This window comes from Budorcas taxicolor, chromosome 17 (genome assembly GCF_023091745.1).
Source record: "Budorcas taxicolor isolate Tak-1 chromosome 17, Takin1.1, whole genome shotgun sequence".
Lineage (NCBI taxonomy): Eukaryota > Metazoa > Chordata > Mammalia > Artiodactyla > Bovidae > Budorcas > Budorcas taxicolor.
The window spans coordinates 25,559,831-25,631,919 of record NC_068926.1 but is presented as its reverse complement, the minus strand read 5'-3'; the positions used below and the strand labels follow the sequence as shown (position 1 = coordinate 25,631,919).

General features: G+C 35.6%; 1 protein-coding gene across 1 annotated transcript; it reads left to right on the top strand.

Annotated features, from left to right (window-relative positions):
* Positions 1-27,864: 27,864 nt before the first annotated feature.
* Positions 27,865-48,376, top strand: PCDH10 (protocadherin 10). Its single transcript, XM_052655020.1, has 5 exons — positions 27,865-30,492; positions 32,110-32,168; positions 32,717-32,823; positions 41,008-41,313; positions 48,336-48,376. Exons 1-5 carry the CDS (start codon positions 27,865-27,867, stop codon positions 48,374-48,376), a joined length of 3,141 nt encoding a protein of 1,046 aa, XP_052510980.1.
* The last annotated feature ends 23,713 nt before the right edge of the window (positions 48,377-72,089 follow it).

The window sequence follows — 72,089 nt, the reverse complement described above, 5'->3', positions numbered from 1 at the left end:
ATGCACACGACTCTGAGTGAACTCCGGGAGTTGGTGATGGACAGGGAGGCCTGGCATACTGCGATTCATGGGGTCGCAAAGAGTCGGACACAACTAAGTGACTGAACTGAACTGAACAGAACATTGAATGTATATGTATGTGTGTTTGCATGTATGTGCATATACATATATACATGCACACACACATATTCAAGTTTTGTAAGTACATGTAGTTCGAAAAATAATTTAAGATCTAAGATGTCATCAAATAATCCATTTTGTTCATCTTTCTTGTAAAAAGCCACCTGGGACAAGCAGCCATGTTTTTTTTCTTTGTCTTTTTAATGGAGGAATATATTTTTATTTTAGGCTCACATCTCAACAGTGAAACCCTTTCTATCACAACACAAGAAAAATTTCTCCCATATTTTTATATGGTTGGCAGGTTTCAATGAGTCTGAGCATGAATAAAACCCAACGACTCCACCGGATGAAAAGCTCATGAACTTCCGCTTTTCAAGATGAAGTAGAAAACAACTGTCAGATGTGAGAAAACCAAAGAATGATTCAATATTTCAGCAACAAAGAATGCTTGACCTTTATGTGCACTATTAAAATCTTCATATAACAAACTCATATAATGGGCCAGTCAGAATTTAGAAGCAAATACAGTTTCTTGGCGGACTGAGGATTTTTGCCATCTGTATCTCAGAGCAGAAGGAAACATACCCTGTGTTCAGGCTCTGTAATAAGCATATGAAAGTCAAAGGTGCGTCTGTATATCCCAAGTGAAGTAAAAATGAAAAGAAATGCCTGCAGGGCTCATGTTCTGAATAAAACTATCTATATTTTGAGAAATTCCACTCTCTATGGACTTCTAATGATTACAACAGCAGGAGATGGAGCCAAAGAGACTCAAAGCAAATTGAAAAGCATGATTTTAAGAGAAACCCCCCAACACCCAGTAGAATGATAATATAGATTTACCCAGATTTCAATCTATATCCACTAGTAAGACATATATTGGGACAATAGCAGCATGATAGAATATAATTCACCAGAGAGACTGATACATAATGGCCACCTTTTCTATTTTTCTTCTTCTGAAAGAGATGTGATTATAATTATAAAGCACAAAAATTATTTTAAAGAAGCATATGTACACTAGGATTGTAAATCTGAAAGCTACTAAAAATCTTCAAACTGAGATATAATACTAAAATATGACCATAGGTAGGAGAATGTGCAGAAGAGAGTTTACCACTTACTAGGTAAATACAGGTCTGACAGATTCAATCTTATTTTGAGTAACTAAATTTTTATTAAAATTCTGTTTTATATGGATATTAGAGTTCATAAGAATTAATTAAGCCATAAATTGTTCATAGTCTTAGCTAGAAGGGACATGGAAATTAGAAAATCTCACAACTGTGAGCATATCTATCTGAAGGTACTCTATTAGTACAGATCTTGTATTTTCTTCAGAATTTATCAGTTCATTACTATATTTCATCTTTTCGTGATAAAAATATATCTTTGGTCAAAAGATCTATATTCTCACTTTCTTAACACTTCCCTTTCCCATCCCATAAGCTGAGAGATAAAGCTTTCCTCATTGGCTTGGGTTGGGTATGAAAGTTTGGAATCTGAGACTGTTTTTAAATAATTATAAATGCAATAAAACTATGAAACTATTTTCAATATTGTTGGTAATTCAGGATATTTAAGTGAATACTATCATGGAATATACATGCACAACTGTGGAATTATCAGATAACTAAAATTTTATCTAGCCCTATGAGCTATTCAATATGTGAAAGCAATGTGAACTCAACATGAACTGCTGATGAGAGCTATATTGCTACAATGGCTTTGAAAAACTGTCATTATCTAATAAGCATATATCTCACATAAACCTGCAGCTATACTAGAATATATAAAAATTACTAAGAGCATTTATGATAGTCAAAAATATATATATATAACACACATATGCAACAAAAGTAAAATGAATAGCTTAAGTTGTAAAGAAAATTAACTATAACCAGTCAGTGATATATATGATTCTTGTTGCTGTTGTTTAGTCACTAAGTCATATTCAACTCTTTTAAGACCCCATGGACAGTAGCCCACTAGGCTCCTTTGTCCATGTCATTTCCCAGGCAAGACTGGGGTGGGCTGCCAGTTTCCTCTCCAAGGGATCTTCCTGACCCAGGGATTGAACCCATGTCTCCTACACTGACAGGCAGATTCTTTACCACTGAACCACTCTGCCTACCAATGTGTATGATTCTTATAGGTATGATGTTAATTAAAGGAAGCATAACACAAAATAAGATATATAATTGTTTCATTTACATACAATTCACAAACATATACAACTGTATTATTTTACTACATGAGTAAAATTTTATTTTTTTTTATCTTTTAGTATTTCATTTACAAAAATTTTACAGCTGTGTACAATACATATAATAATCATAAAAATCTTATTCCTAGGTTTGTTGCTATATATCTAAGGAGCATCACAGTACAGGCAATTGAAGAGAAACAAGGTAGAGGTTCTGTATGTTGCATTTCTTTTGACACACAAGCTTTTGGACCTTGGACAACTGTATTAGTTATATACTGCTGCCGTATAATGAACTGCCCCAAACCTAGTGACTTAAAACTGGCATTGTTTTAAAACTGTCTCACAGTTTGCATGCATTAGCTCAGCTGGATCCTCTGGTTCAGGGTCTCACAAAGGCAATCAAATTGTCAACCAGGCCTGGAATCTTTGCTGGCTGTTGGTCAGAGACAGCAGTTCCTAGTGGTGTGAGGCTTTTCATACTCATAGGGCTACTCGTAACATGGCAGCTGGCTTCACACACATAGAGGGCTCGGAGGGAGGAAGACAGAGAGAGCAAAACAGAAGTTGCAGTCTTTTGTAACCTAATCTCAGAAGAGGCATTCTATCACTTTGGCCATATCTGTTCATTTAAAGGCGTGAGGGGATAAATTAGGAGTTTGGGATTCACAGATATACACTACTATATATAAAACAGATAAGCAACAAGGTCCTACTGTATAGCACAAGGAACTATATTCAATACCTTGTAATAATCAGCGATGGAAAAGAATCTGAAAGGAACGTATCACTTTGTTGTACACCTGAAACTAACCCAACATTGGACATCAACTATATGTCAATTAAAAGTAAACAAATAAATAAATAAGGTGAGTTAGCACATTTGGCTCTCGTGATTACACTGAGGGCATATACCAGGAAGAGGGATCACTGGAGCCATCTTAAAGGCTACTGCTGCTGCTGCTGCTAAGTCGCTTCAGTCGTGTCCGATTCTATGCAACCCCATAGACGGCAGCCCACCAGGCTCCCCCGCCCTGGGATTCTCCAGGCAAGAACACTGGAGTGGATTGCCATTTCCTTCTCCAATGCATGAAAGCGAAAAGTGAAAGTGAAGTTGCTCAGTCGTGTCGGACTAGTAGCGACCCCATGGACTGCAGCCTACCAGGCTCCTCAGTCCATGAGATTTTCTAGGCAAGAGTACTGGAGTGGCTTGCCATTGCCTTCTCCGTACATGAGTAAAATTTTAAAGGAAAGTGAGTAAGTGATTCTCATAAAGTTCAGATAATCTTAGGGATGGGGAGATGATTACTAAAGAAAACAGTGCATTTTCAGAGTGCTGAAAATGTTCTATGTCTCCATACCAGGGGTGGCTATTCAGCTTATCACTTTATTATCATTAATTATAGTATATATCATGTATCACATATTTCTCAATACTTTTGTTATATTTTACAATTTTAAAATGTTTTTAAAAATTCAGCCTTGATCACTGTCATTGGTTAAACAGTGGTCCCCCAAAACATGTCCACCCAGAACCCCATAATGTGATCTTACTTGGAAGATGAGATTTTGTAAATGTAACTAAGATAAGGATCTTGACAGAAGATCACCGTGGATTAGTGTGGTTCCTAAGACCAATGAGTAATGTCTTTATAAGAAACAAAAAAAGGAAAAGAGACACAAACACAGGGAAGAAGGCCATGCAAAGGTGGAGTTGGCAACTCGAGTTCTGTTGGCAAAAGAAAAGGAAAACTGTGAGCCACTAGAAGCTAGAAAAGGTCAGAAGGATTCTTCCCTGGAGCCTTCAGGAGGAGTCAACATCTTGACTTTGGACTTATGACCTTCACAACTGTGAGAAAACAAATTTTTGTTATTTTAAGCTACTAAATTTGTGGTCATTTGTTACAGGAGCCCTAGGAAATGAATGCAGGCATTCTGCAGACAGCATTATAGAGTGAGTCCTTTAGATCTTAGGCTGTGGAATTGGCCTTGGTTACAATTCTGAATCAAGCATTTACAAACCTTGGACAATTCATAGTACCTTTTACTTCTAGTTTTCCCATGTATAGAATGAGAATAACATTATCGACTGGAAAATGTTGCAGGAAAGGGAAAATTAAGTAATTTAAAAACCTTGATACACTGCTGCATATGAAGGGCCCAGATAATTACACATACTTATACCCTCTCCTCACAATGAGCCACAAATAATGAACTGTTCCTGAGGTAAGACCGTCGTATGAGATGAATGTGTTAGATAACTGTTATGATACTATAAATTTAAATTAAATTAACTTGCCTTGGACTCATTTCAGGAACACCAAGCAATTAGTCCCAGCAGAGGCTTAATTCCATGAAGTAAAGGTGCTTCTCTAGTCTAGTTTACACCTCTGGTCTCTGTTACTTATTTATATTTGGACTTATTCTGCTAGTATACATCAGGTTTCCCTGGTGGCTCAGTGGTAAAGAAACTGCGTGCCAATGCAGAAGATCCAGGTTTGATCCCTGGTCCAGGAAGATCCCCTGGAGAAGGAAATGGCAACCCACTCCAGTATTCTTGCCTGGAGAATCCCATGGACAGAGGAGTCTGGCAGGCTATAGTCCATAATGTCACAAAAGTGTCAGACATGATTTAGTGACTAAAAAACAAGAACAAAATATACATCAGTCTTTCACTATTAGTCAGTGAGAAATGATACCAGAGAAACAGAAATAATCTCAATACATTCAAAGAATCAGGCTTTTAAGGTAAACTTTAGACCATGAAAAATCCACTTAAATGAAGATTTTAGGGAGAAACAAACTGTTGGTCCTTGTTGGGACCTAACAAACGCCATGATAGGCTTCAGGGACTAAGGTAGGACTCACGGGAAAGGCTGAGTCATTGCCCAGTGAGGTCATCCCCGCGGATGCCAGGACTTGTCTAAGCAGCATACTCCCTGTAACCTGGTTTGAGTTTATCAGGACGTAAAAGACATCCCCCTGCAGCCAATAGCCAATTAGTAAATACCAGGAAAACCCTGCAGCCAATAAAGATTAGCCAATTAGTAAATACTAGGAAACTCCTGCTGTCAATCAGCCCTTGCCAACTCTCTATAAATACTGCTGTAAATCTGGGCTCGGGGCTCCTTGCTCCACTCCACTGCATTGGATGTGGCGGGAGCCCTAGCTCGAGCTAGAAATAAAACCCCTTCATGCTTTTGCATTGCTGTGGACGTCTTATTCTCTCAGTTTTGCGGACTCGGACTCTGGGCATAACAGTCCTTCCCTAAGAAAGAAGAAACCATCCTTTTTTTGTTTTCTTCTTTTACTATTCTGTACACTTATTTGAACATCTAGTGTAATAGCACGGTTCTAAAGAATAAAACCATCTGACAATACAGTCACCAACTACACAGACATCTGCGGCACCTTCTTCGTACAGACAAAATCAACTGCAATAAAACATTACCCTAGGGTTTCCCTGGTGGTTCATATGGAAAAGAATCTGCCTACAATGAGGGAGACCTGGGTTCGATCCCTGAGTTGGGAAGATCCCCTGGAGGAGAGCATAGCAACCCACTCCAGTATCGCTGCCTGGAGAATCCCCATAGACAGAGGAGCCTGGAGGGCTACAGTCCGTGGGGTCACAGAGTTGGACACAACTGAGTGACTAAGCACACACAGACAAAACATTACCATCGTCATTATAAGTGAACTTTTATTTAACATTTTAAATGATTGTACACCAGATAAAGCTAAATATATTGAAATGTAAAGCCCTCCCCTTTTAAGCAGTGTTTAAAAAGTTTTTCTCCACTGAAACCTTACAAATATACTGTCCTTTCTGACTAAAACCATCTATTAACCTTCATTGAGCTCCTTAACTTCATTTTTTAAAGAGAAAGTAGTAAATTGGATGGCAGTTCAAAGTTGAGATGCTTCATAAATAAGAAGACAGTAAGGTGGGTTGGGGTTATAAGTTTACATAGAGGCTTAGGGTAAAATTCTCAGCCTTGGTGTTTAGCAACTCTGTATCTCAGTTTTTTGATCTTCCAGGCCTAAGTTTATTCACTTAAAAAATTAAGATGGTAATAATACCTACAGCAAATAGCTAGTGCATATAAAAGCATTCAGTTCAGTATCAATAGCATCACTTAATAAATATTAATTGGTCATCAGTCTTACCTTTTTTTTTTATCTCACCTCTTTCTGAGTTCACTTTAGTGTCCTCTCCCACAAAACCTAAATTTCTGGACTACTGTCCCTACCACTCTTACCTTTCAGGCAAGCTTCTTGAAGGATTTGTCTCTCTTTTTAGAGCCTCATCTGCCATTCATTGCTCAATTGCACAAAAATCTGACTTAAAAATAAGGTTTTTAATATACATACTGGGATTCACACATATCCATATTTGCAAATGTAATCTATACGCCAGTGACTTAATTTAGGACTGTTAGATGCATACTCCATCCTCCATTCCCTCACTTTTACTTAAATTTAGTAAGTTATTTTTAGCCTGCCATGATACCACACAGAATGAAGGACCACAAATATGATCAAATTGTGGTAAAAGAGATGAAAAGGAATGGGTTGGAGGTTGACAAGGTCTTTTTCTAAGGGAGGAGCTATGCTATCCTCCTCTCTTCCTTTGTTTTACTACCAGAGACACCACAGTGATTAAGTGTCTACATCAGAAACTTTGGACCCTGTATAGGAATGCCACACCCTGGGATGGCAGAATAGAGATGCAGGTGAAGCCTCAAAGACATTTTAGAACTCATTTCAGGCAATGTTGCTTTCCACCATGCTCTTCCACAAGATTGAAATAAATTTATATAAGCACATGTGATAAAGGGAATATTATTGTTCTGTGTAGTTGGGTGAATCCAATCAATTCTATATATTTAAACCAGAAAGTGAAAGAGGAGAGTGAAAAATTTGGCTTAAAGCTCAACATTCAGAAAACTAAGATCATGGCATCTGGTCCCATCACTTCATGGAAAATAGATGGGGAAACAGTGGAAACAGTGGCAGACTTTATTTTGGGGGGCTCCAAAATCACTGAAGATGGTGAGTGCAGCCATGAAATTAAAAGACACTTACTCCTTGGAAGAAAAGTTATAACCAACCTAGATAGCATATTCAAAAGCAGAGACATTACTTTGCCAACAAAGGTCCATCTAGTCAAGGCTATGGTTTTTCCAGTAGTCATGTATGGATGTGAGAGTTGGACTGTGAAGAAGGCTGAGGGCCGAAGAATTGATGCTTTTGAACTGTGGTGTTGGAGAAGACTCTTGAGAGTCTTTTTCACTCTCCTCTTTCACTTTCATCAAGAGGCTTTTTAGTTCCTCTTCACTTTCTGCCATAAAGGTGGTTTCTAGACACTGATATTTAAGAATCCCCAATTAAATGATTCTCCCTAACATTAGGTATGTGCTGCATTCTCATGCTGACCTTGCACACACAGCATCCAATCAACCCTTTTATTTTGAGCATTAAATCAACATTTTAATTCTGCATTTAAAACTGACTGGATAAGCACTACACATAAATAATTCTCAAAATGAAAAAGAGTGAATAAAATCAATAAAGAGAAAAGCAAAGGGAATTGGGGGATGATGCGATGATGATGAAAGGAAGCTCTCCATTGATAGCCACTGCAGAATGGCATAAGATGCTAAAGTTGGAAATAAAGAAAAAAGCAAGAAAGAAACTAGATTATCTGATTTACATGATGTATTTGTAATGAGAAAACTTTATGGCACTTCTGAGAATTTGGAGTGATAAGGATATACAAACTAAACACATAATAAAGCAAGTGATTAACTCCAGATAAAGTGTCACACAAGAAAGCAATTATATTCATAATATATAGTATTTAGCTCAGATAGAAACACTTACAAACACATATTAATGTAACGACTGAATAACGTTTTAACCAAAAGTTATGATAAACCTCTAGTGAAACAATGGAGGTAGAGAAAATGTGTTTTCATAGGTATGAACAGACTGCTAAAAAAAGCTTCTACTCTGGGACATTAATGGATACATAGAATGTAAAACTGAGAAATCCATAAATAGAAATAGAAACAAGCCATTTAGATATATAGATGCAAACACCAAAAGAAAAATCCTCTAAAGTTCAAATACTTGGCCCTGATGATTGGGTATCTTGAATGAAGAGAATAGGAGCAGAACTCAAATTTTTGCACAGGGTACTATTTGGTTAAGATGTATAGGTGGCTCAGACAGTAAAGAATCAGCCTGCCATGCAGGCGACCCAGGTTTGATCCTTGGGTTGGGAAGGGAATGGCAACCCGCTTCAGCATTCCTGCCTGGAGAATTCCATAGAAAGAGGAGCCTGGGGGGCTACAGTCCATGAGGCCGCAAAGAGTTGGACACAGCTAAGTCACTAACACATACACACACACACACGCTAATTCATTATAACTGAAAAAATTAAAAAATAGTTGTTTTTAAGAAACTATAATAACTTGAAATATGTTATCTAAAACAGACAACTATTTCTTAGGAAGATAAATGCTATAATTAATAAGTGAGTTGAAACTGTCATAATGCTTTGAACATTTTCAACTATTAAAACTTTGAAAACTGCCTGATCTTGAAGTATTTATACTTTTCCTCTCTAATTTTTTATGCTATTTATTTGTTTAGCATGCTTTTTTCCACTGTGCCAAAATAGTTCAATGTTAGATTCACATTTTCAGAAATTCTAAATTAATCAAACGTGAATTACTACATAATACATGCTAAAGAGCAAAATTCCAAATGCTGGCATAAATTCTGCCTTTGAACCAATCTCAATTGTAAAGGAGCAAAACTGAAAATAATCTCCATGAAAGTCCAATATTTTATGACAAAAACAAAAAAAAATTCACTATAAGACCAAAAATATCTTCACTATCCATCTCCGCTGAGGTAAGAAATGCAAAACACGTTAACAAAATGTTCCCTCACTCTATCACTTACGCATTATCAAGAGATTTCAATTTTGCAATTTATATCCCTCCTGTCACGTGTTAATTTTAAAAACAGTTAGTCTGCTTTTTTACTAGAGTGAAAGGGAAATGAAAACCTTTTCGCAACTGGCCTAGTATTTGCAAAGGTGAAATCTTAAAGCGAAATGGAATGGGGCACAGGAAATCAAAAGAGTTTAAGGATGTAACTATAACCAGGGAATAAAAGGTCATTCATTTTTACAAAAACTCAAAGCAGTCTCTGACGCTCCTAATTAATGAATAAAATTCTTATTTCTTTTACAATAGACCTTTAAACTATTTCCACCCAGCAGTCTCAAAATGATTTCACTAGGAGGTTACTGGAGTTATTGAGCTGAAATGGCAGCTGCTGTTTTTCTCGGTTTCCTTTATTCGTAAAAGGACTGGTAACTTTACATTTGGTTCCCACACACTTCTCCACTGGCAACTCCCCTCTGTTTTGTCTCTCCCCAAAATGTTTAATCTAATTTAGAGTATTCAAAGGGGAAAGAATTAACTTCTTTTCTAAAAGTAATTAAAAGCATGATGCCTTTTATTCACTTGCTTCTAAATTAGGACTGCCCTTTCAAAGAAATATTAAGCTGAAATAGATAAAGTTCACCTTAGTGAATACTACAATTATCTAGGGAAGCAAGGATCTATATGTGAGACAAGCTCTATACCTGTAGTTTAGCAATATCCACATAAAAAGAAGATTAAGCAGCTCTCAAACTGCATTTGAACTGTTCAGTAGATGTCAGCATATTAAATTCCTTACTCTTAAAGATCAACGAGATATATTTTCATATTTGAATACCTTCTTATCATAAAAATACATCCGGTGCCTTCCTGGTAACAAAATAGGATTGATATTGATCCTAGATTTGACCACAGATTTACAGGTTTCAACAAAATATTACTTAGGAGAAAATATATACTCTGGAATTTTTTTTAGTGAGTCATTGTGGAGAATATAACGAAATCAAATAAAGTGGAGAGACATGAAAAAAGTGAAAAATGCTCTGATTCAATTAACTAAGGGCAAGCTCCCTTAGACTTTTCACAACCAAAGATTCTTCTGAGGATACAACAATGCTAATTAAATAGGTACCTTTGTGCTTCTTAATTACTTTCATCTCTCCCAGAAAGGTATTACATGAAATTTCACAACCATTCTACAGAAGCTAAAATATAATACTGAAAAAAACTAAAACACAGTTTCAACTCTATGGGATGAAATTAAGTTAGAAACTAGACATTCACAGGTAAGTATGTATAAGATAATTCTACATATGATGTAATAAAATAGAACCCATTGTGTGTAGGTGGAAGAGTGATTTATACACCAATATTTGAATGTTTAGAAGGATTAGAAATGCATCCACTAATTGCATTGCAAATCTATAAAGTGTAAGAAATTCTTTACAGAAAGAAAACAGGTTGTTGCAGGAAACCAGTAAGACAGAAATAGTACAACTAAAAAAATAGAGTGAATCAAATATATAATGGTATAACTGATCCATCCATGTTTAAAAATAAAATCATCCCTACAAAGTAATTTTATTAACAAAAGAACTTTAAAAATTTCACAAACTACTTAAATATATCAATGTGAACAATTGTTATGAATAATGCAATTTGTTATTAACTCCACATAAAGGACTACTGTGCTGAAATAATTCTGAAATGTATTAAAATATCTCTGTCTTATTAAGAGGAATATAGGCAACATGTAACATTTTCTCTGTCATCATTATGGCTATCACATATGTAGCACCTAACTAAATTAATCCAGTTTGTGTCTCTGCTTCCAAACCTAATGAGACTTCTATGTATGTCTTCACAATCATCCATTTCCCCTTTCCTATATACAGCTGTAATCCAGAAAGAACTAGTCATTCTCAAATTAGGTACTGAGACTAACCATATCACAGTTCCACTTTTCATATAAAAACATTTTTATCCAGGACTTTGTAAGTATTTAGCACCATGTCCCAAACATAAAGGAGTTCATTTCATATTAATATTTTTTAATATGTGAGTAAATGAATGTATGTAGTTAGTAAGCAAATAAATAAGCAAGCGTGGGAGACAGGCATATTGATAAAATCAAACAATGAAATTTTAGCAAGAAAAAAACCATCCAGAGCACTACAAGCATTTTATACTTACAGATTTTGTATGGACAAAGGACATAACTTGTTCTAAGACCACTGCTTGTCTAGTTAGATACCTGAATGAATTGAGAAAAACCTTATGAAGCGTGTAGAGGCAACACACCCTATACGATTGGCAGACAGCACATTCTAGAAGAGTCTATCATATTGACATTTAGCGTGTTGATGCATTTTTCATTACAACTTGAAGGCAAATCATATTTTTGTAAAGGTCAATGGAGGTAGGCACTTAAAGCACTCAAATTTGACAAAGTTATTCATCATCAGTTTTTCTAGGAAACGTACTTGCTCAAATGACAGTCACTAGACATTGCTTTGCTTTTAATTTCCTTTGTTATCATTGTTTAACTATTCCCCATGGAAGATAAAGGTTTTGTTGAGGCAACCAAGAAATTCTAAAGTCTCCTGCTGGGGACCTAATATCCTAAACCCAATTTTCCCCTCCACCAACACATCTTTAAATACTCCCTTTTGTTTCTGATGGGGGGAAAAAAAGCAACTATCAAAAAATTGAAACCTACTCTACATCCCATGTAGACATCCCTTTACTTTTAAAACCTCCTCGTCATTAAATGACAGAGTTGTTTTAGTGGTTCTCCCCCTAATTTAGTGTTAGGGGCAAATTGCCTAGTGGGAAAACATTCAATTTAGTGGATAATGAGAAATCTACTTTAAAGCAACTCCTAAAGGAAACCTTAAAAAAGAACATCTCATGTTCCGTTTGTTTTCTCTTGTCATGGCAAAACAACCATAGCCAGTTACTAAGAACCCAATCTACTTCATGTCTGAGTTCTAGTACCCTCACAAATTTAAGAAGGAAAAATTGATCTCCTTAATTTTAAATTAAGAGATCCTCTTGACCTGTTCTTTTCCTATTCTCCATGGCACTTTTCACTTTCCAACACACTAGTTTATTTATTTATTACACACACACACCAAAAAAAAAAAAAAAACCAGCAGTTGAGAACATCTGTCTATTTTATTCATAATGTATTCCAAACACTCTAGTACATCACGGCGGTGGTGAGTTGCCAAGCAGTGTCTGACTCTTTGTGACCCCATGGACTGTAGCCGCCAGGCTCCTCTGTCCGTGGGGATTTTCAGCCAAGAATACTGGAGTGGGTTTCTATTTCCTTCCCCAGGGGATCTTACTGGACCAGGGATCAAAACCGCATCTGCTGCACTGGCAGGCAGAGAAGCCCCGAGTACACGGTAGGTGCTCCATTCCTGAATGAATAAATGAATTAATCAACCAACCAAAATGTCTTGCCATTTTTCATTTCAAATTCCAGTCATATGGCACATTACATGTTATTAACTTTGGAAGGACCCTATAGTTGATAAATTTGAGTTCATAAAAGTAAAAGATCTAAATCTAGATTACAATACAGCTCTATGTAAGCACTATGTAAACACAACCTAAAGAAATGATTTTTTTGTTTTCTCTTAGGCTCTAGCTAAATATGCAAAATAAGTCAGCTGTACTTATATTGCAATATCCACATCTTAAAGACGTTTATTTATTTTTTATTAAACCTAAGCATCAATAGTGGGAAGGATTGAGATCTCAACCAAAACTTTCTTAGGGAGACATATCCAGTGGGACTAGGTTAGCACTAAGCACATCTGTTTCAAGTGAAAAGATACTCATACTTAACTTGCTATTTCACTCAGAAGCTATCCAGGAAAGTAAATTGTTCAAAAATAGGGAAGACAAAACCTGGGGCCCATTTCATTTCTCCAACCCAAAAAGGAGACTATGGGTTAGCCTCCTATTTTAGCAGATGTTCATGTCTTCATTTTATTTTAAAAATGAACTTAATACATTTAGCCAACATCTCCTTGGGTTTCTAGAGGTTTGTTTCTATTTCAAACTCCAAATGTCTAAGAGCACTCATACTTCAGAATGCTGGAGAACTTACATCTCATCAAAAAACAATAAATTTCATTGGGAAGTACTTTGAAAATACTCAAGTTTAGAGAATTTATCTTATTGACCTTGGAAAAGGGCAGTGAAAAAAAAATCTGAAGAAATGGTTTCTGAATTTCTTTGTCTGCTTATTTCATTTTGGAATTCATCATGCTTATATATCAGCTTGAGAGAACCAAATGATCCTCAAACGACTGGCCAGCAGTAAAGTGAGCATTTGCAAGGAAGCACATCTTCTTGAAAATTATAAGCTAGATATGGGCCAATAATTGCAGAGTAATTGAGTGCATTAAGATAAATAAACAAATTATGATGGAAAAGAGGACAAAGCCAACAAACAAATAGGAAATACTGGAGAAAACATAAATTCAAAGTTAGGATTGCTTATTTCTCCATGTAGTAGTGTGTAATGTCAGCCCTACACTGATAATTACTATCTTGATCCTGGGTAACCGTCACATCTACTCAGCTCTCAATGTTCTTCTCTATACATGAACAATTTGAATTAGATAAAAAGATTTTAGTTTAAAAGGGAAAGGGGTGGAGTATTTCACAAATTTCAGTAAATAAATTAAAACAACAGGAAAACTGCAAGACACCAGGTCAGACCTGCTTACCTCTTAGGCTCTCACTTCCACTATCCCTGCCCTTCCCCTGCCACTCCTACCCCCTTTGTCTGTGGGTAACTTTCAGGAAACCCTAGACGTACTTTGTGAAAATCTCTGGAAGAAATGGACTGCTAACTTTCTTATTCTCCATGAGGTGCCACAGTATGGCTATAGATCATCAATTTAAGCGTATTCTGTTTTGCTACATCATTCATAATTGTATTATTGTTCTCATGAATATAATGCATTTAGAGTGGATAGCAGGCATAAAGAATAACAATTGTGTACTTAACATGCTCAAAGATAGCTATCCCACCTCAGGACAGTAAATCAAGAAAGTATTGCATTTTTACAACTTAGCATTCAAATCGTATTTGCCTATAACTTTTATAACAGAAAATGTAAAGAGACAATAAAATTTTCCCTGTCTTTGGTTTGGTATATAATTCTAAAAAATCCTTTCAGCATTAAAATTCTGATTTTAATATTAAATCAACTGCTAGGTGAATATTATACTCTTTCTAGTGTATCTTTATTTGATAACATTAAAAATAAACTTCTTAAAAATGTTTCAGAATAAACCTGATACTTAAAACACTTTTTTTTAATCTAATGGAGTTTATTTCATGCTCTTATAGTGAAAAAAAAAAAAGGAAGGAGGGGTTTAAAATGGGGCTAAAGAGACAAAAAGCTAAAAAATAAAATTGTTAACCAACTGAAATATCTTCTATATACCTGCAATAAAACATGGAATTTAGCTGTGTATACTGCCACCTATAATTCACCAAACTATAACACATTTCTCTCAAATAAAAGAAGGAAATGCACAAATGCTCTTGAACACAATAAAAATTCTGCAGTGACTGTGTGACCATCAACAATTTAAGACAGCACCATATTAAAATCATGTCCTTAAATGGCATAGCCTTTTTTTCTCTATCCATTTTATTCTTAATTATTACAGTTGAAATAAAACTCTAACTAATAACATTTCTGCCTTTACATCTAAAACTCATCTTCATATGTGGGTAAAATTTAAGAGCATAGAAATAAAAAGAGGAATTCCTATTACAATTTCCATCTATGAATCAGATCTCATGTTTCCATGCATGTATATCCTTATTTTAAACACAAAAACATTACATAGTTATGAGACTGCCAGCTAAATCCAAACTAGTCACTTAAGGAGGAAGAAGAGCAGGTTTTTAGAGGGGCCTTTATTTTTAAATTGTAATTAAAATTTCCCATCGCAACAGAACTTATTTCATAAGTATTATTAAAAAGAATCATGATAAAGAACAATAGATCTTTAAAATAAATCATGTAAATCATATGTTCTAGGATGATATCTACTCATTCCTGCCTTTCTGAGATAAACACAGTCTTAAATTATTTCAGTTCTATCGACAGAAGAAATATAGTTAATCTGACAAGGAATAATACACTAAAATACAAATAAATGAAGAAACAGAAACTTTTAGAAAAATTCGAATGTGAATTCTGTAAGAAATAACCATACAACCTAGTTTTTTCTGAATTGTCAAAACTATCTATGTATGTTAGAAGCATTCTCAGCATTCCAAAAGGACTCTCCACTAGGAATCTGAAAAACAGGTCATTATTTAAGGATTCTCCAACTGAGAGAGGGCTTCCCAGGTGGCCTAATGGTAAAGAATCTGCCTGCCAATGCAGAAGACACAAGAGACACCAGTTAGATCCCTGGATTTCTGGATTGGGAGATCCCTTTGAGAAGGAAATGGCAACCCACTCCAGTATTCCTGTCTGGAGAATCCCATGGACAGAGGAGCCTCGTGGGCTACAGTCCATGTTGTCACAGAGTAGAACACGATTGAGCACACAGCTGAAAGAAGCCTCTTCCTAGAGTTTCCAGAACCTCAGTATCAAAGACTGGGATTTTTTTCTTTCTTTCTTTTTTTTTTTTTTTAATCCAGCTAGTGGAGAAGGAAATGGCAACCCACTCCAGTGTTCTTGACTGGAGAATCCCAGGGACAGCGGAGCCTGGTGGGCTGCCGTCTATGGGGTCGCACAGAGTCGGACACGACTGAAGCGACTTAGCAGCAGCAGCGGTGAAGAATATATATAAAGGTTAACAATTCTAATTCCTTCTCTTTCCAATGTCAAAAGGGACTCACCATGCTGTTAACAGACATGTCTGACTTGTGAATCCTGGAGTTCCCTTCCAGAACCTGCCTCTGTTGTCACCATCAGCAGTTTCGGTGGAGACAGGCTACTGAGCAGCAGCTTCCAGAAGAGGATGACAGCTCTGCTCTAGAAGCGCTTCCTGTTGCTGTCCCTTACATATTTGGGGCTTTTTTTTTTCTCCTGCTTTCTGGAGTAAATCTGAACAGGACATTAAACACTTTTAAGAAACAACTGGAGGGATGTAAATCCTCCAAATGTGAACGGTGGTTTTCAATTCTAAATGAAAAAGCGGTATGAAAAGGATAACCTCACCAACTTCCCTCAGGAAAACAAAACTTGGGTACTGCGAGTTTTGTAAATACCTGATTTACATAAGACGGAAACTGACCAATGAACAGCTGCCATCAATCCTGCTCAAGCCAATGAACTTACGGCTTGGACTCCGGCTACGCTCCCGCTGCGGACCCTCTACAGGCTTGAGCTTAGGTTGCTGCAGTTGGCATTTTCCAATTGTAATTCTTCTGCTGTTCTGGAATGAACTCAATTTCTGATAATTCAAGCTTGACTCAGTTTACTTCATTATTCAGGCTGATAGATACTACTGTAGATCTAGTTATTCCATGGTTTTATATTTGAATTAATGCTCAAATCCACCCGGAGTTCATTTTTGTAAATTGTGTAAGATGAAAAAGTAAATCTTTCCTTTCATCACAGACATGGAACTTTTCCATTGTAAATCAAGCAAACATATAGTATACTCCAATTCTGATCCATCCTGTTTCACTGATACATTTTAATGTTTTCTTCTATAGAAAAATACGGTTGTATCTACTGTGCCCTTTTTCTTTCTTATATGTGTGTACTGTATATTTATACTTAAACCCTTTCATTCTGGTCAGCTAATCCTGGTTCTATTAGCCTGTGAAAAACCTCTCAGATTATTCTTAATCCTTCATGTATAAAATAATTATGACCTAATTACAGAATTGTTTCTAAGGTCCATCATATCTAAACCACAAACAATACAGGTCTGACAGTTATGAAAAAGGAAGCTGGGGAATAAGAAAAGAAAAAAAAAATACACATACTATGGTAATCAATAGTTCTTTTTGGAACTGGCATCCCTTCATTTCAGGAGACTGAAGAACAGAAGCTAAAAGCAAGACAGTGTCCCCTCTGACTTAAAATTCAGGACATTCATTGCTTTGAATCTATTAAGTCAATCAACCTTTCTTTTAAACTTAATCCCAAAACACTTATAATATCTCCTGATTCTACCTATGGCAGCAAATGTCCTCCCATCTCAGTCATATTTACTTCTAACGTCTTAACATGCTAATCGTGGCGGACTGCTTCTTAGCTTGCCATTCTGACCTTATAAAAACAATAAAACAATTCAGAATACTAGCCATTGTACTTATTCTAGTCATAGTTATACAGTCAACATAGTATATACAAAATAAGATGAAAACCAGAAAACAGAACATTATAAGTTGATAACATCACTTTTGAGTAGTAGCAGTTCTGAGAGAGAAGGAATGCATTTCATGAGTTTTAAATGAGAGATCAAGTGTTTTGAACACACTTGTCCAGTGGATTTTCCATTTTAATTTGGGTTTCTTCTGAAATAACCCACTTCAAAGACCTTTCTCAAATACAGATTATTAAAAATATAGCCTGTGGAATTGAGTATAACATCTTAGATATATTTTAAAGATGAATAAAGTGGAAAGTTAAAAGGTCAAGCATTCATTCATTTAGTCAGCACATCTTTATTAAGCATTGGTAATGCAGCCAACAACTCTTATCAAAAGTAGGACCATTCAGCTGAATGTTTGTTAGGTTCCTTGGGCTTATGCAATACATCTCTCCCTTTTCGCCTAGCAGAATGAAACTACGTTTTTGTTAAATTAGATACTTGGTTAGGTAGTCTAACCAGACAAGATTTTTAAAGTATTTTGAGAAAACTAGCCATCATCACGTCACTATTAAATTAGAAGCAGCAGCCAGGATTCTCAAATATATATGCTAATGAATAAGCAATAATATTAGGTTTTATTATAATTCTAAGGCTGAGCACTGGCCATTAGCCCAATCCATACCAAAAGCATTACTCAGGTGTGAAAGCTAAATGAGGCTCTCACCCAACTCTGCTGACCTTAAATTTGGCCAAATTCTTGTGGGTGGGGATAAAGAGGAATAAATCCAATGAATCAAAATTGAAGCTGCCTTGGCATCATAGATATAAGTAACTGGGTCCAAAGTCAGGATGTTGGCCTGTAATTAAAAAGCTCAATTTGCTGTTTTTATGATCTCCATACAAAAGCTTTTTGCTATCACTATTTTCACTTCTTTACTGTGCAAGTCGTTCTCACCTGCTTTAGATATGCTTTTTTCTGCTAATCTGTATAGTACTGTTGCCTTTAAAATCATAACACAAACTGCCCTTTTCTAGAAATCTTTGCTTAATTGTTTTTATTCTAGTCTTTTCTATATTTCCCATGCACTCAGCATTCATAGTCATTAGATGTTTAAATGTATTTTTATGCCATTTAATGAATTTGTCTAAATATTTTATATGCATTCTTTATTTATCAAATTGTGGTGAATCCTGGAGAAATATATCCATGATTTACATTTATTTTCTATTCTTTAGGTATTTGTATGGCTCTGCTCCTATCACACCAGCACCAATGCGTTTTTGTTTTCTAAAAGTATAATGAGTTACTAAGGAGAATACTAACAATAGCAATGCTAGACACAGAAGTAGCAAAAGAGGAGAATGATAAACAGAAAGGCTTGAGGCTCAAAATTGGTCATTCTAATAAATTCATTCTATCTTAAGTGATTTTTACCAATTTGTTTTTAATCTGGAGAATTTTTGTACCCATTGACATGAATATCAGTTCAGTTCAATTTAGTTGCTCACAAGAATATAGTAGTATGTATTAAGGAATTAGAGGTAAAATAGTGACTATATCAAATAAGAGTTTTTTAATCCTAAAATGTGGACTTTCTGGTGGCTCAGACAGTAAAGAATCTGCCTGCAATGCAGGAGACATCGGTTGGATCCCTCAGTCTGGAGGATTCCCTGCAGAAGGGTATAGCAACCCACTCCAGTATTCTTGCCTGGAAAATCCCATGGACAAAGGAGCCTGGCAGGCTACAGTCCATGGGGTCACAAAGAGTCAAACATGACTGAGTAACAAACACTTTCACACAATCCTAAAATGTTGATAATTATAGAAATAAAACAACAGTATTTTATAATGAAACACCATGTTTTCATTTAAATGATTTTCTGAATCTACACATATGTTTTATCATATAAACTAAAACATATAGAAAATTTAAACTTATCTAGAAGAAAATTAAAGTGTTAAAACAACATGATTATGAAGAGAAGTTCACTGATTTTTATATTTTGATGTTTAATTAACATTTAGCTAGTTTGATCATCTTCATTTATGATTTGCATTCTCTTTAAAATTATAATATCCTGCAAAATAAGGACAATGCAAAATTGTCCTCAAAGTAAATACTTTAGTATGGACTTCATGAAGGAGCAAAACATCAAGAAAATCAATACTAATTATTCTCAATAAATATTTAAGGACTATCTCATTCAAAACATCTTGCTATTATATTAGTTAAAATTCATTAAAAGTCTACTATGGGCTAAGAGTTTTACATGTATCATTTCAGTTTAAGTCTCACAATGACTCAATAAGGTCAATTTTTGTCATATTTTAACAGATGTTTAGGATGTTTAACACACTTTGATAATATTTCAAAGGAGTTAAGTAATTTGACCCAGCTCAGATATTTGCAGAAGCAGGGATTTGAGCCCAATTTGGTGTAATTCTTCATCATTTACTGCATCATCACCCACCACAGTTAGGTGCCTTCAGAAATAAGTAATATATAGAACCTTCCTTAGAGGGCCTATATTACACATACTCTGAGTTATTGGGCACACTTCTAAAAGAAATACAGTATTTTTCTTCTATCAGTACTTATTACCAAAATAATACATATTTTATACTTACAGTAAGTAAATAAAATTGCATCATCTTCTTCCTTTGGTGATTTCTTCCTATATTTAAAATTGTTTTTAAGTCATTTCCTTTCATTTCCTGTAGGAACAAGATTATCAAATAAATTTCATTGTTTGATTTTCAGAAATTTCAAATTTAAACAATCTTTTTGGAGTAACACTGAAGAAATTAGTATAAAAATGATGGTTGAAATTTTGCTTAACAAAACACTCTTTCCCTTTTAAAGATCAGTTCAGAAATACATACAAAAAAAAAAAAAGAATATTTGCTCTGTGTAAAATGGGTACATGTCTTAGTTCTTCCTAGCTTTTAACAATCTCTAATAAACTAAGTGAACAAGCCAGTACTTCTTGGACCATTGATCAACTTAGTGTATGTTTCAGGAATGGATGAAGTAGAAGTGCCTTCCTTTTGGACATGGTTGTATTATCCGTTTCTATTTTCAGTCACTAAAATCCATGATTCCCATGCGACACACTTCAAATGTGAGAAAGAGACGGATGCTTCATAACCTCACTTGTAAGAAAGTTTTAGTCTCCTAATAAATTTCAAAAAATTTTAAAAAAAGCCTCCTCAAATATGTTTATGAACTCCTTGGCTCAACTCAATGAGTTACTAGCCATTTTGACTGGTCTAAAAATCAGTACTTTTGTTTTACAAAATCTGGATTAAAGATGAACTTTAAAGATTGAACTCCATTTTTAATCTGTAAATTAATTCATTTTTTGTTTTACCTCCAAAGTAAATCCAATCCGATAGACCAGAGGAACATCACAGTGGAGCCTCAACCTGAGAGCATCAGAAGGCCTGGATTTGAATTTTGTACTAGTTTGCTGAGTTACTTAAATGCTGAACATCCTGAGTATCATTTATCTATAATGTTGGGATGATATTACCTGTAGACATGGGCGAAAATACTACAACTTATCTAAGAATGCTTGACATATACTGGCTATTTAAAAACCACTTTGACCGAAAAAAAAAACAAGAAATTGCAATCAAATAAAGCATTTTACAGTATCGCATAGACAAGCCTATTTAAATAAGACATCATGGAAATCAGGTTTCTTATAGAAAGAATTATAGTAACCAGCCAAACTGAGAAAGATATTTTTCTTAAACGGACATATCTGTTCTACTATTTGGTCTGTTTACTATTATAATTCTAATTACCAATGTAATTCTCACTCTACATGTGATAGTGTCTCTGTGGTGCCTGTCTCCAATAACATTTTCAAATCCTTTAGAAAAGAATGCTATGACTTGTAACCCTAATCCCAATTTGAGTAATCTCATTCTGTATTCATAAAAATCAAGGGGCTTCCCCTTGATGAAAACAATGTATACTTGCCAGGCAAACACTAGCATTTTGCTGACTATATCAGTGTCAAAAAAGAAGCAAACTCACTGGGGAAGAAAACAGAATTCTAGACATCTTTTCTGCTACTCATATAAACTTAATCAGGGCTTACAATTAAATTTTTGAAATTGTTCTATATCATCCTTAATGTTTAAAGTTTCATTTCTACCTCTGGGCCCCATCAGTAAGTAAAACCCACATATCATCCCTGTTAGCTGGCTTTTTAAAATGTGATGTCTTATAGTTTTATTTCCAATCCTAATCACATCATTGATTTCAGTAATCTTCAGTAAGAGTAATTATTAATGCTGTCAAAAGCAGAGGTTGGAATTCAATTTTTTTCTTTTCCTTTAAAAAAAAACCTGGATAATTAATATTAGGCTTAATAATGTGACTCTAGAGGAAACTCAAGTTTCCTATGATTGACTATGAAATACAGCAAAGATAATGTCTTCACTTAAACTTCTACACATACCCCAAAATACTTATATGAGCCACAAATGGTTAAAAAAATGCTAGGAGCAGTCACTCATAACACAGAAGTAACTAATTTTCTTTTTCATATAGGCACCCCACCAAATTCTATCTGATTGAGTATTTTTCTGTAATTTAAGACAACAATAAATCTATCTTGTCTACTAATGCCCCCCAAACTAAGGCACGTGAAACTTTTACTAACTGAGGTGTGTCTTAAGGACACTAAGAAAAATTTAAAAATAAAAAACAGGATAAACCAATATAAAGAGATGAGACATTTTGAAGAAATCAGATTTTTAAATATCCAAGGCAATTTTTATGGAAGGATAAGATAAGGTAATGCATTTTTATTTTCAGAAAAAGAGGTCATGATGTAATAAAGATTGTCATTCCATATCAGATCTCTTTATTTACATTCTGAAAGAAGGTGTAGAACAAAGCATAAGTTTCCGAAGGATTATCTATTTTCCACCATAAGACACAATATGTGAAGGAGCTGACAAGAATGTGAGTGTACTCAATGTTGATCACCCACCCCATACTCAGGAAATATATTTGGAAACATTATCAAACACTATTGCCTGATTTTAAAATACTCCTGGACTTCTTACTGATCAATACCTCTTAGAGAAAGGATAAGAGTATAGCATCTGAACTGAAATAGTATTATTAGAAAATGATATTTTGAGCATTAGGATATATAATTCATGTTGCTTTCATTTGCTCAGACTATTGTAAAAAATCCATAAATCACTTTCTTGTTCATGTATTGCTTAAGTGCAATTTGTCATTCTGCATTAAAGGGCTGCTTCAGCTCATCAGTGCTTTTAATTCACTGTTTAGAGTTTAACAAAATGCTGGCCCTGTCTGATAACTGAAAGACCCTGAAATGTGAAGCCACATCAATATTAACAAGGTTAAACAAAATGGAGAAAACGTTTCTACATTGACTATCAAGTAACACTTAATAGCTAGTATTCTCAGTCCCCCAAACAGGTTGGTTTCGTCCCCATTAGGTTCAAAGCATTAGAACACAGCAACTAAAGAGTTATCTGAATGCTTATAACATATAGCATGTATATGCTATAAATCTTTTCCAGCAACTCTCATCAACACTCACTCTCCTGGAGATGAACCAAAACAAACAGTATGGCATTGGTTCGAAAGCCTTGCCTTCCCACCTCTAAAGTTAGGTTACTTTGCAACAAATAAACCGATTTCATGGTTACCCATAAGAGCTGCCATACAGTCCAGGTCCTTTGCCTTTGCTCTCTGCACTGTGCTTGCTGGGAATAATAAGTGCAGTGAACCACCCAGCTCAACCCTGGCAGGGGGTTGGCATTTGAAAGACTCCTTATTGACAATTTAATTTTTTTTCTTCTATTTCTTTAAAAAAAAAAATTCTCTCAAAGCTCTGGGCACACTGCAATAATAAGAGGATTTAGAAACAAACTGCTTTCAAGTCAAGTTAAATCACTGCAAACACTCATTCATCCAAATGCTAGTTAACAAACTTGTTTCCCTTCCGCCTTTCCCTGAAAAGGGCAGGGAGGAAAGCAGCCGCGTTAGTTAGTTTCAAAGTTTGTAACTACTGTGTACAGAAAACGTGACTGTGAGATTCTTAGCGCCCACCCTCGCCTGCTGCCCTTAGAGGACAATGAAATTAACGAGGATGGTTTATCACTCACACACCAACAAGGACTTCTAAGAAGACTGATTTTGACAACCAACCCTCCAAATTATAGTAATAGCTGCTTTCCCCCGTTTGTTTTAGGATACAGTTTGCGTTGGCCCAGAGAGTTGGCGCTCCTGGAGGGGGCGTGGGGAGGGAGGAGGGTTATGTTAAGGATTGCTTCTCCCCGCCGGTTTCAGTTATGAGCGGGGAGGGGGTGAAGGACGCTGCATATAAGATATTCTGTACTTCAAAGCGGTCGTCAGCCCCACCACCTGGGCTGTTATTTATGTAATCACGGCCGCACTAAATTCTGGGGTCCGCCGAGTGAAAAAGCAAAGGGGGTAATGTGCTCCATTGACACAGCAAGGAAGAAACTACACGGGTTTTATTTAAGAAGCATTTTTTAAAGATAGAGTTAAAGTGTTGTTTTGTTCCTTGGGTGACAGGGTGGGGCTGTTTAATGATTCCAGGGTAGGGAGGCAGAGAAGGTTGCTAACGCCAACCTCTGAATCGTGGCCCGGGACAACATGCTGTTGCAATTACCCTTGGCTGGAACGACGTAGAGGGAGGCCGACCGAGTGCTCGTGCTTGTTCTTACAAGGGGAAGACCCCGTCGTCACCTCGCCGATTCCAGGGCGCCTTGGAGACTAGAAGTCAGAGAGGCGAGACCTCTAGAGGACCCCGGCCGGCTTCGCCGGCGCGGATCCTAGCCTCTGCGACCCAAGAAATCCTGCAGAGCCCCCAACAGGCCAGCCCAGCCGAACCAGAGCCCCAAAGCAAAATTCTCTGGCTTGTCCTGTGCCGCTTTCGCCGCTAGGAGACGCCTGTAACCCACGTTTGTGGAGAGAGTTTCCCTTTCAAACACAACTGCTATCAAAAAAAAAAAAAAATGCAGCTCAAGTATTAACAGTGGATGTAGTGATTATTTACAGGCAAATCTGGCCATCTCTCCACGTTCTCATCTCCACCTCTGGAAGCTCTCTGGCTCTAAGCGAACGTCCAAAGTCTGCTCAAACTTCATCTATGTTTTGAGAACACAGCCCCCCCTCCCGCAAACAGTTTCTGGATCTGCATTGTCATTCAGCCGCATGCTTCTCACACGCAAACACGCGCGCGCACACAAGTGTTTCCATACGTACAAATGAAATATTAGAAAATTACCGTCATTTAAAAAATGCTCCAGGATTATTCCGATGAGTCAGCTTGAAGACCTCAAAACATTTCATTTCAATCCTGCAGATCTAAGGAAAAATCAGGAAGATGAGGGGGAGAAAATACAGATGCAATGCCATTATTAATATTCAGATACACTATAATCTCCTTTTCATTGATCCACAGGTCCTTTTAGAAACTGACGCTCCATTCTCAGCTGCAGACGTGACGCTAAAATCATTTTAACTGCGGCGGTTTTCGCTTGGCTTTGGCCAATCGTCAGTTTACTGCAGCTGGAAAAGGATTAGCCATTTTTGCTGGCATCCTTTCCTTCCAACCGTTCAAAGGCTGGACCTATCTCCATGAAAGAGCCAATGGGGGCGGGGGGTGGGGGGAGCGGCTAGAGCAGCAGACAAGCACTCTCGGGACTCGCAGACGCAAGCCTCAGTCTATATTCCCGGCCATGGCCACTCGCCCTTCTTAATGCCCTGCCAGGAGGGAATGACAACATACCTCAGGATCGGATAAACGACTCTCCTTTTCCCGCAGGTTGTGGCGGTGTTACTCCCGGATCATTCATTACCAGGAAGCCCCAAGGGATCTTTCTATCTTGTAGCATAAGAAGGCAACTGAACAAGGGCTGCATTGGTTGAATAAACAATCCCCTACAGCCCATTAATTAATACACATTACGCTTTTAAAAATCTTTTTGGAGAATTAACATTCAATCCACTCTAGCATTGAAGAGTTTGCGCTATATTTTAACTTCACAAGAACTGGGTGCGTTTACGCGCCGCTTTGCCCCGGCGCTTCGCCGAGAGTGAGCACTCGGAGCTCCTCAAGCGCATCCTTCGGGGCCCCGGAGGTGTTGTGGGGACGCTCCGTTGGGGCTTATACAGAGCGGTGAGCGGAACCAGGCGGGATGAATACGAGCGCCGTGGATGGGTGTGCAAGCGCGTTCGCAGATACTCGCAGCCTCACACGCACTGGGGCCCCGCGCGTGCACGGCTCCAGCCCACGCACCTACCCTCACCCCCGCCCGCACACGCGTTCACAGCCGCCCCGCTGCCCTCATCCTGCGGTCTCGCTCCAGGCTGGGCAAGAATCGGTGCTCGGGTCTAGTGTAGGGAGGAGGGGGACATCGCCAATTGTCAGAAAAAAAGCCTGTGCGCGCCGCCGCTGTGTCGCACTTGGCAGGGGGAGGCGCAGGGATATTCGAGGCGCCTAGCAGCGAACCGGAGAGCTCCGTGCCCGAGGCCAGAGAGTCAGCGCTAGGCTGGCGGGCTGGAAAGCAGAGCTCGAATGAAACTCCTCAGTCGTCGATCAAAAGGCTCTCACCTCAAACCAGGTCCCTAAGCGAATTAATCTTTTGGTAAGATACTGTGGATGTACGTTTAGGAAGGGAAGAGGCGAGTATAAAGCGTCTGCACGTCTATAGGAGCCGCCAGGGTTCATCCCTGGGCTTGCATCCCCTGGCTGTTTGGGACCCACCTCCGCTCCACACTCCAGCTGTCTAACCCCCTTTCCCCGCAGCCCCTTCAGACCTTCACACTTAGTTTGACACAGCCTACGCCATATCTGTTTTTAAATGTCCTGCTAATCTCCGCCAGAGTCCTTTAAATTGGTAACCCCCGCCAATTAGTGGCCCCTCTGCAACTTTTTCCTGTTTTTCTCGGTGACTTATTTTCACGATCAGCAGCAAGGAAAATACCTTAAAGGAAAAAGAATATTAGCGTCATTGGAAACCCCGCTCCCGGGAGAGGATACCGCTGCTGCTATTATGTTTTCGCATTTGCTGATGCAAACAGGGAAACCTCTCTATTCCCTCTCCGTTACCTGCGGCTGGGGACTAGGAACTTTCCGCGGCAAAGTCCCCAGCTAGCACCTCGGGACCTGCCGGGCTGTTCTCGCTCTCACGCTCTCACACTCACACTCACCCAGGCAGCCCAGGCGCGGGTTCCATCCCGCCCGGCCCGGTTACTGCGTGACGCGCCTTCTTGACGGCCGGTTTGTCCAATTAGCTCTGACTCGGTGGGTGGTGCTCCTCGGCGATTGGTTGGCAGAATGAGGGCGCTGCGCAAAAACAGAGAAGCGGAGCGCTCGGAGCTCAGAAACTGCCAGCCGAGAACGCAGGCTTAGGGCTGAGGCAGGAGGAGGAGGGAAGAACTGAAAAGCAGAGAGACAGGTTAGAGGAAAGAAGAGGCTTGGGAAGGAAACAGCAAAAAAGAAACTGCTCCTCACAGTTACTGAGAGGCAAACGACGGTGGAGATGAGGACAGAGAAAGGCAAGACTCTGACAGCCAAAACAGACAAATAGAGCGAAAGAGGAAAAAATGGCAAGAACATCCATCCGGAGAAATGAAGAGAATGAAAGTTTTATGCTGCAGAGCCATTCTATGCTTTTCCGGCACAAAATTCCCTCGCTGTTTTTAAGCCCTTTTGCATTTGCCAGCCGTTGACAGTAAGAGGCATGTTCAGCGGTGCCAACAGCATCTCCTCTTCCTTCTCCTCTTCCTCTTCATCTTCCTCCTCCTTTTCCTTTTCCTCCTCCTTCTTCTCCTCCCATCAGCGAGAAGACAAACCGAGGACAGTCTTGAAATACCGAAATTTCCTCCTTGGGATTTGCCAGCGCCGCGTTGCGCCAAGACTGTCGGAATAAAGGACGCTGACTATTGTATTATTATTTTATTAATTGGTCAGTAGGAAGATTACAGATGAGGAAAGGGGACGCCTGTCACCCTTCCTGCTCTAAGATTAAATAATGAGGTTGAATTGGGGGAAACCCTAAAATGAAGCAAAAGAAATAAGATTTGTAAGGACAGAAAGCCACAGGAGCCCCCCCCACATAGCGCACTTTTATTTGTATTTTTTGAGATTTTTTTTTTTTTCGTGGTGGTGGGGGAGGTGATTGGGTGGCTGACTGGCTGCGGGAAGCTGCTTCCTTTCCCTTTGGAGATGATTGTGCTATTATTCTTTGCCTTGCTCTGGATGGTGGAAGGAGTCTTTTCCCAGCTTCACTACACGGTGCAAGAGGAGCAGGAACATGGCACTTTCGTGGGGAATATCGCTGAAGATCTGGGCTTGGACATTACAAAACTTTCGGCTCGCGGCTTTCAAACGGCGCCCAACTCTCGGACCCCTTACTTGGACCTCAACCTGGAGACCGGGGTGTTGTACGTGAATGAGAAGATTGACCGCGAGCAAATCTGCAAGCAGAGCCCGTCCTGCGTCCTGCACCTGGAGGTCTTCTTGGAGAACCCCTTGGAGCTGTTCCGGGTGGAGATCGAGGTGCTGGACATCAACGACAATCCCCCCTCCTTCCCGGAGCCGGACTTGACCGTAGAGATCTCTGAGAGCGCCACGCCGGGCACCCGCTTCCCCTTGGAGAGCGCATTCGACCCAGACGTGGGTACCAACTCCTTGCGCGACTACGAGATCACCCCCAACAGCTACTTCTCCCTGGACGTGCAGACCCAGGGGGATGGCAACCGATTCGCCGAGCTGGTGCTGGAGAAGCCTCTGGACCGAGAGCAGCAGGCGGTGCACCGCTACGTGCTGACCGCGGTGGACGGGGGAGGAGGGGGAGGCGGAGAAGGAGGAGGAGGCGGCGGCGGGGGAGGGGGCTTGCTCCCCCAGCAGCAGCGCACCGGCACGGCCCTACTCACCATCCGAGTGCTGGACTCCAACGACAATGTGCCCGCCTTCGACCAACCCGTCTACACTGTGTCCCTACCAGAGAACTCGCCGCCTGGTACGCTCGTGATCCAGCTTAACGCCACAGACCCAGATGAGGGCCAGAATGGAGAGGTCGTGTACTCCTTCAGCAGCCACATTTCGCCCCGGGCACGCGAGCTCTTCGGACTCTCCCCTCGCACCGGCCGGCTGGAGGTGAGCGGCGAGCTGGACTACGAAGAGAGCCCGGTGTACCAAGTATACGTTCAAGCCAAGGACCTGGGCCCCAACGCCGTGCCTGCTCACTGCAAGGTGATAGTGAGGGTGCTTGATGCCAATGACAACGCGCCGGAGATCAGCTTCAGCACCGTGAAGGAGGCGGTGAGCGAGGGCGCGGCGCCCGGCACCGTGGTGGCCTTGTTCAGCGTAACCGACCGCGACTCAGAGGAGAATGGGCAGGTGCAGTGCGAGCTGCTGGGGGATGTGCCGTTCCGCCTCAAGTCTTCCTTCAAGAACTACTATACCATCGTGACCGAGGCCCCTCTGGACCGAGAGGCGGGGGACTCCTACACCCTGACCGTGGTGGCTCGCGACCGGGGCGAGCCTGCACTCTCCACCAGTAAGTCCATCCAGGTGCAAGTGTCAGATGTGAACGACAACGCACCGCGCTTCAGCCAGCCGGTCTACGACGTGTATGTGACCGAAAACAACGTGCCAGGCGCCTACATCTACGCGGTGAGCGCCACAGACCGTGATGAGGGCGCCAACGCCCAGCTAGCCTACTCTATCCTGGAGTGCCAGATCCAGGGCATGAGCGTCTTCACTTACGTGTCCATCAACTCCGAGAACGGCTACCTGTACGCCCTGCGCTCCTTTGACTATGAACAGCTCAAGGACTTCAGCTTCCAAGTGGAAGCGCGGGACGCCGGTAGCCCCCAGGCGCTGGCTGGCAACGCCACTGTCAACATCCTCATCGTGGATCAGAACGACAACGCTCCTGCCATCGTAGCCCCCCTTCCGGGGCGCAACGGGACTCCGGCGCGCGAGGTGCTGCCCCGCTCGGCTGAGCCCGGTTACCTGCTGACCCGCGTGGCCGCGGTGGACGCAGATGACGGCGAGAACGCCCGGCTCACCTACAGCATTGTGAGGGGTAACGAAATGAACCTCTTCCGCATGGACTGGCGCACCGGGGAGCTCCGTACAGCGCGCCGGGTGCCAGCCAAGCGCGACCCCCAGCGGCCTTATGAACTGGTGATCGAGGTGCGCGACCACGGGCAACCTCCCCTGTCCTCCACCGCCACCTTGGTGGTGCAGCTGGTGGATGGCGCTGTCGAGCCCCAGGGCGGGGGCGGGGGCGGGGGCGGGGGGTCAGGAGAGCACCAGCGCCCCAGCCGCTCCGGCGGCGGGGAGACGTCGCTGGACCTCACCCTTATCCTCATCATCGCGCTGGGCTCGGTATCCTTCATCTTCCTTCTGGCCATGATCGTGCTTGCCGTGCGTTGCCAGAAAGAGAAAAAGCTGAATATCTACACGTGTCTGGCCAGCGACTGCTGCCTATGCTGCTGCTGTGGCAGCGGGGGGTCGACCTGCTGTGGCCGCCAAGCCCGGGCGCGCAAGAAGAAACTCAGCAAGTCAGACATCATGCTGGTTCAAAGCTCCAACGTACCCAGTAATCCGGCCCAGGTGCCGGTGGAGGAGTCCGGGGGCTTTGGCTCCCATCACCACAACCAGAATTACTGCTACCAGGTCTGCCTGACCCCCGAGTCCGCCAAAACCGACCTGATGTTCCTTAAGCCCTGCAGCCCATCGCGGAGTACGGACACTGAGCACAACCCCTGCGGGGCCATCGTCACCGGTTACACAGACCAGCAGCCCGACATCATCTCCAACGGAAGCATTTTGTCCAACGAGGTAAGGCTGAAGCGAAAGGACCACCATCTCTCATCTCCTCCATCCGAAAGCCTCCTCTAGCCCGGCCCTTGTATCTCTGGTGCACTGTGTATTTATTTTTAGGATATTAGCTTATTTGTATCTTTGTGGGGGCAGGAATGGAAAGCCGCCTCTCCCACCCTTTCCTGTGTAACTTAAACTTCGTGTTGTCCCTAATTTTCTGCGCTCCACCCTTCCACATTTATTTTCATCCCCCTTCTCTGGTGCTTTGCCACCTTGGACCCTTCTTCTTCCCTCTGGCATCTTTCCTTTAAAATCCTAGTCCCCTCACCCCACCCCACCCCACCCCAGTCCTTTCCCTTCTTAGAAAGCTGGAGGTAAAGGAGAAAGTGCCCGAGGGGAGAGGGAAATACAGGGAGGGACCTTCTGGCACTGGCAAAGGTCTTTTTTTCTCTTTGCATTTGTCCCAAGCATAATAAAGTTAATTGTTTAGCTTTGTTTATCGATGCCTTCAGTCGCGTGTAAAAAGTAAGCTATAGATTGTTTAACTTTGCACAGTTGTCTAAACTCGAATGCATGTTTTAGTGAATGAGTTATCAGATCCTTGTTCTCTGAACTCGGGTTGCAAAAAAAAGCCTTCAGTTCTACTCTGGACAGCATTTACAGACGTTTTCTTGAAGCCCAACGCCCACACAGTGTGAATTTGAATGAAGTTGCTTTGGCACAAACCCCTGTAAGCGTAAACTCACGGAAAGGCTTCAACAGTTCTTGTCTTACATATTCCTTTTAGCTAATAATCACCTTCTTGCCATCGTTTTTGATGAATCACTGCTGTTGGCTTTTTTTATCAAAGAATTTGGCTTGTCAATTCCGATTTCCTTTTTTAAGATGGAGAAGTGGCAAAGTTGAAAGGAGGGAGGGAGAGGGAGAACAGAGTTGATTTCTGTAAAAGAAAGTTTGGACCGGAAAAGGTGTGTGTGGGGTGGTGGAGGCGGGGAGGAGAATGCAGAGTGTGTTCTGAGGGGGAAAGAATTGGGGCCAGAAGGGAAGCGGGTATTATGAACTCCTTTTTTGGCAGGTTATTTTATTTATTTTGAGTCTTAGATATTATTCATTGACTTTCATGAATATTTGTACAGCTCATTTGTATCTTAAGCACATTTTGAAAATAAACAACAAAATAATTCCATAAAATATCCAACCTTTTTGCTTATTGAGCGTGCTGTTTTTCTTGTGTCAACCAGTATGCTACTAAACACTTTTTTAGGCCACTGGAAGAAAGACTGCAGCGTATATCTAGGTTGACTCTATTGGAGACAAGGGCCAGCTATGAGGTTATTAGCATTCTCTCCTTAAAACACACAGACACACACATACACACACACACTTAAAATTGGCCTTTTATTTGTGTACTTTCTTAACCTTTACTGAAAATCTAGATATGCAAAATCTGCATATCTTCTTGCCTTTACTAGCACTAGTCTTTATAAAAACTAGTCTGAGGTCTTAGAACAGCTTAGAAATTCCTTAAAAATGTACACAATTACTTAAGCTACAAATAGTTCCTAGCCTCAAAATCAGACTGTTAGTTAAACCTATAGCCTTCGAATGCTCTTGATTTATCTATTTTTTTTCTAGACTAAACACCAGCGAGGAGAGCTCAGCTATCTAGTTGACAGACCTCGCCGAGTTAACAGGTATGGACTCCTTTTTTTTTTCCTAGCTTGGTATATAGACAAATTACGACCTACTAAAAGTAGGAATTAGGTATTTATCCAATATAAAAATAGAAAATGATAAAATATTTCCAATTAGGACAGGACATAAGTATTGATTATATTAGGTTTTCTAGACAATAAATTAAAAAATATTGGTGTGTTTCTTTTATATACAACCACTGAGTATATTTGAATATTTTGTCAGTTTACACTCCTACACTGCTTCTGATAATCTTTCTAATTATTCCAGACATATACATATATATCTGTCCTATGAAAATGATACAAGCATATGCTTAGCTCCAATCATAGAATAATGATTGAACTTTACATGCCTTAAGGGCTCAAACTGACTGCTGATGCTCAGTGTTGGAGAGTTAGGCTTCAGGTTTTAAAAACTAGCTTTAAGCAGAAATCAAGAGCTACAAGCATCTGCAGCACCATAGGTGACCATGTGGTGGCAGAAGAATGTTTTCTGTGTTTCTACAATCTTTTTTATTCTAATATTCACATTTTTGTACTTCTAGTTCTGCATTCCAGGAAGCCGACATAGTAAGCTCTAAGGACAGTGGTCATGGAGACAGTGAACAGGGAGATAGTGATCATGACGCCACCAACCGCGGCCAGTCAGCTGGTAAGTGTGATTAAAGGGCGATGCTGACTTTTATAGTGGATTTTTTAAAAATAAATCCTGAGAGCACGACGTTTTAGGTAGTTTTTAGTGTTAGTAAACCTACAGAAAACTGGTGTCATCCTATGTTGACAATTGTATACTCAAAGGGACTTGTAATACAGTCTAGTGTTCCTTTAGAGAATGAAAGTTAGAAATTCATTGTGGAATACGTGAGATCACGAAACTTTTATTTTTTATGTCATGTTCTTTCCGGGAATTATATTGCATACAAAGGACATAGATTTCTCACCTGGTCCAGTCCCCAGTCTTCAGTCAATTAAGCTATTATTAGACTTGCTTATGGATGAAATAACAGAAGATGGATGAAATTGGTTGACCTGCACAAGGTCACAAGAGGATAAGTGGATGACTGGGAACCAAAATCCAAATTTTCTCATTTCCAGAGCAATGCATTTTACATATCAGTGAATATTGAATGAGAGAAGGAATGGTGATTAAAAGTCATGAATAGATTGAAAGCAGGATTTCCAAAGCTGGATTCTTAGGCTTTGAGACATTAGTAAACATTTGATAATGTACATTTTCTGAAGCATTCCTCATATTTTCAACAGGATCCATGTTCAAAAGTTGATCTCTGGGTGTATTTGCATGTAAAGCTTGAAGGTATTCCCTGATGGGAGTTACAATGTGATACATATTTTTTACTTTGTTTTACTTTATTTTACTTTACTTTTTTCCTGTATACATGTCCCCTTTAAGTTTTATAGATCCTGATAACTCTAGTTACTAATAATTAAAGAAGTCACTGAAAAGAAATAAAATATGTACCTTAAAATAATGAGAACAATTTCACAAGGTTTGGATTTTCTTTCTACTTTGCATTTCAACGATGAAGGATGCTTTTTGAATTTTTTTTTAAACTTTTTCTCTTTCAACTGAGTTTTGTGTTTATCTGACACATACAGCAATGCAAAGGCAAGCTGACTTGTGTCACTTCTAAAAAACGCCCATCTGTTTGGAGCTTGAACTTCATTCACTTGAGCTTTTAAGGTTTATTTTGGTTAGTGATTAAGCCATAGGGAGATGGGGATCTCATTTTCAAGGTAACATTGATCCTCGAGAGCACCCATTCCTTAACACACTCCATGGACCTCTGAAAGGTGTTGAGGCAGTGTGTCAAAGGGCAGTACCCGCCCCACCGTCGCCTGGCAGCCATGGTGGCTGCAGGCCTCTCTCTTGGCTCATGTGTGGTGTGTCTGAGGCTGCCTTGGCCTTGGGAAACGCAGGCAGGAGGAGGGGGAGAAAAGACTGCTCAAGGGTCTCTTTATATTGCTGCAAGTCATTAATATGCAGACCTAATGAGACTTGAGAACTGCCAAGAATCCCCGGAGGTCCCTGCCCCTTGCGGGCCTTCACGCTAAGTGAACAGAGCATCTATTTAGTGTCTGGGAACCTGACAACAAACCAGATCTTGCCAGAAGTTTATATTTGAGTACAAAGTCCCTTTCATTTTTGGCCTATATATGACATATGATTTATTGTTATCTTTTAAAAGGTGTACGTTTGGAATTGCTCATTCCTATTCTTTTTTCAGTTTCTAATTTCATAGTCAGCCGTTTAAAGCTTTTGAAACAAAATGTTTAACATTAAAATAAAAAGAAAATTCCCCGCTGCATGTTTCCTTGTGGGTGTATTTTATTCCTTTCCCACTCCCCCTTACTTTTTTTTTTTTTCTGTAGCACTCCAGTCTCAATGAACATTTCAATTAGTTTAGTTCCTCAGACATAATGAGCCATAATAACTTAACTGAAGAAAGAGAAAGAAATAAACATCTGCAAAAAGTGCTAAATTTGTAAGATGGATGGGAATATGTTCTTATCAATGTGCCTTCCCAGCGGCTCTTTTATTTCGCAAGCACTCAATGTTGCCATTTTGATAGCATTACTTACAAATTATTTGAGATATCAAAACATTTGAAAATGTTAAATGCTAAATTGTGTTTGGAAAACATGTTTAAAAGCAGGGTAGTTTTCATTTTTCTTATTAAAATGGCAAATTCTTTTTTTCTGTCTTTAGGTTTTTAACATGTAAGAATATTACAGAGTTAACAATCTGTGGATCTATTTCATTAGCATTTATAGGGTTGCCACAACATACTGGGCATAGTGATAGCTGTTTTTGAATTATATTAACACACTTGTATTAAGAAATAATTACACATTTGTGTGCTGAATTGCAGTCAGATTTAATATATCTAGTTTCATTGTTAAAATGATTCTGCATTGTTTACCTTTTAAAGTATAAAACCCTAAATGCAGAGAATTAAGATGCCTTTACTTAATGACTTTTTTCCAGTCCATTCTTTGTTGTGTACTATAAACTTCACACCAAGTAGCTAGAGTTAATTTCCTAAAAGTTAAGCCTATCTCAGGCAAACAGTTACATCTGCTTTATTTCCTTGTATAACCAGATATTGATGATCTTCCAATTTTGCAATATTTAGAGAATATTCTTCATTACACATCTGTTTCCAGGGTTAGGATATGAAAAACTTTTGAGCTAATAAGCAAATCCCACTCAACTTTAGGTTTTAAAGGGGAAAGTTAGACTATCATGGAAAAACAACACTGAAAAGACACGAATTCTGAATTCTCTAGTTTGAACCTCATTTCATGTTACATAGTATACACTGTTTAGCTTAGTTCTTCACCTGTTTAAGCTTCCTAAGTCTTTATTTATTCCCACTTTCATTTTCCGTGTTAACATTAATTTGTATTTATTTATTTGGATATGCCTTCCGTTTATTCTTCTATGAACAGTTTTCTTTTTTGTTCTTTCTCCCTCTGCCCCACTTGCTTTTCTCCTCTCTAAGCCATTTGCAGTCACCAATTTTGTTCATAGAAGGGCTTTAAACACGGAGGCAGCTGCACAGAGAATCACATAAGCTTTTTCAGTTTTCCACTGCACCTGGCTCCATGTGTGGAATTCTTCGACTTGACCACTGGTCTGTGGCACTTTCTTTCTATAGCCTTGTCAAGGTGCTTTCCGTTTTTTTCAGTGCACTATTGATGTATTGGTTAGGTATGGCAGAAGTCCAAGGAGATGTGGTAAATGCTTGCATAAACCATCACAAGGGGAGAAACTGATTAATCGCAGCTTAAATAGCCAAAAAAAAAAAAAAGAAAAAAAGCCAAAGTGAACTTAAAACTAGTATATGTTCAATTTTATAATACCATTAGATTAAAAGATAGATTTTTTTTGTCTGATTTAAATACTGATACAACATTTTTAGCTGTATAGTCTTAAACATTTTAGTATTATTGGAGGTAGATTTAAGGAGATCTATTTAGCTGTAAGTAGTTGTTTCCCCCCGCCCATTTATTAAATACTTACAATGTACACACTAAGATTAAATTTGAATTTATTTTTAATAATTGACCTTCTTAAAATGTATATTGAAAAAAACCCTCATAAGTTAATGTTACTTGTTATAGTTTACCTGAAAATTTTCAAATTTCTCTTCTAAATTTTTATTTTATTTAAAACGCATGTTAGCTTCTAAAAGTGTTTATTTCTTAACTAATTATTATGAGACTTGTACATGACACATGGTCAAAACTTGACTATAAATTTAAAAAGTGATTTATATTGTCAGTGTCTTCATACTAGTAGAAAAACATATATCATGAAATAAATTAAGCCATTGTACTACTACTGCAATATCAATAAGAATTTTCGGCCTATCATAAACTTAAAAGTTTCCCTTTCTCAACTCCAATAAGAATTTAGATATTGGCAGTTAGCTTCTGGCTTTATAAATAAGGTGAATTTATACCATAGTCTGAATAAGCAAAAGCTTTTTGCTCAGGTTTCTGGTGAAAATATGAGCTACAACTAGGTAATGCAGAGACATTTACAATTGAAAAAGATATAAGACAAATATTAAGATAAAATGAAGAAAAATATAAACATATTGAAATATGTTAGATAGTGAGAAAATTTTGATGTGCATGTTTTGATTTTTTTCATAGATGAATTATGTTGTAAAATCTCTGTTACCGAACCAAACCAAAAACTACAGAAATTTTGGTGATTATTTTTAATATCTCTAATTTCTCCAGTGTTAAATAATTAAAAGAAAATTTACAATTTCATCAAAAATATGTGTGTTGATTTTATAAACTAATTTATCATATTTGGGGAAAAATACATTTTTTGAAGGTTTGTTACATGAGAAAGGTCCATGTAATTTTATTGTATTTAATTCATCAGGAAACAGAACAAATTGACTATAATTACATTTTTTAAATCACAGTTTGTTCTCAGTGGTAATATCACAGCCTCTGACTATAAGGGATCAAGTTACTTGCTAGTGTAAAAAGATGTATTTTAAAATTTGTCTAAATATATCTCTATATAACAGGCAGTCTATCACTTCAGCTGTCGTGCCATGTAGAGCAGACCATTTCCAAGAAATGGAAAAAAATAAATTGCAAATAAAATCTGTATGTTGAAATGTTTCTTTAGGAATGACCAAAACTTCATAACTCAGGTGTGGCCTGTAGTTTTCTGCTATACAAGTCTCACAGGTTCTAAAATAAGGGCATTTGAATGAGAAAAATAAATGGTGTTGAAGTTATTTTCTCTTGGGCCTTCAACCTGAGATGTTAAAAATTTCCAAAAGCAGTGTGAAAGATAACGCATTTTTAAATGTCCCAGGTACTGAAATACTTGGCATTCCGGTCCTTTGTGCAGTCATTGACCACCACAAAACTTAAACATGCCTCTGCTTGTCTGGTCATTAAAATAGTATACTTAATGGTGTCTGCTGCTGCTGCTGCTTCTGCTAAGTCGCTTCAGTCGTGTCCGACTCTGTGCGACCCCATAGACGGGGGCCCACTGTCTCTGGGATTCTCCAGGCAAGACACTGGAGTGGGTTGCCATTTCCTTCTCCAATGCATGAACTAGTGATATATGAAAAAAGATAAAGTCATTTTCATCTTTCAGTGGCTCCCTAAGGTGAGGCCAGGTAATGGGCACAATTTATTTGGTTCTCAAACTATACATTTGAGACGAAAAAAAAATTTTTTTTCAATGAATATTTCTAAAACTTATTTGAAATTTACTGATATACATTTTATGTGATTAAAAAAATTGTTTCTACATCTGACATTTTCGTCATGAGAAATTAGTACACTTGTTTTGTTGGTAAAACATGTGAAACATATTCATGCACAAGGTGTGCCATCTTCTGTCTCCTTGTAGTTACATAAAGCTGTGTTATCAGTATGGGGATCCCACTTTAAAAGGAGTAGCTCATAAATTTATGAGGAACATTATGAACAAGTGTTGTTCCCCTTTCAGGCAGGTGACACTATTTATCCAAGAGAAAACTTTATCATATTTCTCACTGTTCTTGTTATGCACATGATAATTTTTTTGTACAGGTTTCAAGTCAGAGAACTTTATTTCATCATCTAAGGGAATTTTAACTAGCGTCTAATAAGGCAAAGAGGCAGAAAACCATACACTTCAAGAGAAGAAATTTAGCACAATTGAATATCAACTAGCCATGAAAACAAGTTCTAATAAAAGTACCTTCTAACATCTCATAAAAGTACCTTCAAATATCTTAAAGATAATGCAGAGACTAGATCATTAAAACTTTTCTGTGTGATTATCATATTCAGAATTATAAGAATCCTTGGGTACAGTGCTCGAAAAGATGTGAAATACTATTAATGGTCTCATGAGGTGTATTTGAAAGGGTTTTATCAGTTATGTGATGAAAAATTGTATTAATTCCAAATTTTGCATTAGTACGCATCTTTATCAGGATCTGGTAATATAATTCTATCTTAATATTTGAATTTTTCCATCAACTTCAAATTTAATATGATATAAATTTATTTTTAAAATAATTGCCCATAATTGACTTTTAATGGTACCTCTAGCTATCAAAAAGACCTTTTATTCCTTATCAGACTATATATAGGGAGTGTTTAGAGTACAGTGAATCAAAATACAGATCTCTCTGGTTCTATAGCTTCTAGTTACCTGCTGTGTCAGTGTGCATCAGGGATATTCTTCTTCCCTTCCTCTTTTTTTTTTTTTCTAATACCTATCTCCTGATAGGAATAAGATAACTTAACTTCCCTGGTGTCTAGAAAATAGTTGACCTGTTTTACTTGCTGATCGTAGTCTGATTCCTTATCCCAGCTTCAACTCACGTTTATGTTCCTCAGTAATGCACTGATCAGTAATTTAGTTCTGGGTTTATGCATGACAATTATCAATATATTATTATAATCGAAGTCAGATTTAGCATTATACATGCTGCCGCTGCTGCTGTTTAGTCGCTAAATCATGTCAGACTCAGTGTGACCTCGTGCACTGTAGCCTGCCAGGCTCCTCTGCCCATAGGATTTCCCAGGCAAGAAAGCTGGAATGAGTTGCCACTTGCTTCTCCAGTAGATCTTAGTGCAAGGATTAAACTCCCCTCTCTTGCATCTCCTGCTTGGCAGGCAGATTCTTTACCAATAAGCCACCTGGAAAGCCCCAGCATTATACACAGTTTAGTTTAAAATTTAAAAAGTCATTATAATGTGAGATTAATATATGATAAGAAGTTTGGTGTTATATCTTTAAACAATTTACATAATTAATTGTTTTAAACTCCAGAATACTTGAGGATAATCTGGGGGCTTAGTAATTATGCAAAAATTATTTTTGTATTACATAAAGAGCTGTTAACATATGCATATAAAAAAGTAAATTATTGTGTGTCAGGATTTTACAAACTAAAACTTGCTCAAGAGCTCAAATCACTCATAATATTTATAGAAGAAACAATCAAGTGTCTTCATTACACTCTCTTGATTAAAAAAATAATCCATGGCTTTTTCACACCAGGCATTGCATGCATTTGAGAGTTTCTGACGTACAGAATAATCACTCTTTGGTTATTTCTAATTGATCCTATTTTTAAACATATTTAATAAATGCATTGCTCTGTCTAGAAACACATTAAAATGTGATTTTTGTTTGTGTGCTTACTTTTTTACATAATGCTAGTTATCAAATTGAATAACAGATAGTATTCTGTAGTGCCCCAAAATGATATTTTGCTTAAGAGACTGAGTGAGCTTTCTTGGGTCATAAATATCATGTTTAGTATTCTTGTCAGTCTACAGGAGACAATGAAACTTGAAGATGTCATTTGAAATCTTGGTATTCTAGGATCAGTAAGCAAACATTTCTGTGTTGTCTGGGACAAGTGTTTTCCAATATAGAACAAGTAATAAGGTATTCGTCAATAGCGTCTGTAGCTGACTCACCTTGCACTTGGTTACCTTGGTTTCACTAATTACAGTCATTTGTTCTGGGCTTGTCTAAGTGGTAAATGATAAGCAGTTTGTAGTAATATGGACTACAAGAGTGTCACTGAAAAATAACTTGTAGGAAGTCATTTTCTAAGAATCTAAAAAAGCATGCTCTTGGCCACTCTTATTTTATTCTTATCATTTATTGGTGTATTGATATGTATGCCCTGTTTCTGTTGAATTTCACTTTTTATTTCATGTCTAGATCTTATTATCTAAATATCATCACTCACGCTTCCCATATTTCTTCCATTTTTGTCTCTAAGGAAAAAAATATAACTTATCATCATTAGAAATTACAGGTAATGAAGGCTTTCCACTTGGGTTTTATTTTTTCTGTGACGAATTTCAGAGATTTTCTTTTTTTTAATATTCATTCTCACTATTTTCTAATTATTTAAATAATTTAGAGTCAATATTTTCCCTCAACATCCTGACCAGTTCAGAAACATCTATCTCAAAATCCTGTTTGCCAAGAGTCCTACCCTCTACAAAATAATATAAAGCGATTTGGGGCTCCTGTCAGGTTAACACAAGAAAAATCTGTTAAGATACCTTTACCCATTACTCTTTACATTGCCTGTAATTTTTCACTTCTAAGCAGGGAAGATTCCCTGGAGGAGGGTATGGCAGCCCACTCCAGTATTCTTGCCTGGAGAATCTCACGGACAGAGGAGCCTGGTGGGCTACAATTCATAGGGTCACAAGGAGTCGGACATGACTGAGCCACTGAGCACAGACACAAGCAGCTGGTTGTGTTGATAAAGTCTCCATTTGTAGCTTCTCTGTTTTCTGCTCACAGGTATGGATCTCTTCTCCAACTGCACCGAGGAATGTAAAGCACTTGGCCACTCAGATCGGTGCTGGATGCCCTCCTTTGTCCCTTCTGATGGACGCCAGGCTGCTGATTATCGTAGCAATCTGCATGTTCCTGGCATGGACTCTGTTCCAGACACTGAAGTGTTTGAAACTCCAGAAGCCCAGCCCGGGGCGGAGAGGTCCTTCTCCACCTTCGGCAAAGAGAAGGCCCTTCACAGCACCCTGGAGAGGAAAGAGCTGGATGGACTGCTGTCTAATACACGAGCGCCTTACAAACCACCATATTTGAGTAAGTATTACATAAAAGGCTGTATCAAAGTCTTCCCTTTCAGGAAATAAAGTTCAACATGCCCTTCTTCTTAGTAAAAATAGAATTCAGGTTGTTTTCAAAAACAAAGATAAAAGTGACTCCGGGATGCAGGCAGCACTTTACAATACAAAAACGAATATACTTAACCGGAAGACAGGTTCCTGGGTTAGTATATTAAATCAAACATAACTTCTGATGTTGTTGAAAACATTTTTCAAATGATCTTCATATTTCCTTTGAGTATTGCTCACCTGTTTACTTGATTTCCATGTGTTTTAAAGGGCTTATGTAAGGTGGAAAAACGTCTCGACACAATTCACAGAGAAATTTTGTTTTCTTATTGATACCAGCATTATTGCTTAGTCATCCTTTTCCCATAAAGACATTAAACATGTTAGGCTAAGTTCAGAATACACTGCAGCCATCAGTTTGATAATTTTGCATAGTTTAGTAATATGTTGGCATGGATTCAAGTCACTTATCACAATCAGAGGAACTACATGATGAAAGCATATCAATACAGCAATATTATTCTTTTATTTACAACAATAGGTTCTTCTTCTAATATTGAAACTTTGATAATTGTACTCAGCTCTTTCGATTTGGGGACCCTAGTCTCTAAGTGGATTATTTTATACAATCAGCTGAAAAACAAATGCTTTAGGATTATTTATTATACTTTATTTGAGGGTCTTGATAAGGAAATTATTCCATTTATTCTCTGCTGTAAAGGAATCTTTACTTTTTAGTTAATGGTTAAATACCACTGATAATTCAATATTTTGATCAAACCACATCAACTAATATTTGATAAAAATGGAAATTATAAAAACTTAATCAAAAAATGATTTTTATCTTGTACAGCAAATCCAATGTACATGTCATTTTCGTACTTTCATCTTCCAGTGCAAAAAATAAAAATAATGTTACTATAAATTAGAAACAAAAATGAACCACTGCAGATATATCATTTCTTTTATGACTTATGAAGTGGGATGAAAAAATACTTATATGAAAGAAAATACCAGAAGAATTTAGCCCTTTTATGTAAATATGAAAGTCATGGATTAAATACAAGGAGGATAAGGATATGACTACAACTCTAGATATTGATAAGAAGAGTTATTATCTTATTATTACAAATGTGAATCTGCCATTGAATACATGCATTCTGATAGCAACAATGATCAAATTGTGTATTTAGAAGGATTGCATTCAGTTTTTCAAATCACTTAGGAATGACATAGTATATTAGCATTTCAGAATCAAATAATTATGCCTCTATGAATTATTGATATTTGTTTTGCTTCATTTTATAAAGTTATGAAATATGAGAGCACAAATATTTAAAGAAGGTATTTTGTTGAACTATCTAACAAAATATCTTATAGATGTAATTTGGATGCTAAAGTCCTAATGTTTAACTTACACATCCGAGTACACTATAATTTAAAGGAGCTTAAAATCAAATTTTAATAAATAAGGACTATGATTCACTCTTTGCCCCTCAAACTAAATTTTGGATTTAAAATTTTGCTTACCAAAGTTTTCCAAATTTAAAACCACATATTCTCACTAGTGTTTATCTTAAAGTGAGAATATACACTACAGAAATATATTACCAGTAATGTCAAGGCAAAAATTCAAAGTGTATATGATTCAGAGTAATTCAAGTGTGTGTTTCTAAATAAATATACAATATTTTCTGTTCGCATATATTACCTGGTAATTCTACATTAAATATAGTGAGAAATCACTTCACCCTCTTTAACTCTTAGTGAATACCAACCTTGATGAAGCTTCATTTACATTATAGAACTGAAATTTTGAACATCTATAAAAGTCTTTCTCTACTGACTAGTTCTTCTTTTTATTTTTAAAAATTATGGTAACAGTTTTTGTTGATAAAAATTTTCATGCTGCATATATTATAATGCCAATGTCTCTACTTTAGGAGTCTAGTATTTTCACTTAGATCCTTGATTTCAGGGATTATGAAATGTGTTATCAGTTATATGTACTGCTAGAAATCAAAGAATGCATGTATTATTTTACAAAGAAAATTAAGATTTTTTTTGCATATTTTCCAGACGTGTTTTATAATCAATTAATTTTGAGTAGCAATTTATGTCTTCTGTTTTAGTCAGCTCAGCTCACATTGCTCAAAATTTAGGATTTGAGGTAAAGTGTGACCAGGATGAAAACAAAGCAGAAAATTAGCTATTTTGCTGTTTTTATTTATACTCTCCTCAGTTCTTCATATAACTTTAGTCATATCTGAACTTTTTTTAACTTCCAGTGTTTAATGTCATCTTAGACACACAGTTATCTTTAAAATTACCTTGTGCCTCTGACTTAATAAGCGTAGTCAATTTTATGCTTAATCTAACTATACAAACTATATCAGAACCATCCATTCCTGAGTATTTTGTCCCCAAATTCACATAGTGGTAGCTGTTAATATGTCTATCATTTATCATCAGAAATTAAAATATTCTCATCTTCTAAATTGAAAAGCACGTCCCTTATGTTACTAAAGAAACTAAAAATTAGCACTAAATACCTTTTTTAAAATCAGAGTGTTTAAATAATTCTTGAGAAAGCAGTTTTACTTTTGCTAAACATACATTTAGTTTTTAAATGAACTTAATGTACATTTTTATGTTAAAAAATGTAGCTGTATATTTAGTTACTTATGTGAAGCCCTAAAAAACACCCTTATGAGGCTAGTACTATCACTTAGAAATGATCCCAGGGAAATGGTGATACGCTTAATAATACAAATGAGGTCATTGTCTGTACCCAAGAACTTTCCATTTCTACACCTCTGATTGCTAGAGTTAAAATTAAAAATTGGAGGAAAACAACTTTTACACAAAAGTGTGTATATACATGTTTTAAAAATATACTTTGTATTTCTAAATAACTACCTTTATTCAATTTTATTTCTTCCTTTTTCAATGTATAAGAAAAGATCCATGAAGAGTATATACAATGCACTTAATGAAATAGAACTTACTTTTTTTAACCAGGAGTAATTTTGAACTTATCTGTTAATACTTAACATCGTTAGTCATGAGCACTTTACGACCATGCCGTCTCTTATTTGTGTTATGTTGTAGATTTCTAATACTCTATCTAGTAAGGATCGAAGGAATACACTGAAAGATTTAGAAAATAAATTTAGACATGGTCATACAGTGTTTAGATTTTATTTTAAAATGTTAGTAAATTTTAGCTTAGCTTTACCTTTAATTTTTACTAGAATAATAACAAATAAAATATAACCAACTTTTAATCAAAGTTAATAATTGTTTCAACACTTGCTAAAATGAAATAAAAATATTCTCTGGAGTTTAAAATTCCTTATATTCTTTCATATGGAATTCAATAATTTCTTTAAAACTATAAACATGTTATTTAAAAGTAACATGTGTTCCAAGTGACATGATAAGTTAAACATAAAGCAATCTAGCTAGTCCAAGCAAATAAGGAACATAAAAATAATTTAAGTTCAAGAATATAACTAGTAAAAGTTATATCATTAATGTAGTTTAGAAAATCCCAATATTTAAATTAGTATATTTAATACTGGGGACTTCCCTGGTGGCTCAGACCGTTGAGTCTGCCTGCAGTGTGTGAGACCCAGGTTCGATCCCTGGGTTGGGAAAATCCCCTGGAGAAAGAAATGGCAACCCACTTCAGTATTCTTGACTGGAGAATACCCATGGACAGAGGAGCCTCAGTTCAGTTCCGTTCAGTCGCTTAGTCCTGTCAGACTCTGCAACCCCATGGACTGCAACACTCCAGGCTTCCCTGTCCATCACTAACTCCTGGAGTTTACTCAAACTCATGTTCATTGAGTCGGTGATGCCATCCAACCATCTGATCCTCTGTCGTCCGCTTCTCCTCCCACTTTCAATCTTTCCCAGCATCAGGGTCTTTTCAAATGAATCATAGGAGCCTGGCAGGCTACAAAGAGAAGTCACAAAGAGTCGGACACGACTGAATGACTTCACTTTCATTTAACATTATTTTTGTAATCTTTCTTGCTCATGATTTTGGCTTCACATTTTGAACATTATCTCTTCAGATTTTTTTTTGTCTGGAAGCAAGTATATCTTTCAGTTTAAATCAGCCTAAACAATACAGTACTAAAGATATAAAGATTTGTGTTTTGGAAACCTGTTGATTTCTTGTCAAAAACATAATCGTTCCCTAAGAACTGAAGACAGTTATAAGATAAATGACTAATGAAGTTTCATCTAAAATGTATTGGTGAAATATTTCTTTTATTTGTTTAAGGAATCATACAAAATAAATTATATTGAATAGAGTGAAAAAGCCTACATTGATATGATTTTTTAAAAATCCTAAATCCATGAAATTTTCTACAGTCCTAGGACTGTAGGAAACCATCTATTGAAAAGTGTTGCAATTGATTCTGTTTTCATATCAAATAACATTTATAGTGGTCCAGGCATGTCAAAAAATTACTCTAGCTGTCTCCTGACCTAACTTTGTTTTTGCCTACTTTGGAGCCCTTTTGAAATTTCAACCCAAATCATATATAACATTAGTGTTAAGAAAAGATGTCAGAATTTGGAAACATTGCATTTAAAATACTGCTGCCACTTTAACTTAGACTTTTCATTGGTGACCATCATTTTAGGAAAAATTCTTTTTTGTATCTATATTATTTCTACCTAGAACTTCTTAAAATTGTAGAGTATATTTTGTTGAGTCCCACCTTTTCCAATCCTTTCATTATTTCAGTCTGCCCTCTAAGTGTTGAAGTCAAGATTGTGTAGGAGCATATATAGAATTCAAAATAAAATGACTTTTCTTAGCAGTACAGATTACGCTTATATCCATGTATAGTGTTTTCTTTGGGATTTGTATATTCCTCTAATGTCATAAACATAGCTTCACTTTACCAAATATTAAATTCCACAAAAGGTATTTTTATATGTGGCCTTTTTAACATTTTTGTTTTTTAGGTCCATACATTACTAAATGAATGGACATCTTTTTCAATATTTTTTTCCTTTTTTTAAAATGGATGTGTTTTTCTGTTCACTTTTCTTCAAGTTGTACTGCTTTTTTAAAAAAATATCCTATTTCTGAGATTTTTGTTCTCTCACTAATCTTCATAAAAATACATCTAGATTTGTGAGCGTAACTAATTTATTACTTTTTTTAGTTTATCTCTTTGTGACAAACCTCTGGTCTTTGAATCACACCAAACTTTCTAGTTTTCCATTAAATTCTTTTATTTTGTAATTATAAATTAATCTCTCATAGTCAAAAACGTTTACTCACCTCAACTCTGTGAGCAGGAAACGTATGACAACTCAAGATCAGAAGAAACCTGACCCTAGTTCATATTCTCTATATATCTACTGTTAGAATTCAATGTTCACTGAATTTTACAATATTACACTGTTTTGAAAAATGGTAATCTATTCACAATTCATATCATTATTCCAGTTAACTGATGCAGCAGCTGACTGGAACCTTCCTATACTCTAGATAAGTGAGATGTTATAAGATTATGTTGTTTCTTCTCCTTTAGTTGTTGAGTAACGATCTTCTGTAACTAACATGATTTAAAGTGAAAGATGCAAAAATCTTCTGAGGTGCAGATATGAAACAGAGCAGTTCATTTTAAATCTATACATCTGGCAATTTCTGTGGACAGTTTGCATTTTACTTATTTAGACAGCAGTGCTTCTCTTACACTATGTCATTTAAAAATTTGTGCCTTTGGGTGAAACTAGTTAGTAGCCGATACTTTCTTGGCATATTTAGACTCATTATGCAACTATACATATTATAAGTGCAAAGTAATTATGTGATGGGAAATGAATTAATGGATGAATAAGTGTTATTAAAGTAACCAAATTTTCTTTAATGCTGTCATCGTATTTTAATTTACACACACGTCTACACACAGTTTTGATATCTCTTGGAGAAGGAAATGGCAACCCATTCCAGTAATCTTGCCTGGAAAATCCCATAGACAGAGGAGCCTGGCAGGCTACAGTCCATGAGGACACAACAGAGTCAGACACGACTGAGCAACTAAATAACAGCTACACACAGTTTTGATATCTCTAGGCAAATTATCCGGTAGCTCGGCGGTAAAGAATCTGCCTGCCAATGCACAAGATGGGGGTTAGATCCCTGGGTTGGGAAGATCCCCTGGAGAAGGAAATGGTAACCCACTCCAGTATTCTTGCCTGGGAAATCCCATGGACAGAGAAGCTTGGTGGGTCACAGGTCATGGGGTCACAAAAGATTTGGGTACAATTTAGCGACTGAACAACAACAGGCAACTCTCTTTATTCAATTAATAAAACATGTTTTAAATTGCTTATATTTCTCTCTAAATAGTGTCTGTAAGCTTTTATGAGGGAAGACAGAGTTTGAACTCATTCAAAATACTGAAATACACCTAACAAAAGTGTTTTGTGAAATATGATGTATTTTTAATACCTTAAGATTTCAAATTTCTTTTGATTTATTTGAAGAATTGAATTCATATCCTAAGGAAGAAATATGTTTGTTTTTATTTCTTAACTCTCTTAGAATTTTAATTGCTCCCCTTTCTGTCTGTAAAACAATACTTTACGTTTTACTTACTAGCAACTTTCGTACATAAGCTCTCATCTTTCACATTTTTTAAAGCTAGTATATGTTCCTTTCTTTGCTCTGTTACAGTTACTTATTCTTCTTACTTAGTTCCCAGGTAGGAGGTGTTTATTTGTGTGTTATTAATTACATTTTTTAATTTATTGATACATGGTTAAATAAAATATTGAAGGTCATACAGAAGAGACAATTGATAAAACTAATTTATATATTTATTCAAAGTTTTACACTGATTAGTAAGTGATTCTTTATCTACATAAAACCATTCTTTTTGTGCACACTTTGCATTTTATTGAATTAACATTTAGCATATTAATATTATTTATATACCTCATTTTATATTACAGATCATTTTCATTCTTTTTCTTATTTTGTACATTGGAAGTAAATCCACATAAGCATTTGTCCATCACGTGAGCCTAACAAAGGAAGATTATCAGTTAAAATATAAATAGAATTATCAATCAAAAGGAATATCTACTTGGGAATTTTTCCTGCCTCATCATTCTGAAGATCATGGATCAAAATTTAAATGCATTAATTTATAAAGATATTGTATATAAGTCTGGAATTTACAACTTCAATTGCTTATAAATATCATTAAACATTGTTCAATACTCAATGTGCCAGACTTTTTTTGAGTGAGTCTGCGTCTTCTGAAATCCTTTTAATAGGAATTAGATAGCATCATTTAGACAATGTAGTTTAGAAACTGTTTAGGACCATAAGGTTCATTGTTCAAGATTAGATAATACTACTGAATCAAGTCTAAACTCAGCATAATGTGGATCCACTTAATGCTTCCCAAATAACATTAATAATAATAATCTTGGAAGTTTTATATTAAAGTCCAATAAGATTCCCTAATTACTGCATTAATGATTTGTAATAACCTATATCAGTTTAGGTGGGGACGGTATAGAAGATTTGAAAGATTCAACGCCAAGATGTAGTCACATACAAAATGACATGAATAAAAACAGGTCGTAAGGTATAAAATTTACAGGAAAAAAATCAGGTCTTTATTTCTTATTCTTTGATACAATACATAACTTTATGTTTATACATTATATCTAGGCACTTAACTTCTAGGCACTTCTTTCTCCTAGAGATAGATTATTTTTAACTGTAGGGATTAAAAGATTATATGTGAACTTTATTTCAATAAAAGTTTTATAACTTTACTTTAAAGTGCTATCTAAATCATCAAGCATAGCTTTTAAGTCATTGAGTTCAACAAGTGATTATAAATACATCTTCTGTGTCCTATTTTCATGATTCTGTTGTATGGATACAGTTATGCATATATGTATCCCATAGAGAAGCATTATATTTTTAATTTAAGTTTAATTTTTAATTGTATCTATCAGTTTCCAGAGAAAGAATAAACAAGGATTATGCTTAAGATAAGAGTAAATTTATTTAACTAACTGCTACTTCATTATCAGAAGCCATTTAACATGATAGTGTGGTGCTTTTTGAGGAACAGATGACTGATACAATCAAGTTTGGTTGTTCCTTTATTTTTTTTAAACTACTAGTTGTACTTTGAAGACCAGTTCATATTATATCATGTAGCAAAATTAACCATGACTCTTTAGAGAAAATTGATGTCTATATTATAAGGAAGACATTATTTTTACTGCTTGTAAAAATGTTGTAATCAGTAGGGCTTTTTTTCTTTTTTAATGTTGATGTCGACTAGAATCCCACACAAGATTCTAATATCACTTGTGTTGGATGTTTAACTGCATGTTTTACACAAAGTAGAAAATTGACATTAGTTTGTCATCAAATATTCCAAGATTCATATATATGCCAGTAACTATGTTTCAGCTGAAATTTGGATAATTACTGTATTATTCCATAAAAAGAATATTTGTAAATGTTTTTGTCAGAAATTTCCAAAATAAGTGTTTTGAAAGATAAGAAAAACTTAAGCCTAGAAGTAATACATAAAATAAACTCAATATCAAATGTATATTTCCTGGGTTATATTGTTAATCATCCTGGGTAAAGAAACTTCTCTCATACCTAACAAAACACTGTTGGGCTTTGTCTCAAAGGGCAACATATGGTAGGAAGTTTTTAAGTCAAAAATGGCAACAGTAGATAAAGTATACATAGCAAGATGTCTTGATGATGTACACTTGATGGTATATTTAAGATAAAATACTTCTCATGTAGGTTTAATTGAAATGGTGGTAGGTCCTCAGATAAGAAAGTTAATGTTATAGTTTGACAGTTGCTATCCGTTTATTTTTAGAAATAGGCAGAAAACCTGAAGATTGACCTATAGAATTATTGTACTTTACATCTTTAATAAATCTGATGCCAGAACTAGTCCCCTTGCTAGTGACTAGTAATGTGGCTTTAAGTTTTAGTTACCATAGAACTGTTTATCAGACAATTGCACCGGAGATCATGAACCTAGATCTGTCCTGGGGGAATATATATTGGTTCTTGACTTAGTTCAGTCATTTTGATAAGAACAATGGTAACAGAGAACAATATTATGTAGAACCCATACACTCTACTAAGTTATGTTTTTAAACGTTTGAATTGATGGATAATTTCAAGCTTATTCAAAAAAGAGAATAGTTTACTAAACTCTCCACATTCTCCAGCTTAAACAATTACCAATTCTCGGCCAAATTTGTTTCATCCAAAAGCTAATATACTTCTCTTCATTCAGATTTTGTAAAACAAATCCAGAAACCCTACTGTTTAATCCATAACCATTTCAGCAGGTTTATTAAAGTTTAGCATAACCACAAGAATACTCTCTCTCCTTAAAAATTTTCTTGCTATTGTTCATTGTCTGGTCATTATTCAAACTTCTATAATTTTCTCATAACTCTTATTTGCATTTATAATTAATTTTATTCATGATTAAAGTCAAGTTTCTTGATGGAAACCCATCTTTATTTTAAAACTTTGATTAATATATGATATGTATATTGGACCGACACGGCATGCACATCATACCCATGTAGTAAAGTACAAAAATCACAAATGGATAACTCAAGAAGTTTTCAGAAAGGGAGCACACCTGTGTCACCTGGAAGCACATTAACTGAGTACTGACTCTAGTAGCCAGAACATCACTAGCATCTTAAAAAGTCCACCATTCTGTCCCCTTTCAGTCACTACCACTCACAGGGTTACCTAGCCAAAGATTAGTTTTTTTCCCGGCTGTAGCCAAAGATTAATTTTTCTAGTTATAAAATTTTATATAGTTTAAATAAATAGTGCAGTATACTTAACTAGAATATAATAGCTGGTTATTCTCTCTGATAACATAGGGAAAGCAAATATGCTAAAATACATCAGTGTGTAAGCTAAATAGACAATTTCCTTAGGGTATATTCTTCTTGGATATTTCTCTTACTATCTTCGGAGTTCTTACCACATCTAATATTTTTAAAGTCCTTGATATATCTCGTTATATCTTCTTATTGAAACATAATCTTCTGTTAACTTTGCAGTGTTTTACAGAAACAAATATTTAAATATGTTGACTTGAATACCAGATTATAACAACAGAGTAGAAAAATTGAAATGTCTCTGTTTCACATTTCTTTGAGTCTCGATTAGAAGATCGTGGCAAATTGGAGACCAAGATGCTTAAAGGAGATTCTGAATAAAGTAAAAAGATTAACATTTTGGAAAATAGCATATCTGAAGAGAGTCTAAAAGGTTTGAAGAACTACAAATTGAGAAGAAAAGGGGATCGGTAACAAAGCAAATGTTAAGTGTTTAAACAAATATGACACAGATAAGATAGCCATCAGTTAATCTGTCTTTATTGAGAGCAGAAGAGAAAAAAAAATGGATCTATATTGAAACCTGAGAGATTTAAATGACATGTTATGGTAAATATCCTGACGCTGACATTGGTATTTGCTCCTGAGAGATATGGAAACACATTACCTAGAAAGCTTTACAAACTACAAACGTACGCATATGCCAACCATGATTTGGTGGAATAGCACTTTCCAGTCCTGTGATGTATTCCCGCAGAATGCTTTTCTAACACTGGGCCTAGCAGAAAGGAGTGACGGCATGAGGCTCAATTTTACTAGGGGAGAAAAGAAAGGCCGTTGAGAAAGCCTTGTGCTTTTATGTATTTCCTTCCTGTCCTGTTTCTACGTAGATGACTTCTTTTCTACTTTGGAATTTTGGAAGGGAAATATTTGGTTTCTTAAATCCTTTTTTTCCCCTCTCACACCTGGAATTGCAGTGAATGATTAAATGTCTAGGAACAGAAATTAAGAAATCGTAGTTTTAGAAGGAAACTTGGGAAAATAATGCAGAATCTGAGTATGAAGATGTCAAGTATATTTTATGTATGTGCAATAAATACCATTGGGTTTGTCTATTAAATGTATGTATTATGACTTAAAGATTTAAGACTTCATATTATATAATAATATTTTTTAAAAAGAACCCATGGCCATAGATTTCAAATATATGAAGATATTTTAAATCTCTTACTTCATCAAATATTGATCTTTTCTTCATTGAGTTGGCTTGTTTCTCTTATAATAAGAATTTTCTATGTTAGGTTATTATATTTTCCTCTGTTGAGCAATTTTAAGGAAAACCCTTGGTGTTAGTTACTATGAAGTGGCTCACAAATAAAATGAAACAGCCAGCATTAGTGATTCAAGATCAAGTTGCCTACTCTCCTTAAACCTAGTAGTGATATATGCTTTCTTAATTATTTTGGAAGATATAGCAAACAGGCTATATATGATCATTATATCTTGGGTTGATTATTTTGGAGAGTAAATTAAAATGTAGAGTTAGCATGGTAATGTGGAGACATGAATTCATTACACACTTAAGAAAGGAAAAATAAAGGAGAATTGTGTTAGCTAAACATTAATGCTAGATCTAATAATAGTAGCAGCTACTACTGAATGCCTATTTAATATAGGCATGAGAAGATGAAATAAGGTGATAGTTATTCTCATCAGTCAAGGGTGATAAAATAAGCTCTGTAAATTTCAGGTTATAGTACATAATTTTAAAATTATTTTAAAATATTTCATGATTATATAAATCCACTCAGTTTTATATAGGTAGAGGGAGTTTAGCATTAGACAATGTAGCAATGACTTTTTTTAGTTAAATGGAGTGAATTTTAACTCCTTTGAACTTGAATCAAGCTGAAGATGTGAGAAATATACATTTTAAAATTATATTATGAAATGATGCAAAGAGAATTATTTCTCCATTATAACAAAATATTGACTATTTAAATGTTACTGGAAAAAGTATGCATTTTAAAATGCAGGTTTACTTTAGAATTGGTTTTAGGAAAATACTTAATGTTGAATAATTTCATTTTCATCTCGTACTTAAAACTGAGTCCGAAATCTAGAAACTCCATCCTGGAGAACTTAAATTATTTTGAGTTTGGAGGAATTTTGTAGGAATGTTTGTAGGAATTTTTCATAGAAATTGTGATTTCTAAATGCTCATAAAAAGTGTGCTAAGGTATCTAGTTTTAGGGAATATTGCCTTCACTTTAAACAAAAACACTTAATGTAGTTTACAGAGGGCATATTCTATTGCTTTGAAATTAATTTTAAATCTATGTCTTTTAAAAAATCTTTTAAAGTTTTTCATATTTCAACTACTTTCTAATTCTGAGGGGTAGACATCCATAGGTCCTTTTGTTTTTAATACTGTTCTTTAATGCCACGGCCATTTAAAACTGTAAAAAGGTTTTTAACCAGCTGTTTTAAACAGGTCTTCCCAAACAGTGTGACCCACATTCAGGAAAACTTACTGTTGAAGACCTACTGTATTGTGGGCATGGTGGTCCTCAGTTTTGTTTGCCCTAGATCTAGATTATATGAATGTTCTGAAGACTGGCCAAATATGAAGATGATTTTGGCTCGTGAACTCATCAGAATGATGTGAAAATAGGATCGATATCATAATTTAAAATATGTAGTAACTGAATCAACTGAAGTACTCCTGGAAGATATCCAGGGGAAAATATTATGAGAACTCTGGTTGAAAAATGTGTAAAGGGCATCCGATCAGCTTTATTACTGGTGATCACAGTCTTGGGCATCCTCACTCTGTCAGGACACTATGTTTCATGCACAGATCAAAAAACTGAGTTTGGATCATCTCAGTGACATTTACTCTGGGCGGTGTTAGAAACATGCAACAGCATTTTTAATTATTGATAGCCCTCCACTCCGTACCTCATAATACCTCATACAAACCTTCTTTGAAATAATTTTGAAAAAATGAATGAACCAGTCTCAGGCATACTACAATGCCAATGAAAAGTTTTATTCTTTCTTTATGAAGCTGTTCACCTAGTTGAACTGTGGTGTCCTTGTTGTTGTTTAGTTGCTAAGTTGTGGCTGACTCTTTTGTGACTCCATGGACTCTAACCCACCAAACTCCTCTGTCCGTGGGATTTCCCAGGAAAGGATGCTGGAGTGGGTTACTGTTTCTTTCTCCAGGGGATCTTCCCGACCCAGGTATAGAACCTGTGTCTTCTGCATTGGCAGGTGGATTATTTACCCCTGAGCCTCTAGGAAAGCCTGTGGTGTCCTTAGTAAGTACTTTAAAAATACTATAGTCATTATTTTCAGGACAGGGTTTTCTAAGCATCACTAATTTTATTCATTTGACTATGTGATAGTTTGGAATGGTTAATTTCACAAGACATCATTCTCTGATTTTGTTCTCAAAGTATGCATCTATTTCCTTTGGACCCTTAGCTTTCTACAAAATTACAAGAGTGGATCTTTATTCTGATCCTCATGTCAAAGAAGTGAGGTGTGCTTAATAGCTCCAGTTAGAGAGCCAGTCTGCCAAGGTTCACATACTGACCCAGTCTGTTACTAGCTGTGTGACCTCTGTAATTTCTTTAACCTTCCTGGAACTCATTTTCCTCATCTGTGACATAGATCCTTAAAAGCTCATTGTGGAGATTAAATTATTTAACATATTAAAGCAGTGAGTGCCCGGCCCAAAGGAAGCACTCATTAAGTGTTCAAGGCAACCATATATTCAGTTAAAATTGGAACAATGACATCAGCCTGAGTATGGAGAAAATTTAAATTCTGGGTTTAAATAGAACTAATTATGCTTTCTTTTACTCCCAGAGAAAAATCAGACTCCAAATGTTCTTTTCATGATATATCACTATTTTACATCTGCAGTATATATTCTTTCACATAATACATATGCTTTAAAAGTACAGTATGACTATTTTTCTTTTTCATCTGTGAAACCAATGAAATGCGTAGAAGGGAACCAAAGGCATAATGCACAGCAAATACTAAAGTTTATTTGTTTCATAATGATGTTAGTCACAAAGCATGGTTATAATTTTTAACACTTCATATTCTCATTATTTTACTTAACTTCTGCATTTCCAGTGAGTGAAGATATTGATTATGTACAATAAACAGTAAAAATAATCTGACAAAGAATCCTCTTTTTTGGAACAACGGATTTGTATTTCATACAGAAAGCAGCAGGATATATTTGATATTGTAGAAAAATAAAGAACATATTTTTCAAGTCAAAAAAATTTAAAAATGATACAAACGGATGGCCATATCCAATTTGACTTTATCTGAATTTTGACAATTGTACTAACCCTTTAGAGTAAATTCTGGCCTTGGGCAGGATATTATTATTCCAAAGAGTTCTGATAGCTCTGGGTGAGAGACACAAATGCCCTAAAACTATCACACAAAGTAAATATAAAGAGTCTATTAGTATGGAAAATTGTGTCTTTCTATAAGATATACTAGGTATCTATGTCTGCCATAAATCAGTCTTTACACACAGAAGCTCAAAGTTTTTCCTACCTCATTTTTCTTCTTTAAAATCCTGTTATCTGGTAAACCTGATTCTCTCAGTCAGCCTTTTATTTATGTTTTTATACTTTTGTCTTTCAAAGTCAGAAAGAACTAGAAAATGATGTCATAAGCCCTTTTGACTAATGCCTGAAAAAGCTGCCCAAATTTTACTTTTTGTTTATGGCTTATTCACTGGACTCTCTCCAGTATAATTCTCATGATTTTATAATTCTCTATGTTTTTTGTCTTCTGCCTTCCACTTCAGTTTTGCGTGAAAGTATTAGTTGCTTGTTGGTGTCTGACTCTTTAAGACCCCATGTTCTGTAGCCCACCAGGCTCCTCTCTCCAGGCAAGGATACTGGAGTAGGTAGCTATTCCCTTTTCTAGGGGATCTGCCTGACTCAGGATTTGAACCTGGGTCTCCTGCATTGCAGGAAGATTCTTTATCATCTGAACCACCAGGGAGGTGCATTATTTTCCTAGAAAGCAAAAGGCCTAACAACTAAGTTGTTGTTAGGTGCCCAGTTGCGTGCACCATATGTACTTATTTCTTTTCATGTTTGGCTTCTATGAAAATAAAATTTTTTTATTTTTTATAAAATAGTGAAATTTTCCTGCATTTATAGTGCTGTTTCCCAGCTATGAAAGAAATGACATCTTAAAACAGAGTTAGCTTTTTTTCACCTAATATATTCGTGAATGATATTAAACTATCAACTGTATTAAGCATCGTCTCTCAAAATGCAATGGTTCTCAATGATTCTATGTTCTAAGTTTACTTTGCTAGAATAAAATGGCTTTGGTTATCTTTGGGAAAGATCCCTAAGAGCAGGGGTCCCCAACCTCCAGGATTTAATGGCTGGTGATTTGAGGTGGAGATGTAATAATAATAGAAATGAAGTGCACAATAAATGTAAAACATCCTCCTCCACCCTAGTCCATGGAAAATTTGTCTTCCACAAAACCAATTCTTGATGCCAAAAATGTTGGGGACTGCTATCTTAGAGTGTAATCAAAGAAGAATTTATAGAATTCTCTTTTGGGGCCAATATTGGAGCACTATGTGATTTTTATCTGCTAGACAAAAAGTACAGACTTTCATGAAGAAAAGTATGGGATTAGAAAGCAAAAAATTATGAACTGAATATTCTGGGCTTCTAAATCTTTAAATATAATCCAGAATGAATATTGGAAGTTAAGTTTGAAAGTCATGTTTTGGATAAATTTAGACATGATTTGAATGATAATACTGATTGTAATAGTAGCTAACAATTGTTAAGAACTTAATATGTCCCTGGCATTATTCTAAGAACTTTTCAGACATTAATGCATTTAAATCCTACAACAGCCAACTAAAATAGGTATTCTTACTGTCCCCATTTTATAGATTATAAAATTAAGAAAAAAGAGATGGTGGGGAGCCAGCCCATGGTGTATGTTGGCATCTGATTCTAGTGTAAACATCTCTAACCAATTCACTGTTAAATCCCTGGCTTAAGAAATTGGACACTAGAACAAAGTCAGCATGGATTTGTTGCATGAGGTTTAATTTTTCGTGTTATACTAACAGAGAGTCATTGCAGTTTCTAACTTTGTGGTAATATGAGCCCAATGGAGAATGAAAATAAAAGGATTAGAGAAATTTTGGGGAAAAAAAAGTATAGCATTAGAATTCTAAATGTAACAATAAAAGGTAAAGGAAGTATTAATAGTTATCAGGGATAGTTCTCAGGGCTTCCCTAGTGGCTCAGACAGTAAAGAAGGTAAAGAATCTGCCTGCAATGTGGGAGACCTGGGTTTCTATCCCTGAGTTGGGAAGATCCCCTGGAGGAGGGCATGGTAAGCCACTCCAGTATTCTTGCCTGGAGAATCCCTATGGACAAAGGAGCCTGGTGAGCTACACAGTCCATGGGGTCACAAAGAGTCTGACATGACTGAGTGACTAAGCTAAAGGGTAGGTCTCAAGTCTTGAGACTGGATGATTGGAAGAAGATTGCATCTGCAATCTCACAGTTGTGAGATGGTGTGAAAAACAAATGTGCTCTCTTTTTTAAATTAAGATACTTAGACATGAAAAGTAGACACTGTGAAAGATGATAACTGAAAATACTAGTAGGTTGAGATATAACAGAACTTATTTTTGCATAGGAAATATTTGATCTAATGTATGTATCCTTTAAGATGGCTCAGTGGTAAAGAATCTGCCTACCAATGCAGGAGACATGGGTTTGATTCCTGTGTCCAGAACATCCCCTGGAGAAGGAAATGGCAACCCACTCCAGCATTTTTACCTGGGAAATCCCATGGACAGAGGAGTTTGGTGGACTACAGTCCATAGGGTCCCAAAGAGTTGGACACAACTTCCCCAGTAAACAACAGCAGCAACAATGAGAACTTTAACCACTTTAAATGTGTTATTTTAAACGCCATGATTAAAACTGTCCCTGTGTCATCACGATTTCTGTGAGTTGCAGACCAGATGCTTCTAGGGAGTGATTTACTTTACTTGTGAATGTCTCTCTGTGAAAAAAGAAACCCTGAAGCAGTATTTTATTTTAAAAATTATTCACCAAAATCTTTATGTAAATCATATATAAACCATATATATGATTAATATCAGTCTGTGATCCTTATAAGCCTAGTTTGTCTTTGTCAAAATTTGTGAGAAAAAAAAATATCCGATGCTTTTCTAGAGGTTCCTGGTTTTTATTGCTGCTGATAGAACCCGAAGCTTGAGGTTGTTGGGATAGAATGACTTCTTTTAGCAGCTCATAAAACTGCTTTTTTCTGTCACATTTATGCTTAGAATTGAGTTATCAGCCACGAAACATCCAGGCAGTCATTTTGGCTGCAAAACATTTTGTCACTTTTGGAAGATTTAGGGTGATGGAATGCAAACTATTTCCAGATGTGTGAAGTATAACCTCTGGATCCTTGCTTTTTCTCTGTGAGAAGACACAAATATGCTTTCCTTTGCATTCCCTGAACCCAGGCATTTCTTCCTAATTCATCAAAATTAATGAAAACCCCTCTACTTTTCTGTTTTGACTCCTATTGTCAAATAATTAGAGAATATATTTACATCCATAAACATTTGGCTGTAATATTCTTCACTTTAAGAATGTTGAGAGGCTTTCTGTTTTGGCTGCAGCAATTCACATTTTTATTAGCTTTAAGGGCTTTTCTGTTTAAACCCTGCCTGCATTTTTTCTTTCGTGCCATTCAATGATTGCTGGCTCCTTTATACACCACTTTTCCCAGGCCCTTATACTTTGGCATTCCTTTCTCCTTCTGGAATGCTCTCTCATCTACAGATCTACTCCCCACCATGTCTGCTTGGACATCTACTCATCAATCAAGATTCAACTCTTTTTACTTAAATGGGAAGTCTTCTCAGACAACGATATATGTATATGTTCTCCTTGTAACTTCTTATAGGTTTTATATGTAATTGCTGTTTTTAAAATATCCTGTAAAACTAGTTAAGCTATTAGAAGGGTAGATCTCTTAGATAAGAATCCATGTGTACCTATTTTAAGGTCTCAAAACCCAGAACTTGGTCTGGAGTGAAGTAAATACCCATAAAGGCTTATTAGACTACAACAATGAATCAATAGATGAAACATCCTGAAACCAAAAAAGCAAGTGCATTTTTTTCTTCTTAGTTATTTAGATATCTCTCCAGTTAACATAAATTAATATAATTACAGTAATCTCTGGATGGGAAAACAACTCCTCCCAACATAACCATTTCCGTTCCTAACATACACTGTCCTGGATTTCATCATCTTTCAACCTTCTATGATTTTCATGTTCTTTTATTCTGTCCTTACGTATTTATTTTTTTCTGATTGGATTAATAACCTCTTAATCCTCATAGTTCAGTATCACCAACTGCTAATGTCACTAGTCTATATCTTTTTAATTGTCTGTCACATATAATTCACAAACATATACATAAACATTAAGTAAAAATAAGGTAATCTTATACATGAACATAAAACACAATCCACTACAGAGAAACAAGTATGAGCAAGAAATTGTTGATAATTCAGGACAACTATGGCTAGAGACAATTTTTCTGGCTTTCCTGTAGGTTTTTGGGGTTTTAGTGTGAATTTTTAAATCTTTGGTATTTTTGCTTTTCATCATTTTCACATAAGTTATTTTCAAATTTTTTTCTTTGTGGCATTGGGGCAACTAAAGAATATCTCAGATGCTTTTTTTTAAACAAAGATGCAAAATTTTTATGAGAACTTTAGTATCAGATATGTAGGTACATGCATACTCTAGTCATATTTTATTAATGATATAGGTATGTTACATATAAATATACATTATGAATACCATTTAACCAGAATCTCTTACTGGCCTTAACAAAGGTTAATTATTTAAAATTTGAACTTGTTCCTAGATTTATTGTGATACTTTCCATAGATGGTAAATGTACTACATGACTTTTCCTTTTATTTTTTACTTTTATTGGGTGGTTAAATATTTGCAGTAATTAGGATAAACCTTAATCAAACACAAAGTTTATAGTTACGGAATGTAATATAACTGTTTAAGGATTTAAACCTTGTCATTTAATTAGAACATAACTAAAATGATTTTTAATGTTTAACAAGCATGATAATAATCTTATTTTAGCAATTTAGCATTTTTGTGATGTTTTAAACCTGGGTTTGATTCACTGCTTATCAGTTTTCAAATCTCTAATTATCCTATTCTAGATTAATTTGAAAGGCCAAGAGGGAGGTAGTTTAATGAGTTTCCAGAATAGAACTGAAATGAGAATGTATATTTAGGTTTAAATTTTAGAATAAATAATTAAAAATTATACTTCTTACGGAAAGAAGAAAGAACATTTAATCAAGTATGCTATAGCTACCTCACAGTACAAGTATCGGACTCAAAATCAGAGTTAAAATTTAATTATAATACAAAAAATTTTAAATGACAAGATTGTATTCATGTATGATCATAGATAACTTATTTTTATATTTTATTTTTATCTCCTTTTGAATTCTGCCTTTTTAACTTTAAAATCATTTTCGATGGAAATATGTACAAAATTTATTATATGACACAGTGCTATGGAATAATTAGAGACTATAGTATAATATTTTTCTAGGAGACACAGTATATTTTCCTAAGTGATAACTAGTATCATATGTGGGATCTTGTAACTGATACTTTGAGACTAGGGTTGCCAGATTTAGCAAATAAAAATACATGATACCCAAACATTGCATGGGGTGTATTAACAATCATTCACTGTTTTTTCTGAAATTCAAATATAACTAGACCATCTGTATTTATTTGGCAGCCCCACTCAATAAGTTATTGATGCTGATGTCTATATTCTTAGATTCCTAACCTGTTTAGTGTTTTCTTTTTGTTTTTTTTTTCCCTAGATACAGAAAACTAGTGGTTAGCTTTCACTTTTCAGAGTGTTAGCGTTTCAATCCTCTTCTGACCATGTAATTCCTGTTATTAATTTGTTGTTTGTTTTGACATAGAAGCAACTGAATGATGTTAGGGGAATTCAAGTATATTAAATAAATAGCCATACTTTTACACACAGTTTCTAAGTCACGTGTGCTGTCTCTATTTTTTTGATAATAACTCTGTAAAAGTCATGCTATTAGTATAATATTTTATTTACCAGCCCAAAGATTTTCCACTTATCTTCATAGCTTAGCTATCTAAAATGTTAAATTATTTAGAAGTCTTATCCCTGTTTAAGTAGGCTATTAGTGGTTAATAAATTAGATACATGGCTATATATTTCTAAAATTAAGATCTTATGCATTTATTCTTAAAGTTTTCCCATCTTTCATTGCTGGAATTTCTTCTTGGTTTCTACATAAAAGATGAAGTTGTGCATGTCACTAACGGTTGGTTTAATATTGTGATACAGTGATGTTGGTTGTTATCTTAGTACATTGTGATAAAGTTTTCCAGAAATTTTTTCAATGACATTATGAACATGGAAACATTAGAGTTTCATTTCCTAAATATGTGCCTATGTAGCTTCAGAGATTTAAAAAATAATTCTGTCTTCAGACTTAATTGTGAGATACCATTGAGGCAAGAGGGTTTTGTTTGTCAAAGAGATGATGACCAAAGATTTCTGGGTGGGGACATGTCCTATTACTTTTTCCTCCTCAGGGAATATTCGTTAAGCTTACAAGGCAAAATTTCTGACATTTCTAGATAAGTTTGTAATACATCCATTGAATCTATAAAATTTTATGCAAGTACATAATTATGATAAAATTTTTAAGCATATATTTTAATGTCAAAGTTTAATTCTTTAGTGTTTAAAAAAGATATTTAAAATATTGACAATTTTTGTGTCTAGATGATTACCATGTGTTTTTAAATATCTTGCTTAAATCAGTTCAAATAATGATAAAATATATTGTCTAATTAAAGCAGTTAATTACTATCAAGATATTTTCTTGTAGATCTAAAAGCACTCTTATTTAATACAATTAATTAGAGACAAAGATTTTTAAACAAAACAAAATTGACTTACTATAATTGCTCCTACCCTGTTAAAAGTATTAATGATAGTTGACCAAGTTGTAGTAACCCATAGAATAGATATTTCTTGATGAAATATCTTACTGCCATAGTAGGCTTCCCAGGTGGTTCAGTGGTAAAAAATCCACCTGTCAAACAGAAGATTCAGGTTTGTTCCCTGGGTCGGGAAGATCCCTTAGAGAAGGAAATGGCAACCCATTCCTATATTTTTGCCTGGGAAATACCCCGGACACAGCCATCCGGCAGGCTACAGTCCATGGAGTCTCAAAGAGTAGGATGCGACTTAGCGACAACATCTGCATCACCTTTAATAAGAATATAGTTTTAAAGTATACATACACATACACATCACATATACATCACATACACACAAATACAGACAAGTATGTAGAAACTTCTAGAAGCCTGTGGATTCTCTTTCAAGAAGAAATTCATGGTGTTTCTGGAGATTCTCTTCCTCAAAGCTATGTGAAAGTAATGGTATTCTCTCATACTTTTGGACTGTGCTTGTAGACAAATAGAAGCCCGTATTTTCAAGGCTATTGAATCTTTTAATTAACAACAAAACAGGCTTTAAAAATAAGTTCCAAGCAGTACTAAATTCTGAAATTTTCACAGGTAGTAAATTCAGGACTTTGCATAGTGCATGAACTCTGCTTCATCTCAAGGGTAACTTCCAGCTTATGAATTTAATTCCATCTTTGCACAAACCATTCTTAATAAGCAAATGAAGTCCAATTTATTTTTATTTTCTTATCTTAAATTGATATATGGTCTACATCATAACTAAAAAATAAATGTATTGGTAGTTAGATTCTTAGGTAAGATGGTGACTATTTAGGGGTGTCAGAGTTGCTAGACTTAAATGTCAATGTTTATCTCTTATTTTAGAAATGATTCATTTTACTCACTTATTGATGTACATTTGTAATCCACAAAACTATACTTGCTGATTTCTTATCTCTTAAAATACCCTTGGGTTTATCTTTTAATTTAATAGATATTTAATAACTACAAAGTATATTGTAAGCCTTGCATGCCTATATAGATTAAACTAAAAATAAAACATTTGGTTTTTGAATTGTTTCATAAGAAATATGAATGTTCTGAGGGCTCTTTTGAGTCATTTATTTCAGTTTCCTTTATAAAAGATTAATCAGGTTTACAGGTGGAAATCACCTTCTCCAAATGAACTCTTTCTAGATATATTCTATAATCTCTTAACTCTGTCAACGTAGAATAAAGAGGTATATTGTTTGATGAAAGGAAAAAAAATAAATTTAACATGAGGGTGGTGTGAACAATATGAAATAAATATAAGAACTCAAGATTACATTGCTCTGAGCTACTGTAGTTAGAAAGACAATCTATATTATGCTAACAGAAGGCTTTTGGTCTTTATAATTCATGATAAAGCATAGTATGTAATGGTTTTAATTATATACATATCTAATTTAAAATATTTTTGTAATTTTTGAGAGGGGGAAACATAATATGAAAATATGCAACTATATTGAAACAGAAAAGCAAATATGGGAAAGTGGGAAGATAAAAAACAAAACAGCAACTTTTAATAGTTAATGCAATTATGCTCATTTCAGAACTTCAGGGTTAAAGAGAAAAAAAATTCTTTAGAGACATTTTTGAAGAGAATCTTCAAAAATGGTTTGAGAATGAGACAGAGGAAAGTTAAAAGAACTGATTATTCAGCTGGAAAGATCTCTAATGGGGGCTTGCTTTTAAATGCTCTTTCAGTTTATCATAGGCTTTCACACAGGGAACAGAGAGCAGGTGTTTCAGACTCCTACAAGGGGTAGCAGGCTTAAACTCTTGTGTGCTAGGTTGACTTTATACATAAAGAAGTGTCCTGACCGTGAGACTCATGAAACATTTGAATGACCTCCCAAGTCGCTTACTGATCTCAGCTTCTAGAAGTTTTTCACTGTAGTGGAGAGTCTCAATCATGTGGGGTATTTGAAGGCTGTTCTTTCTTTCAGTGGCAGAAATAGATTAGATCACCTCGTAAGCTTTATTTATTGCTTTAGCTTCTGTGATCTACACTGTCATAAAGTATAAAAGGGTATTATGCTTCTTGCTATGCAAGCAGAGGAATGTGACTATCCAAATGATTAAATTGTCATTTTAATATATCATATGAAATTATTTTTCACCAGACTATTATTAAACGATAGTATGCTGAATGAATAGAATACCACTAGTGATTTTTTTCAATTATTTTTGCAACATACATATTTACAGTCATTGTTCTTAAGTCATTAGAATTTTTAAGTGTCCAACAGTTTAATTATTTTATAAATTACTAAAGGCAACAACACGATTCTCCAATATAAGAAAAAATTTGCATCATGGAACCTTCATTAAAATTGTACATATATGCTAAAAATATACATATATACATGGTAAATATACACATACATATATGCTAAATTATGAGAAGGTGGGTATTTGAATCTCTTCTACATTAATAATAATTTTCATATGTAGTTAAGACTGTAAAATAGCTGTCTTAAATGTAACACTTTAATGACTCATTATGAAGAATAAATGCAGTGAATGAATCGAGGTAAAAAGGAATGGCAATCATCCTTTTCCTATTACTTTTGATTTGACTGAAGGTAAAATATTTCATTCGTATCAAGTGATTAAATCCCCACATATGCTAATGAACAGCTAAGGAAAAATGCATTTGTGAAATGAAAAGAAAAAGCAGAAATTCTTCAACTATACTTTGACAATTCCAAAATATATATAGAATACATCAGAAAGCATAGAGATTCAATGTATTTGACCCATAGTCTCTAGCCTGAAATGTAACAAATGCATTGACATAATAGTTAATACTGTGGAACAACTGTCCTTGGTACAGAGCCTAAAATGTAAAAAGATTGATTTTTCTTTTTCATTGTGTGCTGCTTGTTCAACCTTAATCAATACACCACCTAAAGAATAATCATTATTCAGTATTCAAACTTCCTAAAAGTTTTGAAACAAGATGTATATATAACCGTAACTTTTTCTCTAGCTTGTCTGAAGTGAAGTGAAGTGAAGTCGCGTCTGACTCTTTGCGACCCCGTGGACTGTAGCCTACCAGGCTCTTCCCTCCATGGGATTCTCCAGGAAAGAGTACTGGAGTGGGTTTGCCATTTCCTTCTCCAGGGAATCTTCCTGACTCAGGAATCAAACCCGGGTCTCCCGCACTCCAGGCAGACGCTTTAACCTCTGAGCCACCAGGGAAGCCCAACATTTAGGGAATTAACTTTTGAAGTAAAAGAAATCTTCCCTCTCCATTCTAATTTCTTCCGACCATCAACCTCAGTCTTTACACTTGTCTTATTCACATTTGCATTCCTGAATTAACACATATGTGGGAAAAGGTAAATTTAATGAAAGGTGGTTTATATTATTCAGAGCACTGCTGGAATAGGTGCACTTTAAATAAAAGCATCACATATGTAACCCTAAGCAACAATAAAATAAGCCTTTTAAGTTTTTGTTTATATTTCAGATATTAATTATAACTGTGAACTATTTTCATAACACTATTCCTTTTGGTACTCTAAATCAAATAAACATATAATATCTATGCTAATAGCTTTTTCATAAGTGATCTTTTAACCTAATTAGAAATATTTTACTGAGTTAAACCTATGTTAGGTTCACTAATTTCTGTATTTATACTAAGATGCATATTTTCAGTATAATTCATTTTTTTCACATAAAGTGTTGGCTTATAGGTTGAAATAGGTTATTCCTGACTTTCTTTTGTTTTTGAACTTTGTAGAATGATGGTTCTTATAAATCAATAGTTTCTGATTTATACTGTTTAAGAAAAAACTTCAACCTGTAAGTAATATCTCCAACTTATTTTGAAAACAAAAATTATATTATTTGTAAGATGATGGTATATTCTGGGTTGTTGGAAAAGTGCAAGAGTATGTCTTGTGTAGTTATTAATAGTGCTCTCTTTCACCCACACAGTTGTTCAGTTTAGACAGTAAGTTATTTGATCACGGCAACTATATGTTCTAATTCATTTTATAAGCCCAAGTTTCTATGATGGCTAAATATTTTAATTTCCTGGAGAATTTTAAATCTTGCTTAATATATACAAAATAAAGCATTCATTCATATTTATCAAGTTTATCATGAAGCAGTGAATTTGAACACAAGGGCATATGGAAAAGTAGGATTTGATTTTTTTGAAAAAAGCCAAGTTTCTATTTGCTCTAGAGTACTATGTGTAGCATTATGACCAGATAAGTTATAATAGCTACCAGGTGGTCACCTGTTACAGCTAACTCTTTTTATAATTCATAATGTTATATATTATAAAATACATTTTGATTATTTTCAATACCAGTTACTACACAGAATAAGTATATGCTTGTTTTCACTTTCATTTCTGTCAGTGGTGGTACCTGATTTTTACAATTTTATTTGATGTCTTTTCTAATAGGGGAACAAATGAAGAAATGCTTGATGATCTGGTCAGGAACTGAATTTTTGAGGAGAAATAAATAAGATAGTCAACAGAAATAAATTAAGAATAACATATAACTTGAAAATCTACTAGAAATGAGTAGAAATACTGTAAGAAACAGTAAAAACATAACTATTCACTGGATTGAAGCAGTTCAGTTATGTTATTTAGCGTAGCTCTTAATTTCTAATGAGATAGACATACATATGTTTTTTAGTCACAATTGAACTATCTTGATTTTCAGCACATTTTTATTATATATCTTATGTGCCAGATACTGAGCTAAAAGACAGTTTCTCTTCTCATTGTGCTCGAGGTCAAATATTACAAAAAATAACGAATAACTGGAAAGAAATAGCCTTTATTTTTTATAAATGAATAAAAACTTAAGTTCATAAATCTACATGATTGAATCTGGATATTCTACTTCAAAACTCAATAGCACATTCAATAATATCTTTTTCTCCCCTCTGCCTCTTCCCACTTTAGGAGAAAACTGATTCCTTTGAGGGGTTACATTTACCTTAAAAAATTATAGGCCATAAAAAGATTTGATCTTTATATAATTCTAAAAAATTAAAACAAACCTTTAAAATGTGAATATGCTTTAATTTTTAACTGCATAAACACTTCTTGGTATAGTTTCTCTCATTATATGTAGATTAAGTGTATGAAATATAGAGCTTATTAAATTAAATATATATCTAGTTATTCATAGATATCCTGAAGACTTATTCTGGAAATGTAAGGACTACAATTTTTTCTCTATTCTGACTGTGCATAGATAGTGAAGTGGGAATTGTTTTGTATATAACCTTAAAAAGTTAATAACATAATGGGGGTTGGTATTTAAAGCTCACATTTCACTTGCAAAACCAATTTGTATAAATGTCAAAATTGTCATTTTCAGAAAGTCAAACAGCAGAATGACTATGACTATTAGAAGCCAAAGGGACACAGAAATATTTTGCCATCACAGGGATCTTTTACAGGGATACAGCTTGTTTCTTACTGTATGTTTCTTTTACAATAATGTACAATTCTAATCACCAAAAGTCAGGCTGTTTTTCTTAGAGTATTTTTCTTTTCTTTTTCACAGCACGGAAAAGGATATGCTAGTCAATTCTACAGGACTTAACCTGAAGCAGCATGATTTGCACAAAGTCGACCAACAAAAGCATCAACTTTTCAACTTCATTTATCTTGGCCATCCAGTTAGTTGTGTGTAACTGAGTATTAGATTGCCGGCAGAGTATCATGGCCAATTATAGGACCTAATTGCTCTCAGCAGGCCTGAGAAATGAGTTGAAATGTGCAGAACTGTAGAAACTTTAGGCAACTGATTTTGCCTCTCCGATCAGTGTGTGCCTGTTTACAGCACTATATATCTTTCTCTCTCCAAATGTCACTGAGCCCTTTAGATGTTTATATTCACCACGAGAAGCCAGTCATAAAGATAAAGGAAATTTGTGCATTATAAATGCAATATCACTGTTTTAAACTTGACTGTTTTATATTATTTTTGTGTGATCAAGTGTTCCCCAAACTATTCCAACTTTACAAGAGAGATTGTGATTATGTTCTTTTCACCTGTGGGTTATAAAAAATGTTGTATTCTGAAGACCCACAAAATATCAAAGACATTCTGTAGTTTATACACCGTGTTGCAAAGTGTTTACTGTACTATTTCAAAGCTTCTAAATAAATATAAAATATATATATTATATTATATAATTTTCCTAAAATGTGGTACAACTCAGTTGGTTTTTAAATGGATTCGTACAATCCGCATCATATAATAAAATAAAAGGTAATTCAGGGTCCCAAAGATAAACATACGAAGGAAAAGAAAATCATTAATAGTTTCCTCCCAGTTTTCATGTCTTTTTCAACCCTGTTTTACCTTGTTTAAAAAAAAAAAAAACGAAGCTCCAAGCTACAAAATTTTGTCAAGAACTCGTACTGAATTTTCAATGCCAAAGATATAGCTGTTGATGTTATCAAAAGAGCACTGAACATGTACTCTCAAAATATCTAACAATCTAATTTCAATTCTACTTCTATGGCTTTGAATTTAGAATCATTTAAAGCTTTTATAAAGAATCTATACATTTACCTGTATTTGTTGTTAGCAAAAAAAAAAAAAAAAACTGGTGTCTGTACATTTTGTGGTGTAAAATATGTAGCTGAAAATTACTATTTTAAAGGAAGTCCTCAATCATACAACTCACACAGAATTTTATTTTACATAGTTTTGCATAGCTTCATGACTTCTAATAACACATGCTACACATATAAAATCTATAACTCTATATAAGTATATAGAGATACATAAATATCTAACTGGTAAAGAATAACTATAAAATATAAAGGATCTCTAAATTTAAAACAAATAAATTTGGGATAGAAACATGGTACATTACTGTTTCAGCATTATCTTATGTGTGAGAATTATAGTTTAAATGTAGTCATTATTTTATTCAAGATAAAATTCTTCATGAGTCAGCCTTGAAAAGTGAAGTTTTCTTTTTATGTTTATGTCAGTTGATTATTAAATTTAGTAATCTGCATTTTCCTCTTTTACATATATTCCTTTTATTATACTGCTGTTTATTGCTTGTTAAAGTACAAATAAGAAAGGGAAAATCAGATGTGAGATAATCTTCTAAGCAAAAACCAGCTTTGTCACAGTTCCTCTCTAAAAAACTCCTTCAACATTACATCTAAATACTTTCCCAACCCAAATTGCAGACTGATTTTGAAATATTTTCCTTAATTTTAACTGATTGCATGTTCAATGATAGTTTGGGTCTGTTATTAAAGAACAGACTAAACTTGACACATAACAAATGTCTTCCACCTAATTTTATGTCATTTGAATGGGAATATTTTCCTAGATTTAACAATAAAATGCATATAAATATGCATATATATTCCTAGGTCATTGCTGTGTATATTTGAGTGATATCTTGGTATCACTTATTTGTCTTATCAAAATAGATATTAGGTATGTCACAATCCCAATAAGTTTATGTAACAAAGTAATCTGTGTAATGTTCCAGGCTTTTGGGGACCTTTTAAAAATATTTGAAGCTAATCCATCGCATATGACACAAAAAGCACACACACCCACTAGAGGCAGCAGTAAAATTTTCTCAAAACTTTTGCATTACTACATTAATATTTTGGATGATAGACTCTTTTAGTAAGAAACTATATGTTTTAAAATAATTTAACTGGAAAAAAAGTCTGTTCATTGTAATTGCTTTATAAACAACAAAATTATTTTCTTGTTGGATCACTCTGTTTTAATTAAAACATTTCACTCACAATTTTACAAATATGGGGGGAAGCCCACATCCATCAGACTTATTACACGCATTGAAAATATGTTATACTCTAAGAATTATATTAATTCATCTGGCCAAAAATTTATTTAATTATTTAGTCTTTCATATCATTGAATATAATCCCCCTTGAATCAAGTTCTCATATCATATGTTTGTCTATTTTTTTTAATATATTGTAGTAAACATATTAAATTTTTTGCCTAATCTGTGAAAAACTAGAATGATTTAAACATGAAATATTAAATGATTAGTTATTAATCTATTCATTGCAACCAGCATAAATCAGAAGTTACAACACAGTAAGCATATGACTTTATTAAATTGGCCAAAATGTTAGCTACCAGTGAGGGGGATTTTAAGATGGAAAGATTCAACCAACCAATAATGAAGTTTTCCAAATGAACATTTACTAGGTTTGTATGAAAAGAAAAATTAGAATAAGTTTTCTATTTAATCTAGCCATCCTTATATCCAATCTTCCATAATTTTATACCTATCCATGCAAAACAATATCCAAATTATTAGACAATATTCCATCAATGAATTATTTCAGAAAAGAATAATCATGACATTTACTCCTTGTTAACATGGTTAGTTTTAGAGTAGTAAAAAGTCAATATTTTCCTGTGGAAACAGTGTCTCGATGTTACAAAGGTATGTCAAATGACAATTTTTAGAAATATTTCATCCATATATAAAACTCTAATTTTTAACTTGTGAACATAATTTTGTGAAATCATTTTAAATCAGATATTTAAATATTGCATCAGAATTACTTTACAGATATAAGACGTATATATCATTACAAGCATAACATGTATCTCAGTAAATACTAAGGAAATATGTATATTTATTTTATGAAGATATTAAATGCAATGCCTTTATCAAACATTGCAAATTAAGTGCTACAGTAGAAGATTTAAATATTTTAATTATTTTTTCTCCTGTTTCATTTCTTAATAGTGTTATAATTTTCTGTCATATCTTTTGTAATGTAGAAACCCTCCTGCATCTCCAGTAAGAGGAAGCAAGAAAATCCTTACAGTTTTTGACATAAACTTCAATAGCTGTGCATTAATTGTACCATTTAACTTCCAGAAGTTATTTACTGGAGTAAAGTTCATCTTTAGTATAATTATTCAGTCAGAATGTTGCAAGTGTTCGGCAAGATAAAATAGTTCATGATAATAGCACCGTTATTTGTCATTGCATGTGTTTTTTTTTCTCCCCTTTATATTTCTGTGTGTATTTAATATCCAAGGAATTCAAAAATACTGAAAACATTGATATACTTGATAATTTTTCTGAAAATCTTATATTTTTCATATTACAATTTCTTAGGTTATCTTTTTCAACTCAAATTTTGTAGTGGTAAAGGCTTTGCACTTAACATCCTTTTTATGTTCCTTTTTAACAAGGAAAAACAGAAAATTACAAAATTCCATATTTTTTATGCCATGAAGTAGTAAAATTACTTTATATATTGTTAGCATTTCAAGGAATATCCCTCATACAAAACCACAAAACCCTAAGACAGTAATTTGTGAAACCACTGTTACATATTTTTATTTTCTTCTAAAACTTGACATAGGTTTTAGATTATAATGTTCTATGAGAATGGGTGGTGGTTGTAGTTTGTTGTTTAGTCACTAAGTTGTGTCCAACTCTTTGCGACCCCAGGGACTATAGCCTGCTAGGCTCCTCTGTCCGTGGGATTTCCCACCCAAGACTACTGGGGTGGGTTGCCGTATCCTTCTCCAGGGGATCTTCCTGACCCAGGGATTGAACCTTAGTCTCCTGCATTTTCAGGCAGGTTCTTTTCCACTGAGCTACCAGGGAAGTCTGTGGGTT

Coding starts and splice junctions, on each gene's coding strand:
- PCDH10 (XM_052655020.1), top strand. CDS start 27,865: ATGATTGTGCTATTATTCTTTGCCTTGCTCTGGATGGTGGAAGGAGTC. Junction 32,824..41,007: donor CAACCGCGGCCAGTCAGCTG/GTAAGTGTGATT, acceptor TTCTGCTCACAG/GTATGGATCTCTTCTCCAAC. Junction 41,314..48,335: donor TTACAAACCACCATATTTGA/GTAAGTATTACA, acceptor TTTATATTACAG/ATCATTTTCATTCTTTTTCT.